Consider the following 60,948-nt stretch of genomic DNA (forward strand, 5'->3'; position numbering starts at 1 on the left):
GCTGTTAGAGGGCACGTTGGGTGTTGCTGAGCATGTTCTTGGGTGTTGGCGGGCACATGGGCTTTTAGGGGGTATCTGGTGATGGTTTGAGGGAACATTTTTGGGTGTTGAAGTGCATTTAGCATGGTATTGGAGCACACATTAGGTGTTGGAGGGCATGTACCCCTGTTAGGTATTGAAGGGAAGATTGTTGGGTGTTAGAGGGTATATTTTGCGTGTTTGAGGGGACGTTGTCGGGCGCTGCTGGGAATATTGTTCGGCGCTGGAGGGAACGTTTTTGGGTGTTGGAGGGAACGTTGTGAGTTTTGCAGTTAGATGGGTGATGGAGGATATGCTGGATGTTGTAGGGCACGTTGGGAGTTTGAGAGCATGTTTAGTGTTGGAGAGCACATTGCTAAGTGTATTAGAGCACATTGCTGGCTGTTGGAGGGTAGGTTGTTTGGTGTTTGAGGGAACATTGTTGATGGTTTGAGGGAACATTGTTGAGTGTTGGAGGGAACACTGTGGGTGTTGTACTGCAGTTAGATAGGTGATGGAGGGCATGTTCTTGGGTGTTGGGGGACATGTTTTGGATGTTGGAGGACAGACTGTTGATGATTGAAGGGAATGTTGGGTGTTGGAGGGCATGTTTCCTGGTCTTGGACACGTTTATGGGAGTTGAAGGTCACATTATTGGGTGTTGCAGGGAACATTAGGTGTTTGAAGGCATGTTGTTGGGAGTTGGAGGGCATGTTGTGGGGTGTTATAAGGCACATTGTTGTGTGTTTGAGGGTACATTGTTGGCTGTTGGAGGGAACGTTGTTTGGTGTTGGAGGTAATGATATTGGGTATTGGAACGCCTTTGGGTGTTGGAGTGCAGTTAGATGGGTTTTGGAGGGCATGTTGGATGTTGGAGGGCACATTAGGTGTTTAAGGGCATATTGTGTGTTGGAGGACACATTGCTGTGTACAGTAGGACACGTCGCTAGCTGCTGGAGGGTACATTGTTTAGTGTTTGAGGTAACATTGTTAGGTCCAGGAGGGAACATTGTTGGGTGTTAGAGGGCAGGTTATTTCCATGTTGGAGGGAACATTTTTGAGTGTTGGATGGAAAAATGTTAGGATTTGGTGGGAATGTTGTTGGGTTTTAGCAGGAAAATTGTTAGGTATTGGAGGAAATGTTGGGTGTTGGAGGGAATGTTGTGAGTGTTGTAGTGCTTTTAGATGGGTGGTGGAGAGCCTGTTCTTGGGTGCTGTGGGACATGTTGTTTGAGGTTGAAGAAAACATTGTTGGTTTTTGGAGGGCATATTGTTCGGTGTAGGAAACGTTGGGTGTTCAAGGGCACATTATAGGATGCTGAAGGGCATGCTATTGTCTGTTGCAGGGCAATTTGTTGGAGGTTGGCAGGCACATTGCAAGTTGGGGGACATGATGTTGGGTGTAGAATGGCACCTTGGGTGCTCGTGTGCAGTTAGGTGGGAGTTAGAGTTCTCAGTATTGGTGTTGGAGGGCTCATTGGTGGGTGTTGCAGGGAATGTTGCTGGGTGTTAGAAGAAAACTTTGGATGGAAGGCACGTTGATTGGTGTTGAGAGCATGTTGTGGGGTGGCTGAGGGCACATTGGATGTTGACGGGCACGTTGTTGTGTGATAGAGGGCACTTCGGCTGTTTGAGGGCATGTTGTTGGGTATTAGAGGGAATGTTGTTGGGTGTTTGAGAGAATGTTGTTGACTGTTGAAGGGAAAGTTGTTGGGTGTTAGAAAGCATGTTTTGCGTGTTTCAGGGAAAGTTGTTGAGTGTTGGAGTGAACGTTGTGTGTTGTGGGGAACGTTGTTGGATACTGGAGGGCTTGTCGTTGGGTGTTGCAGGGAATATTGTTGGATTTTGGAGTGCACATTGGTAGGTATTGCAGGGCATGTTGGACATTGTTGGGTGTTCAAGGGAACATTTTTTGGTGTTGCAGGACATGGTGGGTGTTGGAGAGAATATAGGGTGTTAGAGGACACGTTATTGTGTGTTGAAGGGCACATTGTTGTGTTTTGAGGATATATTGGTGGGTGTTAGGTGGCATGTTGGGTGGCATGTTGGGTGTTGGTGGGCATGTTGGGTGTTGCTAAGCATCTTGAGTGTTGGTGGGTATGCGATTTAATTCTGGAGGGCACTTTATCTGTTGCAGGGCTTGTTTGGTGTTGGAGGGTGCATTGTTTGGTGTTGGATGGCACGTTGTTGGGTAAGGGAATATTGTTGGGTGTTTGAGGGAATTTTGTTGGGTGTTGGTATGCAGTTAGCTGGGTGTTGGAGTGCACGTTGGGTGTTGGAGGGAACGTTGCTTGGTATTGAAGGTAATCATCTTGGATGTTGGAGTGCAGTTAGATGAGTGTTGCAGGCCATTTTGAATGTTCGAGGGCACATTGGGAGTTTGAGGACATGCTGAATGTTGAAGGTTACATTGTTGAGTGTATTAGGGCACGTTAGTGGCCACTAGGGGGTACGTTGTTTGATGTTTGGGAGAACGTTGTCAGGTGTTGGCGGGAACGTTGTCGGGTGTTGGCGGGAACATTGTCGGGTGTTAGAGGGCATGGCTTGCAAGTTTGAGGGAATGTCATTGAGGGTTGGAGGCCTCGCTAGGTGTTGCAGGGCATGTTGTTGTGTGTTGGAAGGAATGGTAGGTGTTTGAGGCCACTTTTTTGGGTGTTGGAGGGCACATTGTTGGGTATCAGAGTGTATGTTGCTGCGTGTTTGACGGAACGATGTTGAGTGTTGGAGGGCTTGTTGTCTGGTGTTGCAAGGTTTGTTGTTGGGTGTTACAGGGAATGTTGGGTGTTGGAGGGAGCATTGGGTGTTTGAGGGCACGTTGCTGGGTATTGAGTGCATATTGTTGGGTGTTGGAGGGCATGTTGGTGGTGGGCATGTTAATCAGTGCTGGAGGGCATGTTAATCAGTGCTGGACGGCATGTTAATCAGTGCTGGAGGGCATGTTGTGTGTTTGAAGCCACGTTGCTGAGTATTGGACAGCACGTATGTGGGTATTGTAGGGCACATTGGATGTTGGAGCACATGTTGTTGGGTGTTACAAGGAACATTGTTCAGTGTTGCAGGGCATGTTGTTGGATGTTGGAGGGAACCTTTTTGTGTGTTAGAGGGCATGTTTTCTTGTTTTGGGGAACATTGTTGATTTTGGAGGGAACGTGGTTGTGTATTGGGAGGAACATTGTTGGATGCTGGAGGGAATGTTGTTGGGTGTTGGAGGGAATGTTAGATGTTGGAGGTCACATTGCTCGGTGTTGCTGGGCAAGTTGTTAGGTGTTGGAGGGAGCTTTGTTTGGTGTAGGAGGTAATCTTCCTGGGTGTTGGTGGGCATGTTGGATGTTGAAGGTCACATTGCTGGCTGTTGGAGGGAATGTTGTTGGGCGTTGGAGGGAATGTTGTTGGGCGTTGGAGGGAATATTGTTGGGTGTTGGGGGGCATGTTGTTGAGTATTGGATGGCACGTTGGATGCTTGAGAGCAGCTGGATAGGTCTTAGAGTGCTTGTTGTTTGGTGTTTGTTACTGGACATGTTGGGTGTTTGAGGGCACGTTGCTGGCTGTTGGGGGGTATGTTGTTGGGTGTTTGAGGGCACGTTGGCTATTGGAAAGCACATTGTTGGGTGTTGCAAGGTACGTTGTTCGGAGTTGGAGGGCACTTTGTTGACTGTTGCAGGGCATGTTGTCAGGTTTTGGGTAGCACGTTTTTGTGTGTTGAGTGACACGGGTGTTGGAGTGCACGTTTTTGGGTGTTGAGTGCTGCAGGGTACATTGTTAGCTTTTGGAAGCTTGTTGGTGGGTGTCGCAGGGCTTGTTGGGTGTTGGAGAGTAGTGTTGTTTGGGGTTGGAAAGTACATTGTTTAGTGTTGTTGGCTGCTGCAGCACATGTTGTTGCGTGTTAGAGGACACGTTGCAGGGCGTTGGAGGAAACATTGTTAGGTGTTGGAGGGAACGTTATTGGGTGTACACTTAGATGGATATTGAAGGGAACATTGTTGGGTTTTGAAGGGCATGTTTTTGGGATTGCAGAGCACATTGCTAACTATTGGAGGGCACATTGTTGGGTGTTAGATGGCATGTTGTTGGGCATTGGAGGGAACATTGCTGGGTGTTGGAGTGCAGTTAGGTGACAGGGGGCATGTTAGATGTTGGGGACCATATCAGATGTTTGAGGGCATGGATGTTGTGTGTTGCAGAGTATATTCTTGTGTGTTGGAAGACACATTATAGGGTGTTGGAGGACACCTTGTTGGGTGTTGGAGTGCAGTTGGATGGGTGTTAGAGGGCATATTCTTAGGTCTTGGAGGGCACGTTGTTGAGTGTTGCAGAGCATGTTGTTTGGTGTTGGTGGATACATTGTCTGGTGTTGGAGGGCATGTTGATAGCTGTTGTAGCGCATGTTAGGTGTTTGAGGGTATGTTGTTGGGTTTTGGAGGGAACATTGTGTGGAAGACACATTGATTGGTGTTGGAGGGCATGTTCTTGGGTATTGCAAGGCATGTTGTTTGGTGTTTGAGAGAATGTGGTTGGGTGTTGTAGGTGTTGGAGGGCAGGTTATTGGGTGTTGGAGTGCACTTAGATGGGTTTTGGAGGGCACGATATTGAGTGTTGAAAGGCATGTTATTGTCTGTTGCAGGGTACATTGTGTGTTGGACCGCACATTGCTGGGTGTTGAAGACCATGTTGTTGGATATTGGAGGGCATGTCGGATGTTGAAGACCACGTTGTTGGGTGTTGGATGGCTCATTGGGTTCTTGGGTACAGTGAGATGGGTGTAGAGTGCTCATTGTTGGGTGTTGCAGGGTATGTTGTTGTGTTGCAGGGGATATTGTTAAATATTGGAGGGCAAGTTGGGTGGTGGACACATTGATCAGTCTTGGAGGACAAATTATTGGGTGTTTGAGGGTACGTTGTTAGGTGTTGGAGGCACATTATTGGGTGTTGAATGGCAAATTGTGTGTCAGAGGGCATATTGGTAGAAGGCACATTGATCAGTGTTGGAGAGCATATTAGGTGTTTGTCAGCACATTATTGAGTGTTGGAGTGCACACTGGTGGTATTGCAGGGAACGTTGGATGTTCAAGCGCACATTGTTAGGTGTTGCATGAAATGTTGTTGGGTGTTGGAGAGAGTTTTGGGTGTTTGAGTGCAATTAGATGGGTGTTTGAGGGCTGATTACTGGGTGTTGCATTGCATATTATTGGGTGTTGGATGGCACATTGGTTGTTCAAGTGCAGTGAGATGGGTATTTGAGGGCTCATTATTGGGTGCAGGAGGGCACATTGTTGGGTGTTGAGGGGCACATTATCTGGTGTTTGAGGGAATGTTGTTGAGTGTTGGAGAGCATGTTGGGGGATGGAGGGGAATTATATGGGTGTTGGACAGTATGTTGTTGGGTGTTGGAAAGCACGTTGTTGGGTGTTTAAGTGCAGTTAGATTACTGTTGGTGTACACGCTTTTGGGGTTGTGAGGCATGTTGTTCAGTATTGGAGGACATTGTTGAGTCTTCGAGGACACGTTCTTGGGTGTTAAAAGGCACGTTGGGCGTTTGAGGGCACCTTGTTGGCTGTTTGAGGGAATGTTGTTGGGTTTTGGATAGAACGTTGTTGGGTTTTGGAGGGAATGCTGCTGGGTGTTGGAATGCAGTTAGATGGGTGATAGAGAGCATGTTGGATGTTGAGTGGCACATCAGGTGTTTGAGGGCACGTTGGGTGGTGGAGTGCAGATAGATCAGTGTTAGAGGACATGTTGGCTGTTGCAGGGCAATTGTTGCATGTTGGAGGGCACGTTGTTGGGCGTCGGAGGACACGTTATTGGGGATTGAAGGTTACATTGTTGGGAGTTGGAGGACATGCTGTTGGGTGTTTTAGGGCATGTTGTTGTCTGTTGCAGGGCACATCGTTGGGTGTTGAATTGCACGCTGCTGGGTGTTGGAATGCACGTTGCTGCGTGTTGCAAGGCATGTTGTTGGATGTTGGAGTACATGTTGTTGTGCATTGGCAGCCATGTTGGGTGTTGGAGTCAGATAGTTAAGTGTTGGAATGCACGTTGCCGTGTGCTGGTGCACAGATCGTTTGGTGCTGGAGTGCAGTTTGATGGTCATTGGAGGGTGCGTTGTTGTGTGATGGAGCTCAAATCTTTGGTTGTTCAATCTTGCAACATTATGTTTTACAGCACAGGTTTTTGAGTGTCCGTGCACAGATCACTGGCTGTTAGACCACAGGTTGTTAGGTATTGGAGTACAAGATATTAGGTGATGCAGTGCAGATTGTTAGATTTTGGAGCACAGAACATTCTGCATGGAACATTTAATATCAGGACCTGGAGAGATGCACCTTGGGCATAAAAAATTTGGTGCTAGATTTCTTTGTGGTTTAATATCAGAGAACACAATGTTTGATATTGGATTATAGTGCACAGTGTGTAGCGGGAATGTTTGTGTTTGACGGCACATTGTTGCGTGTTGGAGTGCACGTTGTTGGGTGTTGCGGGGCACGTTGTTGGGTGTTGCGGGGCACGTTGTTGGGTGTTGGAGAGAACCTTGCATGTTGTACTCTCTGTGGCAGTGCAGACTGATCCCGGTAATCTGTACATCGATGTCGCAATGTTCTGCATGACAATATTAAATAGTGTGTTCTCTGCACCATAGATCATTGCATGGTGGAGCACAGGGAACACCCAATGAATGTTCTGCATGGCATTAACAGCTGTTTCACTCACATCACACGACACTGCCTTTGGAGAGTAGAACATTTTAACAGGGAGATGAATGGTTGATATTGGTATGCAGTGTGTTTAATTTTGCAATGCAAATATCAGAACTCTTGACCTCACAATCTACCTCATTATGGCCTGGCACCTTATTGCCTGACTGAACTGCACGTTCTCACTGTAACTGTAATACTTTATTCTGCATTCTGTATCAGAGAGCAGAGTATTTCATATCAGCACGGAGAGCCCTGATATCAGTGCACAGACAGAATAAGAGCACAGATGATCGGGAACAGAGCAGGCAACGTCGTGATCAGAGTAGGAAGTGTTTGGTACTGGAGTTCAGACTATTTCTCTCACTCCACAGATTATTGGTATCACTGTTCAGAGCATTTGATATCAGTATGCAGACAGTTGCTACTGGTGGATAGAGGACAGATATCATATATGTTAGTATTGTCATTGGCATTTGATTTGGAAGCACTGACCATTGCTGTTGGAGTGTATGTTACAGAGAAGGTAGGGAATGGATGAATAAGAGTTGACTAATTGCTGATGGGGCAAGGCCCAAAATGCTGTGGGGATAAGTAGTCATAGAAACATAGAATAACACAGCACAGAAACACATTGTCCTTCTTTCTCATATAAACTTGGTTCTCAATTCTAATTCACCGTGCTTTTCCATCTGTTCTTTGTCTCACTCTCAACTGGTCCCAGCAGTACGCTGGTCATTCCGTGCAGGTTATGTTTTGACTTGCATTCGATCTTAAGAGCAAGGAGACCCTGGCTTTACTCTCCATGTCTCAAGTAATGCTTTGATCAGTAATGGTAGTTCTCTTAACGATAAGGACCTCACCAAGAGAAAGTAATCAATTAACCATTCTTAACCACACACTTCCTGACTTAGATTTAACATCAGACCGCTATCTGTTGGTGAATTATGCTCAGGTAATTTAATCCAATTCAAAAGTAATTTCCATTTGGCAGTATAATTTCCCTGTGATTGAGGATCCACAATTGAAATTACCACTTCATCTTATTCAGGAGCTCGCAGAGAATGTTAGCATAATACGACTGGAATATTAAGTTACATTATGAGTACAGTCTTTGATTATGTAAATCCCAGATATGTTGTGAAATAGCCATATGCATCATGTCTTTGCCTCTTCCTGACTTCTAAATCAGAACTCTTGTTGGACTTGTAGGTTTTGACATAGTTCTCGATTGTTTGCCCAAGTAGAACTTTACCCCCTTGTTTTTATTTGCAATGTTTCCTAAGCAAATTTCCTTAACGTAAATTTCCCTAAAGTAACTTACCCCTTCAGTATTTCATTCCCGAATATAACAAGTAGTTAAAAGCTTTTAACAGCAAAGTGTTTCATAAAAATTGTTACTCCACCTGGCCATCAGTGACAACGCTGCAGTTAGCACTGTTCCTGGGCATCATTGTTTTACAGGATCTCATGTGGGAGAACCATATCTCCTTCATTAACAAAAAGGCTCAGCAGAGAATGTGTGTACTTTTTGAAGCAGTTGGTACAATTCCATTTTCTCTGAGTCATACTTGTGCAATTCTACACTGTCAATATGGAAAGCATCCTCACATCAGCCGTACTATCTGGTTTAATGCGGCTCCTCTCACAATATACAACAACAACGGTGAACTGTCAGGTCAGCAGAAAAGGTCATTGGCTGGAGTCGACCATCGTTGCAAGACTTGTTTGTGTCCAGAGTAAAGAAGCAGGCAGGAAAAGCCACTACAGACAGTACTCACCATGCAAACTGTCTTTTCCAATTGCTCCCTTCTGGAAAGCACTATAGGCCTATTAAAACAAAAATCACACCATCTTAGAAATGTCTTCCCCCAGGCAGTTAATCTGATCAAACATTCCAGTTAGAACCCCCCCCCCCCGTCTATTACCCCACTACTTCACTGCTCTGTAAGCACTTTAACCCACTTTTTATAATGCTCTTTACATTGCAAATACATTGGTATTTATGTATTTATGAACATACCATATTTTAAGCACTAACTTTAGTTTTTATATAATTCTTTATCATTTTTGAATGTTGTCTTTTGTTGCATGTTGTGCCCTGACCAACATGCCACAGCAAATTCCCAATACATATAACCATATGGTGAAAGATGTTGATCCTTGGTCCTTGACTATGTTGCATCTGACATTTGCAGGGATGTTCTCAAACTGCTGGACCTCTTGCTGCACTTCTTGTGGTTCAAAAGCTATCATCACCTGTTTAAAATGGAGAGTAGAATCCATCATGAGTCTTCTTAAGAGCTCAAGGAATTTAATTCACCACACTCAGAAAAGAAATCCATTAAACAACTTGAACAAAAAAGTTATCTCAGTGAAAAGGGTTAACTTCTCCACATGGTAATTCACATGGGCAGCATTTCCACCAATGGAAAGTAAATCTGATTACAAGATTATTCTTTTATTGTGCTTTTCAGCTCTTAAACTGCACACAAAGTCTATCTCAAGGATTCAAAATCATATGTAACAAAAGATTTTTTTTAAAGTCATAGTTAATCTAAGGCGAGAACGTATCTCCATTACAGACCAATTGCTGCCAAACCTACTGCAATTACACAGGACTTCCATGAGAATTCATTAAGAGTATTGAGTACATTTTTGGTCCCTTCATCAAAAAAAGATGTACAGACATTGATAAAGGGCAACTGAGAATGCTCAAAACACTAAGCAAATCAGGCAGCATCCAAAAAATGAGAAATAAAGCTAATACGTCAAATGGAGGACCCTTCATCAAAACTTGGGAAGAGAGAAGACAGAGATGATGGACAAGGAATAGATAGGGTAAAGGGACGGGTGTGAAGTCCTGTTGCTGTGGGATCAGATGAAGAGGTCATCAACAGGGATGCGAGTGGAAGAGGAGTTGTTCAAATAGCCAGTGTTTGCTGAACACACTGTAATGTAGTCAGTTAATTCACAAAATTATGTTCAGCTGACATTTCCTATTAGAGGAATCCACAGAAATAGCCAATTTTGAATTTATTTTATTCAGGCCCCCATAAACAAGGAGATCTATAGTCTACACAGTAGTTCAGAAAAGGTGCATTATTACAGAGCAACTTCTACCAGGGATGGAGGGAGGGACCATTTTGGATGATGGGTAGCTCGCTATTGAAGTGAGCTGTTTTGAGTGAAGTTTGTTGGAGGCAAGTGAAGATGATCCCATCTCCTGTAGATGGTGGCAAGGTTTTGGGGAGTCAGGAAGTGAGACATCACATTGGAATGCCCAATACCTGACCTGGCTTGTCATCACAGCATTTGTAGGTCTGGTCAAGTTCTGATCAATGATGACATTCAGATTATGAATTGTGAGCAATTTATGGAAAGCACACAGACCTGAAATAGTCTGTTGAAGTCTTACACCTCTTCTGCTATTCATCTGGATCAGGCTCATCTGTAACTGCACCGCACTGCCCTGCTTTTATCCATACAACTTAGTATGTCTGATTATTAGAAATCTGTCAATTTCAAATTTAAAATTAATATTTTGAAACAGAGTTCCATATTTTTATCCACAATGGGGCTAATGATCATAAGAGATTTGTTACACTCTTTCTTGCTGGAGGTGATCTTTGCTTGGATCACCCAGATATCCCCACCCACACAGGGCATGCTTCGTCTCACTGCTGCCATCGGGTAGAAGGTACAAGACCACCAGGTTCAGGAATAGTTACTACCCCTCAACCATCAGGCTCTTGAACTAAAGAGGGTATCTGCACTCACTTGTACTGTCATTGAGATGTTTCCCACAGCCAACGATCTCACCTTAAGGACACTTTATCTCATTATCTCATGTTCTCATTACTTATTCCTATTTATTTATATTTGCAATTGCAGAGTTTGTTGTCTTCTGCACTCTGGCTGTATTTCATTGATCCTGTGATAGGTACTATTCTATAGATTTGCTGAGTATGCCTACAAGAAAATGAATCTCAGGGTTGTATATGGGGACAGATGTATTTTGCTAATAAAATTTACTTTACTTATTCAAGGCAAAACAATAGTCTGTCATGGCTGTCTTTACTGACCAGATCTCCAGAGGTGAGTGTAGGGCCAGGGAGGCAGCAACCACCGAGAGTTGTTTCAATGGTAGGTAACGGGCAAAGTGGGTTGAGATCAGCTAGAAAGCTGGAGTTGCTGCACACATGATGAGCCCCTTGAAGAAGCACTTCATGATGGTGGATATTAAAGCCACTGGGCAGTAGTCATTAAAACATGTTACCTTAGTGTTCTTGGTCACTGGGGTGATAGTGATCTTCTTAAAGCAGGAGGGAACCACAGCCTGAAGCTGACAGAGGTTAAAAATGGCTGCATATACCCCTGCCAGATGATCAGCACAGGATCTAAGGACACATCCAGTGACACCATCTGGGCCTGATGCTTTCCATGGGCTCACCCAATGGAAGACTGATTGCGTCTATGATGGAGACCATAGTTTCAAGTGCACTGGAGACTGTAAGGTGGGTGCTGACATATCTGATCCCCTTTGTTCAAAACTAACATAGAATGTGTTCAGGTCATTGGGAAGGGACGTGCTGTTGTCCACAATGCTGCCCAGCTACATTACAGTATGTTAGCACTGCCACAGCTGGAAGCTGGACTGGGACTTGAATTGGGACTGATACTGTCTCTTACTATCTCTGATAGCTTTACAGAGAATACATCTTGATTTCTTATAAAGGTCAGAGCCACCAGATTTGAATGCTACAGACCTAGACTATGGGCAATACTGCACCTTTAGATACTCCAAGTTGGGAGAGAATGGAGCTTGACAGAACCATCACATCCAAGCACCATGAGAAGCTGATTAAAAAGCAGGTCCCTCCTCTAAATTTGCCTAAGAATGCCATATGGTCCATCTGGTGAATGGGGAAACCCTCAGATTGAATGGTGCATTCAGGTGAAGTGGAAGTAAGCCATGTTTAGTGAGAGAAAGTACACAGCAGGCCCTCAGTTCCCTTTGGTAGGTCAATCTTGGTCTTAGTTCCTCATCTTCATTCTCAATGGCCTGGACATGGGGGAGGGGTGAACCCACACTGTTTCTGCCTCACCTGCACCCCAGCCCTCTTATCACACTCCCATAGTAACTTCTGGTTCTAAGGGTTGAGTCTCATGTTGGGTCAGGCCTTGACCACCGCTGTCTCCGTCGGTTAAGTTGGGCCTTGGGCCTCAGGCCTCTGGTAGTCAGGCCCAGTATCTTGGTTCCCTGGGTCATCCTTGCATTGGGACAGACCTCAGCCACCACTGCCTCCATGAGTAGAGTTGGGTCTGGGACTTCAGCTGAAATTGGGTCTTGTGCCTTGGTTCCTGCTGCCTCCGTGAGTCGGGCCTCGGGCCTCAGGCCCAGCTGCCTCCAATGAGCAGGTGTCCTGGTAGAGTGGCCTCGAGGATCAGCGCTGGACTATCCAGGTGTTCGGGTCTTCACTCCAGTAGATCCAGAAGTCGTCTTTTCCAAGATTCAAGACTCAGTGGTGAGTATTTGCTGGGGTCTGCGCTGCTTATCATGATGACAGGCCTGTCCTGGGCCTCGCTGGTCAGTTCCATCGACATCCACATTGGGTCAGAAGTTTATCTCCTGGAGGATGGAAGATTGCCAGGCCTGTAAGAAGACTTGAATGAACATTTTTAGTAATTCCTAGAGACAGTTGGATTAGAAAGACTGGAACCATTGCAATGGAAGTAATGAGTACCTTTGCAGGGAACAGTTTGAAATGAGTCACTTCCCCCGGTGCTGTTTTCCCTTCCACAATGTCGGTCAAAGATCAAAGGAGCAGCACCTCATCTGACTAAACTCATCACAGTCTTCTGGATTCAATTACGGGTTCAGGTAAACAGCATTTCCACATTTGTATTGAATTTCCAGGATACATTTAAATACTGTTGCTAATTTAAAGTAATTCTACTGCATTTGCTCCTCCTCTGCATCTCTGTACCTATCACAGCCTTCTTTCACAGAGTTTGCACTTGTCTTGTCATTTGACTGCTCCTCCCTTCCACCCATCACAGACCTTCCTCCATGTGCTTCCCCCTCGTAACATTCTCTTACATGCTCCATCTCTAACGATCCCCAGAATGACGAGACGGTAATGTGAGTTCTTCCTCTCTCCACAGATGCTGTCCAGCCTGAGAATTTACAGCATTTTCTGATTGATCAGCATCATTTCCAAAAACATCTGCCCTTCATTTGCTTTCACTTCTGAATTCACTTCACTGGAAGATCTTCTGTTGCAGTCTGCCATTTAGCAATTATTACATATATTTCATATCAGTGTTTCTAATTGTTTTCCACTCAATGCATGAGTGTGTATGCATTGATATATTTTCAAAAGAGTTTTATTGATGTTGTGTGCTCACTGAGCCTGGCAATTAGCTTGCAAATGTTTCATCACCAGTCAAGATTGATGGGGTTGATGGGGTTTCTCTCTGGGAGTGCTCACGTTTGTATAGCACATCCACCCCCCCCCCCCCGCGATTCACTTGCCTCGGTCCTGACTGGCCACCCCTTCAGATGACCTTTGAATTCTACTGGCTCACGTTTCTTTGGCTCCGAAGGGTTCGTAGCTGGGGTCTATATTGATATGTTTGCCTACGTAGTATCAGAAGAGAGCCACACTTTTAAAAATTCCCGTGTGGAAGTATTTATGTTGATGAAGCTGAAATGTTTGTCACCGTATGAAGGTTCATATATTGAAGATGTTTACATAGTACTGTGTGATGGTGTTTAGTCTATTTAAGTAGCCACTATACATGTCCCAAGCCTCCATTCTTTTATGACTCCCATTTAAAACCACATTTTAATTCCCTTTAAGACAATAACTCAGTTCCCATTTACCCCAACTTGCTTCCTTCTCTCCCAGATTTTTCATTCTCTAGCTCAGGACTCATTTCCTCTGCCCTGTCTTCACTAAAAACTTTAGGTGCTTGGGATTTGGGGTTCCATACCTGAACTTTTCTGTCTGCCTATTTGCATTCACAGTGCCCCCAAGCACATCTCTTCAACCACCTCCCAACATCCTTCCTGACTTAGTATTTTGTTATTCCACACTTTGATCCAATTTCAGTTCATTGATGTAATGTTGAATGTTTTCTCACTGTGTCTGTATGGTGTTAGTTTGTGCAGGGATATAACAGGTGGACTCATTGAACAGACTCTAATGACACTCAAAACATATTGAACCCCCACATTCAGACTTCATCTGGTTCAGTTCTGAGCAGGGGAAAAGGTTACGCCAAAACCACCCTACTTTCTGCACAATGAACAAAGAACAGGGAAGATTCTGCCTAGCTTCCAGAGGCCAGTGGATGGACAAAGGATCTTCTGAGAAAACAAACACTATGGCACTTAAGTAAGTACAGACATTTCCACATTTACCCAAGCACACTGAGTCAACCCTTTGCACTCCTGTACAGTGTCTTATATTCACACATCCAGTCCCACAGAATTACTTTAAAGTATGCTCATGCTCCACATTTTACAGAACACTAATATATATTAACACAATCCATGTGTACACTTACTCACTGTCAAACCTGCACACACACAAACTGCACTCACACATGCTCACAGAATGTGAGTGGGTGAGTGTGCAGGTGTGAGAAAAATAAAGTGCATTCGTAATTACATGCACTCTATTTCTCTGACATGTACCGGGCCATCCTGAACTGGCACAATCTCCTGCCTCAGCCTGGTCTTGCACTCCTTCTCCCTGCAGTCTCAGTGGTGTTAATTCCTTATGTTGTGAAGTTAATCCGCGGGTGGATTGACTGTGCACGTCCTATGAATGCGTTAACCATTATCTGCGACTACCCCTGACCATCTGCTGTTGTAGGAAATTCAAAACCCTTGAGATCTACTTATATCCACATCGTAAACGAGAAAAGATGTTTTAATTAAGGGAAATCAGGTTAACTTAGCTCTAATTTACAAGCCGTCTGCTTAATGAATTGTCTGCTGCTCCTCTCTTTGTAGATAGTAAATCTTAGCATCTCATCTGCCACAGTACAGCCAATAATTAGCTAAGCAGGACTTTCAATACCAACCCCAATTTCCTCTAATAGTTTTTGCTAAAGCTATACTGGTCACTTGCTTATACAAATTGCCAATTAAATTTGATTGATTTAATGAAAAGGAAATTTATTTTCACTTAACGTTCCAATTTCTTCATCTGCTTCCCACCTCCACCTGAGTTGCTTAATCTCCCTTCCAACCCTTCCCCACGCACCCTGTGTAAACTGCTACAGCTGACCCCCTTTGTTTGCATGTATTGGCTGGGCTTATTAAAATTAAAATTGAAATCTGTTCCCCCATAGCAGTGCAGACCACTCGATTGGGTCAAACAGCACCTGATTATATCATTGCTTTCAAATTTAAAATCTGTTTGCCAAAAGCTCGACAAGCCATTTTCTCCCAAGTCATTTAATATTGCTCATTATCCAACTGTCTATAACATCCAGCTGATTTCATTTTGTGAAATAAAAATGGATTCTTCGCTCTCTTCGAAGGAAGAAGTTTCCCAGTGGTTACGGGTAGTTAGAGGAATCATTCACCATTAATCGAGCAGATGCTTTTAATTGCCCAAACTGAAGACACTGGAACACAGGAAATGGAGAAGGTTATTTAATCCTGTGAGCTGACTTTCTATTAAATGAGACTGTGACTGATCTGTGACCAAAGTCTACAAACCAGTGGGTGCCAGGGGTGGTGGTAGAGGCAGATACATTAGGGATAGTTAAGAAACCCTTAGATTGGTACATTGTCGAAAGAAGAATAGAAGGCTATGTAGGAGGGAAGGGTTAAATTGATCTTCGAGTAGACTGAAAGACTTGGCACAGCATCGAGGACCGAAGGGTCTGTACTGTGCTGTAACGTTCCACGTTTGAATTTTGAAAAAAACAGCCTTTTTCTGATATCTCTCAGTATTATCAGTTAACAAAATCTATGTCAGATTTTAAATTAATCAATTGAGCGCAAGTGGTGAAGGTGATTTTGATTTCAACAATTAAGAGAAGTTTGGATAGCTATCTGAGTGGTACGAATGTGGAGGACTATGGTCTGGGTGCAGGCCAGTGGGAGTAGGAAATTTAAATGGTCCGGCAAAGACTAGATGGGCTGAAGGCCCCGTTTCTGTGCTGTACTTTTCTATGACTCTAATCATCCCCTAACTCAAATAAAGCGAAGTGACAATTTCTCCCTCATTTTTGCCTGATGCCTAATGCCACTCTCTATTTTGTGGGACACATCCCTGGACTGTAAAACCTGCAGAAATATTTTCTCTCCATTATTTTAGTATCTTGCTACTTGGTTTATGGAATCACTCAGAGTGTTGGTAATTCCAGACTCTTCGCTGACTGCCTCCCTCCTGCAAACTGAAAATGGTGGTAAGATCTGATTCCTTTTGCAACCCAAGAGCTTGCAGCCTGGCAGGTAAAACTGCCCCTTTTGTATAGGTGAGTGGCAGAATCTAGAAAAAGTAGAAGAGAGTGTGGGAGAATACACCATAAGAATTAGTGTTAATGGACTGATTGATGGCCAGTGCAGACCCAGTGGGCCAGAGGGCCTGGTTCTATGGACTGATTGATGGCCAGTGCAGACTCAGTGGGCCAGAGGACCTGGTTCTATGAGCTGATTGATGGCCAGTGCATACCCAATGGGCCAGAGGACCTGGTTCTATGAGCTGATTGATAGCCAGTGCAGACCCAGTGGGCCAGAGGGCCTGGTTCAATGAACTGATTAGTGGCCAGTGCAGACTCAGTGGGCCAGAGGACCTGGTTCTATGAGCTGATTGATGGCCAGTGCAGACCCAATGGGCCAGAGGACCTGGTTCTATGAGCTGATTGATGGCCAGTGCAGACCCAATGGGCCAGAGGGCCTGGTTCTATGGACTGATTGATGGCGTGCAGACCCAGTGGGCCAGTGGGCCTGGTTCTATGGACTGATTGATAGCCAGTGCAGACCCAGTGGGCCAGAGGGCCTGGTTCTATGGACTGATTGATGGCCAGTGCAGACCCAGTGGGCCAGAGGGCCTGGTTCTATGGACTGATTGATAGCCAGTGCAGACCCAGTGGGCCAGAGGACCAGGTTCTTTGAGCTGATTGATGGCCAGTGCAGACCCAATGGGCCAGAGGGCCTGGTTCTATTGACTGATTGATAGCCAGTGCAGACTCAGTGGGCCAGAGGACCTGGTTCTATAATGTGTCTCTTTTTGACTCTAGGTTTAGTGACTAGACTTCACTTTGCAGAAAGCAGCAGTGCCAATTTGAGAAATGAAGGGTTTTTTGTTGAAGAGAGAGATCCACATAAATAGGAAATCAGTAGCAAACTTGTTAGTAGAAAATGTACTTTAGTTATGGGCAGAGAGCGGCCTGCAGTCAGATGAGAAGTCTGAGCTGTGCCTTGAAGCTCTGAGTAAAGCTGGTGGTTGCATGCCAAGGCACAGCTCATTTATTTGCATAATGAAGGCTCAAATCCATGAGCTCGCAGTGACCAAGACCCAAGAGAAAAACTGGAACTCTTCCTGTTGCTGTCATCAGGCAGGAAGTACAGGAGCCTGAAGGTTCATCCTTCCTGGTTCAACAGCCATATCTTCCTCACTGCCAATAGGTTCTTGAAGCTACCTGAGAAACCGTCATTCTAAACCCTATATTTCTTTCTCAACTTGAACTAATTTTATTATGTATGTGTAAGTTACGTATAATTTAAGTTTTCATTAACTTGTGTGGGTCATGGCTGTAATGGAGTGTGCTGCTACAACAGCTAAATTTCCTAGCGTTTATAACCTATGCACCCATGACACTCACCTTGATCTTGAAACTGTGTTCTTTGCATTTTCCAAATTGCATTTGCAATTTTGTTTTGCTTTTCCTGACAGATGAGATCAATGTAATTGCATAAGTAAGGGTCTGTTCCTGATCTGATCAGCCACAGGAAGACAGGGGGCCTGTACTATACTGTGTTTGCTCTATGATGGAGAAATATGGACATTGTGTAAGGAGGAGGGATTAGTTTGCGGGGGGGGGGAGCTTTTGATTTACTTTTTAGCTGGTTTGGCACAAAATTGTGGGCTGAAGGTGTGTTCCTGTGCTGTCCAGTTCTATGTTCTGTGGATAATGGGCCGATTGTAGCGTAAGAGTGCAGGTGGCTTGAGGGAGTAAGTTCGCTCATGAGACATCACAAAACCATAAAATAATTGGCAGCCCTAAGCTGGCAGGCAGGGAATCTGTGTTTAGAAAATATAACTAGCTTAACACAGCTACTGCTAACAGAAAGCTGAAGGGTTGAGTGGCCTCCTCGTATGCCTTGGGTTTCTCTGATTCTCTGTTTCGTGCGAAACCCACTCTGATGGAACTCAAAACTCTAAAGGGTGGAATTCAAAATTCTGAAGGATGGGACCCATTATCTATAAAACAACAGGCACTGAGGCCACTTTCTCTAAAGTTGTTCCTCAGGAATCTTCAAAGACGCCCAGAAGAAATAACGGGACATGTCGGCAGTGTAAGGAGCGGAGCTGCGATCAGTTTGATGGCACTCCCGGACTGTGCCACAGCGACGCCATGTGGTGTGTGGGAGAACTTCAAGCAGCCCCAAGAAACGTTACTCCTGCTTCTTCTGTCGCTGTTGAATCACTGGGAAGGGGCAGGTGGCAAACAGAACGAGAGCTCATCAGTATCAAACAAACTTTCATCCCTCTTTCCAAGAGGGTACATTGAAAATCTTGCAAAGGTTCTTCTCCAGACTGATGTCCACAGTAATGAACTCTGGTTGGTTGTGTCCTTTCTTGTCTGACCAGGTTTCGGCTGGGAGCAGTTTACTTCTCCCGACCCACCACACTTTGCTCAAGGAGAGGAACTGATAGAACATAGAACGGTACAGCACAGGAAGAGGCCGTTCGGCCCACGATGTCCATTCTGAGTATGATGCCAAATTAAACCAATCCCAATCTGCCTGCACATAATCCACATTCCTCCTGTATTCATGTGCCTATTCAAGAACATATTGAACACCCCTCACATTATCTGTTCCTACCACCACCCCTGGAAGTGTATCCCAGATACCCACCACCCTCTGTGTAAAAAAAAATCCATGGCCCTTTTAATTTTTACCACCTCACTTTATGTCCAATACAAGACATTTCAAACTTGGGAGAATATTCTGGCTGGGTCAGCTATCTAGCGCTCTAATCATCAGGGAATGCCTCATCACAAGGCCTCAACCACAGGCAACAAGGCCTAGTCTGGCTGGCGGTGAGAAGAGCCCTCCCAGTCAGATCCTTCCTGCACGCCCGGAGCACCTCTCCCACAGTGGCTGCCCGTGGAAGAACTGGAGTGCAGAAGAGACAGTAGCTCACCTCTTTGCAGACTGTGGGCATGCGAGGAGCATGTTGAGAACAATGAAAGGGCATGTGTTGTGGTTCCTTTGGAGCACCCTTACAACAGGATTCTCTGATTCACGGGGAAACACACAGAGACAAACATCAGTGCTGATGGCAGATCATCAACTTGGTGAAAGACCCTCTTCGGTCTGCCCAAAACTTGCTGGTCTGCCAACATATCGGGGTGGCAGTGGAAGAATTCTGCCAACCTCAAATTCCAGGCTGCAGGGGCACACTGAAGAGAGGTGCAGCAACGCAAGGGCTCGTTGGGGAAGGAGCACAGGGTAGGGTTGTTCTCCAACTGGAGAGGGAGGGGCCAGGTGGTGGAGGAAGCCCTTCCATTACAATTGTAGCAGTGTACCTCCCCAGAGGGCCACATGAGAGGTAGCTGTGCTAGTGGTGTGCATGAATGCAACAGAATGATATAGAAAGCATTGTAAAGAATGAAAAGGCATTGAACAGTGTAGTGTAAATATTTTTTATTTTATTTAAAAAAAACTTCTATCAGGTTTATCTTCAGCCTCTAGAGCTCCAGATAAAACTACCTAAACTTGTTCAACCTCTCCTTCTACCCTATAATCCAGGCAGCACCTTGGTATTCCTCTTCTGAACCCTCTCCAAAGCCCCCGACATCCTTCCTGTAATGGGGCAACCAGATCTGCACACAACACTCCAAGTGCAGCCGAGCCAAAATTTTATGCAAAGGAAGGTCTGCCTTTATGATAAAGCTGTTAGACCAAGACTCAAGAGTGTATAAAATTCTAGGGTGTTCCTTCAAAGTCATCCTGCTCCCTCTTGGCTCTACAATGAAAAGCAGGTGTTTAATCTCTCATTACTCACTGGCTGCACTTAATATGTACAATTTAGCACCATGAGCATCAGGACATCAGAATTTCCTGCGTTGTTATTGCTCCAGTGCTTTGCAAGAGCAAGACTTTCCTCATTTTGTTTTGATAAGTAGACAAATTGGGAACTCGGTTATGTTTGTTATCTGTCTGTCAGCAGCTTGCTCGTCCCAATGAGTCCTTCCCATAATTCTCTTCCTCATCCACAGGCCTGCCCAAGCTTCTTGTATGAGGCCGTTGCCCCAAAATCCTTGTTGAACAGTTTTTACCCCTGCAAAACAAAAATCAGGAAACTGACCAAAATCTACTTGAAACAGGTTAGGGTGGACTACACCCAGAAACAACCAGTGAAGTTCAGGAAGGTATCTTACTGGATCCAGCACAGCCCCTGACACTGCATCATCACTAACAGCATGGCATATTTCACAACATATGCTGGTGATATGAAATTTGATTCTGATTCTGAATAGCAGAAGGGCAGCCACCTTTAAAGATGTGTTCCGTATAACACCCAGACAGTATAACACGTACTATGGTTGCCTTGGAGATGACAGAGGTCTTACAGGAGAGGGTAATACCTTCCACATTTACTCTCAGGGACAAGCAAGGCACTATCAGTGAGATGCATGCCAGGAAGGAAGTCATGTATCCCAGGGAGGCCCGGAGATCCACACCTCAGCCACCTTGGGGGGAGCCTGGCAGGAGTGCAGCAATTTCTTCCATTGGAGCATGGAGAAATGTGTCCTCAGTGGGTGTGTCTGCATGATCACAGCCGCGGCTGGAGATCCTCACAAGTAGGTCTTGTGTGGAGGACCCGACCCTCCAAACAAGGTGCATGGATCTGCAAGTACAGAGATGTTGTAGGAAAGTTTTAAGTAGGTTATTATTGTCACATGTACTGAGCTAGTACAGAAGGAAAAACAATGGCAGAATGCAGAATAAAGTGTTAGTTACAGAGAAAATGCAGTCCAAGTAGACAGGTAAGGTGGAAAGGCCATGATAAGGTAGAATGAAACATCTTACCATTCAAGTCCTATAAAGCTGGATAGAAGCTGTTCTTGAGCCTGGTGGAATGTATTTTCAAGCCATTGTATCTTCTGCCCCATGGGAGGGGGCATAACAGAGAATATCCCAAGTGGGAGGGGTCTTTAATGATGTTGGCTACCTTGGTAGCAGAAAGTGTAGACAGAGTCAATAGCGAGGGGCTGGTGTTTCTTGATCGACTGGGTGTGTTCACGACTCACGGGTTTTTTGCAGTCTTGTGCAGAGCACTTCCCAACCAAACCAAGATGATTTCGCTGGTGCATCTGTAAAAACTGGTGAGGGTCATCAGGGACATGCCAAATGTCCTTAGCCTTCTGAGGGAGTAGAAGCATTGGTGTGCTATCTTGCCAAAATATCTAGCAGCAGAGATTCATTTAGTCACCTGTTGTCATCTGTGCAGATTCAAAATGATTTTTCTGCATCATCCAGGATTCCCACCTGATTATGTTGCACTGAACAGTGGGGTTGGTTATTCGAACTGCACTTGGGCAATAGTTTTGCAAGTTCCTACAATAAGTCTCTCTCCAATAGAGGCATCCTGATGGCTAACATTGTTGCCCCTCCTCAGCTCAGCCACGAGGTGGCGCCGCACATAGACGGGGAGTGAAGATGGCTTTTGGTGCACTGGCCTCCATCAGTCAGTGCACTGAATATAGAAGTCTGGAAGCTATTTGCATATGTACAAGATGCTGGTGAGACCACATTTGGATTACTGTGTTCAATTGTCATCACCTGCTATAGGAAAGATAGCATTAAACTGGAAAAAGTGCAAAGATTTACAAAAATGTTGCTGGGACTTGAGGGACTGAGTCAGGGAGAGAGGTTCAGCAGGCTGGGATGTTTTTTCATTGAGTTTCATGAGTGCTGATACTTAGAGGTTTTATAAAAAATTATGAGAGGTATAGATAAGTTGAATGCAGACAGTATTTTTCCAGGTGCTGGGAAATGTTTAAGGTGAGAGGGGAGAGATTTAGTAGGAATCAGTGGGGCAACTTGTTCACTCAGAGAGTGGAATGAGCTGCCAGTGGAAGTGGTTGAGACAAGTACATGAACAACATTTTAAAAGGTACTTGCTCAGGTACATGGAGAGGAAAGGTAAAGAGGGATTATAGGCCAAATGGGATTTATTTAGATGGGAATCTTGGCCAGCGCGGACCAGTTGGGCCAAAAGGTCTATTTCGATGTTGTACGACTCTTTGGATCTGAGTGGAGTGTCACCCCCCCCTCCCCAAACTGGTGAACACTACCTGTCCCCTGCTCAGTAGATGCTGCATCATCCCCTCAGGCTTCAGGTCTCCCTGGTGCCTTTCTCTGGCACTGGCTACCATTTGCCATTGGTAGTGTAGCACACAGCAAGCATTGTCTGCTATCTGCTGGGTGTGTATTCCCAGCTACTCCCACACAGATGCAGGCTCCAGAATATTAACCTCAGAAGCCAACGCATATTCCAATACTATCCCGTTCTGTACTTACTGTTACTGGCATATAGGCTGCTGATGGCCAGAGTGCTCAGTCCTGGGCCAGTCCTTCACATTGTCTCCAGGTATAGCCCATCTTTCTTGCTATATCCCTCCACTCCCAGGGATGAGGTCTTTGGAGCTTCAGTTAGTGTTTCTGTAGCACTGTTTTTACAGGGTGTGGTTGCTCGGTTTACTCCCAACCCATCTCCTTTGCCAGCCATGCTTGGTAGAGTGACTCAAGTGTATTGGTGCTCAGCTGTTGTTGGTTGGGAAGTGCACTGGTGAGAAGAACCAGGGAGATGGAGAACTGCTCCTTTCCCCAGGATTCATCCCTCCAAGGCAACACCCGACACTGGAAATGACCAACAGAGCAGCAACCAGACCAGTGTGTGCTGCCTGGAGATGCATCATGAAGAAATATTTATTATGCTTCACATGGAGGGAACAGAAACCTGTTGAGGAAAGTGTTGTGTTGTGAGGAGGAGTGGGCGTGCAGTCGGTGGCTACCCACGCTCGTGAGAATACAGCAAGGTCACAAACTTCAGCGTTGAAGGTGGCAACCAACGTGGGCGAAATACTTTCTCTGTGAACACCGTGCAAGGGTGACCAGCAAACCGGGAGACAGAGAGCTGGAACATCACCATGGTGATAAAGCTGACAGGGTGATCCTGAACTTCACAGTGTGCTGTCTGGACAGCGGTATCCTGGTTGATCTCTACCTTAATGTGTAATATTTTGTGGCAAAATCAATGGAGTATATCAACTTGATCTCCTTTTCATCAAAATTGGAAAGGTAACTGACTAACAACAGAGGAGGAAGGAAGAACAAAGTGAGGCTGGAGAGTGGGAAATAAAGTTACAGGAGGAAAAAGGTGATAGAGAAAGTGAGGTGCAGTGGAAGAAGGGGCAATGATTTTTTAAAAAAGAGCTGGACCGATAGGATCCTCTGTTATAGAGCATCAAAAACAACATTGTCATCTGGTCAACCTGAGCCCCCCTTTGCCACAGACTGTTAAACTTTCAACTGAACCAGAGTCAATAACAATAACTCTCCCCATAGACCCTGCCGAGCACTTTTCAGGTGTATAGTAAAACCAGAAGGTGTGAAAATGCCAAATACTTCTTCAATAATGCTGACCTCCACGTCCAATCTCAGCAAGTAAAGACCAAAGTTCAAAAGTAAAATTGATGATCGAAGTACAGTATACATTATCATACACAATACTATCTTGAGATTTATTTTCTTGTTGGCATTTGCAGGAAAAAATACTATAATGTTACCAAAAAAATTGCACATAAAGATTGATAAACAACCAATGTGCGAAGACAAACTGCAAATAGAAATAATACTGAGAATGAGTTGTAAAGTGTCCTTGAAAGTGAGTCTGTAGATCATAGAACCAATTAAGAATAGTGGTGAATGAAATTATCCACACCAGTTCAGGAGCCTAATGGTTGTAGTTTCCTGAATGTGTGGTATGAGGTCTAATGAACATCCTGCCTGATGGAAGAAGTGAGACGATGCCATGGCTTGAATGCTCGGGGTCTTTGATGACAGATGCTCCTTTCTTGTGGCAGCACTCCGTGTAAATATACCCAATGGTGGGGTGGGGGGGGGGAGGCATTTGCCTGTGATTGACTGGGCTTCACTTACTGTAACATATTTCATTTCTTCATTCCTTATGTATCATACACACATCTGTATATTACCCACACCTTCACTTATGAAGTTCTTCAGTCATTATACATCCTTCAACCAGTATCCTCCCCTCCAAACTTGATTTAGACACATCCATTGCATTAACTGTTGACAGAGCCCAGAATTATAACTCTTGAATTTTATTATCAGATCCTGAACAATGAGGAGAGGGTATTTCCTCTTGTGTAAGAGTCTACAACTAGGGGGCTATTGTTTAAAAATAATAATATGGTGGTAAGCTATCAAGCAAAGTTGGTAATAGTTTGGGTCAATTTTAGCTGTGTTAACCATCTTTCAGAATCTTGCCATCTCGCAGGGCAGTGCTGCCCCCTGAAGGTTTACAGTATTACTGCGCAGTAAAAGATGCTTTTCACTGTTGTGATTGTTTGCTCTCCACATGTCAAATCCAAGTGTTGCAGACCTGACAATTTAGGAATTTGTCCACAATGCTCTAGTTATCTCCTAACTTTGAATACTAAAGGTTTGTTAGATCAACAGCTGAAGATCAAAAGCAACTTTTCATTTATTATTTTTTCCAGCAGACATCATTCAGGCCATCAGGTCCATGTCAGCAGTAGAATAATCCCACTCTGCATCTTCCCCCAGTGGTCCTGAAACTTGCTCTCTCCAACATGTCCAGCAATTCCCTCTTGGTTCTCTTGCCACCTGGGGCAATTTGCAGCACCCAGTTATCCATCGTCTTTGGAATATAGGAAATCCACACAAGCACAAGGAGAACGTGCAGGCTCCATGCAAACAGGATCAAATCCAGGTCACCAGGCTGCAAAGCAGCAACGCTACCCACTACACCACTGTGCGATCCACACACTTCACTTCCCTGGGATATTCCAACACAATTCACAACCAGTGCACTGATGCTGAAGCGGCGATTAAATGTAATAACTAAAGGATCAACTTGTTGCTTTGTGTTTTTGATACTGCTCTTAATTGAATAATAATTGGTATGATTCTTAAATCACCACCTGAGAGAGATGGTGCTTTCATAGTCCCTTCTCTTCACCAGAGTATTGCAGCAGTTCAAGGTGGACAGCTAACCACCAGCTTTGACAGTAACACCAGGATTCCAAAATACAAATTGTAAAAAAAAACTCTCAGGTCAACATTATATTAGATGATTGCACTCAAATCCTTAACACAAATTAAACCTCGTTTATCTGACTTGAAGTGATAATACCATTACAGGAAACACACATCAAAGTTGCTGGCGAACACAGCAGGCCAGGCAGCATCTCTAGGAAGAGGTACAGTCGACGTTTCAGGCCAAGACCCTTCGTCAGGACTAACTGAAGGAAGAGTGAGTAGGAGATTTGAAAGTGGGAGGGGGAGGGGGAGATCCAAAATGATATAAGAAGACAGGAGGGGGAGGGATGGAGCCAAGAGCTGGACAGGTGATTGGCAAAAGGGATATGAGAGGATCATGGGACAGGAGGTCCCGGAAGAAAGACAAGGGGGGGGGGACCCAGAGGATGGGCAAGAGGTATATTCAGAGGGACAGAGGGAGAAAAAGGAGAGTGAGAGAAAGAATGTGTGTATAAAAATAAGTAACAGATGGGGTACGAGGGGGAGGTGGGGCATTAGCGGAAGTTAGAGAAGTCGATGTTCATGCCATCAGATTGGAGGCTACCCAGACGGAATACAAGGTGTTGTTCCTCCAACCTGAGTGTGGCTTCATCTTTACGGTAGAGGAGACCGTGGATAGACATGTCAGAATGAGAATGGGAATGGGATGTGGAATTAAAATGTGTGGCCACTGGGAGATCCTGCTTTCTCTGGCAGACAGAGCATAGGTGTTCAGCAAAGCGGTCTCCCAGTCTGCGTCGGGTCTCACCAATATATAGAAGGCCACATCGGGAGCACCGGACGCAGTATATCACCCCAGCCGACTCACAGGTGAAGTGTTGCCTCACCTGGAAGGACTGTTTGGGGCCCTGAATGGTGGTATGGGGGGAAGTGTAAGGGCATGTGTAGCACTTGTTCCGCTTACACGGATAAGTGCCAGGAGGAAGATCAGTGGGGAGGGATGGGGGGGACAAATGGACAAGGGATTATATATTGGCGAGACCCGATGCAGACTGGGAGACCGCTTTGCTGAACACCTACGCTCTGTCCACCAGAGAAAGCAGGATCTCCCAGTGGCCACACATTTTAATTCCACATCCCATTCCCATTCTGACATGTCTATCCACGGCCTCCTCTACCGTAAAGATGAAGCCACACTCAGGCTGGAGGAACACCACCTTATATTCAGTCTGGGTAGCCTCCAACCTGATGGCATGAACATCGACTTCTCTAACTTCCGCTAATGCCCCACCTCCCCCTTGTACCCCATCTGTTACTTATTTTTATACACATTCTTTCTCTCACTCTCCTTTTTCTCCCTCTGTCCCTCTGAATATACCCCTTGCCCATCCTCTGGGTCCCCCCCCCCACCGTCTTTCTTCCCGGACCTCCTGTCCCATGATCCTCTCATATCCCTTTTGCCCATCACCTATCCAGCTCTTGGCTCCATCCCTCCCCCTCCTGTCTTCTCCTATCATTTTGGATCTCCCCCTCCAACTTTCAAATCCCTTACTCGCTCTTCCTTCGGTTAGTCCTGACGAAGGGTCTCAGCCTGAAACGTCAACTGCACCTCTTCCTACAGATGCTGCCTGGCCTGCTGTGTTCCCCAGCAACTTTGATGTGTGTTGCTTGAATTTCCAGCATCTGCAGAATTCCTGTTGATACCATTACAGGCCTCAGCCAACATACAAATGAATGCCAACAGAGTTACAAATGCAAGGTTTCATCATATACTTTTCTCAAAGACAAGCAGCATACAATCCCTTGCTTTGCAGGTCTGTGTGTTACTGTGTCAGCTTGGCAATAGTCCCTACTGGTCCACACGCAAGTGCCGATGGAGGCACATCTCCTGTTAATACACAATTTGCTACCTGATCACTGGGTTCCAGTTTTGAGTTCATTTATGCACTTGCCTGCCAAAGCAACAAGTTGATATACTTTAAAATAGTAATTGGTGATATTTAATTAGCTCCATGATAGTTTATTCTTTCATTAAAACCTGCAAAAGCAACAGATAATCTGATGGAAGATTATAGATATGTTAAAACTTTAAAGCTGCCTCCTCAGCTACCATCTCAACAGATACATGTTTTTCAAAGTTGTGTTTTTATTTTATTCTATAGAACATTAGAATAAATTCAACCAGAATTAATGCAACCAATAACACAAATGTGTTGGGTGGGGAGTTTAATAACATTTCTTCTGTGAAGCTCAGAGTTAATTATGCTGGGTTGTACACATTACCATCTTTGCTGATCATTTTTCACCTTGTTTTCGGTGCATGTTTGTTCTATAATTAATTTGATTGTTAATTACAGTTGCCATGGATACTACTATCAACTGCCTCCGGGTTTGTTACAACTCTGTCTAAAGAGTACTGAAGATGGCTGAGGCCACCTACAGGCACCAGGTATCACATTAGCCTTTGGATATCTGTTGAGATCTAAAATTAAATCCAGATACCAGACTGAGATTTGTGAATGTTAGTTTTGAATATCAAAGGGCATTTATTTATCGCTAACAGCTAGTAACAGCCTAAAAAAGTTGTAGAGCAAGATCACAACATAGATTCTTCGAAGTTCAAGATTGTCCTTGAATAGGAAGGTGAAAGGACAAATGTAGCTGACAAAGGTGAAAGTATCAGTAGCAAGCAATTGAAGCAGATATCAGTTGGTAGCTCTCTAACTCTTAAGGTTCTGAGTTCATATCCCAAAGCAAATTCAGACATACATAATACTGGCAGATATTAAATGAAACAAACTCTGTTCGCTCAAGAAAGCGTTACATGAGGGTTCAAAGAACAATCGAGTTTGTTCTTGAGTCTGGGCCAGTATCAGCCTGCCCCACCATTAACATAGATTATCTGATTCTTTTGACACTGCTGTTTACAAAGGTGCTACTGAGTGCAAATGTCCTAAGACTGGAGGCTATTAAAGTTTAAAAATCAGAGTTAACACCCCTGGTGGAGAACATGAGCCATTAGATTCCTATGCTGTCCTGCTGAAGGGTCTCAGCCCGAAATGTCCACTGTACATCCCCCCGCCCCAAAAAAAAATCAATGCTGCCTGGCCTCCCAAGTTCCTCCAACATTTTGTGTGTGTTGTTTAGATTCCTATGCTGTTCATTTTGGTTCGTGTCTAGAGTACGTCATGGGAGCTGACCACGTGATATACTGCATCCATGCTGGACAAAAAAAAATAGGATATTCCCACTTCCCAGTTCTGTCAGTAGCCCCATTCTCAGACAAGTCCCTATCACCGTTACTCTTTGGGTGAAAAATATTTTCTACAATTTCCCTCTCATCCTGACACCAATTAACTGAAATGCCCCGTCTTCTGACTCCTTTGCAAAGGGAAATTCTATTTTGTTCTGTATAGGTCCCTATTAAAAGCATTCCTATTGTTCCAAAGAAAACAATCATGCCTAACCAACTTCAGAACCCATGCATTCAGCGCTCAGGTAAAAGAACCCCAAAAGGTTTATACCTCCAAGAGGACCACAACGTCCATGGTTTGGAGGCTTGCATGCCTCAACAACCCGGAGAGCTATGTTGTCTGGAGTCAGTGCTTTATGTTTTTGCTCTTGGTAGGGTCACTCATGCCAAATAGGTCAAAGGGTATAGGCTAGACCAAAAGTAGTCCACCAGTCCTCCAGGTTCAGTGGTCAGTCAGGACTAAACAACCCTGACTGGCAAGACAAAACTGCTATGGAAACAGCAATGAAGAACTCTTCTATATTTGAATGGCCAAGGACAGACAGATGGAGAGCCTTCTTTGCTGCCCTATATGCAAGCAGTGTAATGGGGCCCAAGTAAAAGGTTTATAAACCTGAGGAAAGAAATTCCTCACCTTTATTCTAAATGGCATGTTTCAGGTTCTGGGAGACCATGCTCTTAGCTATTAGATCATACAGCAAGAAAGTCAGTCCAATAACCACACAAGTGAGATGTCTCAGTAACATTAGATGAGTACAGTACTACTGTAGACACAGACTAAAGATGCTGGAAATCTCAAGCAGCACACTCAGTAGTTTACTATCAGTCAGCATCTACGGAGAGAAATGGACAGCTGACGTCTTCATCTGGACTGCAAAAGGGGGAGAAAAACAATACAAGAAGTGGGAGAAACAAGAGCTGGTGAGTGATAGGTTGATAAGTAGGTGAGGAAGGGGGAAAAATGGAATGATGTAAGGTGGGTCGTGATATGTAGTGCTGAAGATGGAACCTGATGGGAGAGGATAATGGACCATGGAATGAAGGGAATGCGAGGAGGGAAACCAGTGGGAGAAACATGCAGGTGGGGGAGTGGAAAGAAATGTGTTGATGGGACTGCTGGGAGAAGGAGAAAAGGGCCAGGTTACCACTAGTTAGAGAAATCAATGTTCATGCCTTGTGTTACTCAAAAATCTACTATTTAGTAACAAACTGTCTGCTGGAGGAACTCAGGTCAAGCAACATCTATGGGAAGTGGTGAGACAGAGGTCACCTATCAGTCACTTGCCTGTTTTCCAACTCCACCCAGCCCCTACCCAGCTCAATCTGCCCATCTTCCAACTCTTCACCCCTCCCCCACCACCATTCCCTCTTTCCGTTTTCAGTCCTGATTCAGAGATCCCCCACAGATGCTGCTCGATCCACCAATGGTTTGTTACCCCAGATTCCAGTGACTGTAATCTCTTGTGTCTCAACTACAACAGCGTCTCATCTGTTGCACAACAGTACTGGTCTAATGTTACTGACACACTTCACTCTTACTTAGATGTGATTTGCATTTTCAACCAGTCAACCAATTTAGTCAATTGGTCATAAAGTTTGTGTTCTGTTCTGGTTAGTTACACAACACACTGAAAAACGTACCTGGCAAGCAGAAAGAAACTAAACTCACCAGTGTTTGGAACTCGTAAATAGTCCAGAATGGGAAGATTACTGCAGCCCGAGTTTAAATATCTGGAGTATGAGGAGACACTTTCCTGACACACACGACTACTTAAATAAATAGTCAAAAAAATCATTGCTTTTGATAATCGAGCTAAACAAATTCAATTTAACATTCATAAAAATCCAAACAATTTCACTTCTGTCAAGAGTGAGGAGATGGCAAGTGTCGATATGCCGATAGCCCAATTTGAATAGATTTCATTTGCAATTTTACTGATAATGTTAATTGGTTAAATCAATCTAGGGACTTTTAAAAAAATCCATTTCTTTCATGCACAGTGAATTACTTTTAATCTGAAATGTTCAATAATTCTGTCAAGAAAAACTGCAAATGCAAATCATCCTGAATAGTGCATACGTCAAGTTAAAGGTACAGAGTGTGTGAAATCAGTCTTGGGCAGACGTGCAATGTTCTACTAAACGGCTGAATGACATAATGAAAAATTTTAAAATACTTTATTCTTTAGAAATTATCAATACATATATGATTAAATATTATAGTTGTTACTTTTGCGCTCCTGTTATACATAATGTTCTCATTTAGTTACATATAAATTTTATATAGGAATTCAATGGAAAAACTCATAGGAAATAGATTTACCAATAGAATCAAACATTCATGATTATTAGAGCATTCACCAAGGACATTTATTTCGCTAAGCCAAAAGCCCCATTTTGTTTAAGGGCCCCAGGCACCAATGACAGATTAAAGTATTGACAGTAAGTTAAGGCTGCACAGTCAGAATGTCAAGGTCATGAAAGTTTACAGGGCAAGGTCTTGGAACCTCGTTGCTGAGTCTGAAACAAGAAAAGAAACCATCAGCGTTGGTGAGTACAGGAACATGCTTCACAACATCTGATGTCCATTTTCTGGTAACAAGATGTCTAGCTGAAAATGCTGTTTCAAACTAATCTTTCCTCAAGGCATTGGAGGCATCGGCAATCTTCGGGCTTTAAGGTGTAAAATATGCTTAGGATGTCGAGGCTCATAAATCGAAGCTGTATTAGTCCAGGCTGTAACACCTCACTATAACAGTACATAAGTAGTAACCCTCTTCATTGGGGAGAGCAATATTAAGTACTTTTGTTTTGTCTTTTAACTAATCAAGTGCCCTGTAGCAAAATGATTGTATTGGAAAAAGAACATGGGGAACTGTTCACAACTGAACAGCCTGCATTCATTTACCAGTTATGAGCAAGGTGCACATTACCCTCGTGTAGGGTGCAGAGATGATGCTTGGATTAGAGAGCATGTCTTATGAGGAAGAGTAGAGCGAACTACAGCTTTTCTCTTTGAAGCGAAGATGAGAGGTGAGTTGATGCAGGTGTGTCCAAGAGGCATTGATAGAGTGAATAGCCAGCATCTTTTTCTCAGAGTGAAGTTGTCTAATACAAAAGGGCATAATTTTAAGGTGACTGGAGGAAAGTATGGGGGGGGGGGATATGACAGGTACCATTTTTTTTGTTCCACCCTCTCCCCCCACAAAACAGTGGATGTGTGGAACACACTGCCAGGGGTGCTGGCAGAGGCAGATACATTAGGGACAGTTAAGACACTCTTAGATAGGTGTATGGATTAAAAAAAATAGTGGAGGGCTATGCAGAAATGAAGCATTAGACTGATATTGGAGTAGGTTAAAAGATCGGCGCAATATCGTAGGCTTGAGAGTGTGTACTGTCCTGTACTGTTTTATGTTCTAAGTTCCAAATTAGTTCGCTGCTTAAGTTATGAACATGACTTCAGGTCAAACATGCTTTGATGGCTATGGAACCATTTCTGATATCCTGTGGTTGAGAAAAAAATAAAAATATTCTCATGTAACACATCTGATATAAAGTTCTACAAAAGCAATGTTTCTATGACAGTATTATTTTCAACTAATATCTTAAGTATTGAAGTGTAGGCATCTCACACAGTACTGCGCTCCATTTTTTTGGCATGCGGGCTTCAGCCAAGGTGACATAATCAGGTCTTTGGTGGAGAACTCAAGGCTTATGCACTTGAGAATGGAGGCCCACTAAGCCAGGTCCTAGCTAAGAACTAGATTTAAGACTAGTATTACCTGTTAACTGCAAGGAAGCATCAAGATAAGGTCAGCATGATAAGCAAAATGCTTTAGTTTTTTTTAAATTCCAAATGAAAGCTAGTCTGCCCCCTGTCATCAATCAAATCCCTACTAACCTTTCACCTCAGTACCACTTTCCTGCACAAACTCTCCTATCCTTAGAGTTCCTTCATGTAGAGTGGTGAGGTTTTTGGATATTAGATTTGTGTGGACGGAATTGTTATACTGATACTCTGTTGAATGCATACATTTAAGATTCAAATGATAGCAGCTCACAGCATTTCAATGCTTGGTCTCGTACAGATAGTGCAAGAGGTAAAGTACAAAACAAAGTCAAATCATTACAATGTACTGCCAAAACTTCCCTCTCTAAGCTTTTGATTGCCCCTAATACACAGAGAATGAGAGAAGAATTTAAGTTAAAATTTGCCTGCTCCTGAAGTCATCTGAAATTCAAACTAGACGCCTTGATTTTATTAATTTAACGCTTCAGTGAATTTCACTGATGTCGGAGAATTATCAGACGTAGTTGACAGGCAGCTGGGGCAGCTTAGCAGGGAATCATTCATGATTTACAGACATAAAAAGAAAAAGCCTTCATCTTCTGACCCCCCCCTCTTCCTCCCTTCTGCATTTTTAAATGTGGCCCGATTTTCAATCAGAAGCCTTTTAAAAAGTAATTAACTTCAAGATTTGCTTTGCTTTGGATTATTTTTGTTTAAACCATGGTTACCAATTACATAATAGGCGAATAGGGTAGGAATTAAAAGTCCAATTGTGGCAGAGGCCTGATCTAGTCATTAAGATGACCAATGGAGTGTTTTAGTAGCACTGCACACATAGCCAAACAAATTTAACAGCCATAAATGCTTGGTGACTCTAAATTAGTCCCTACAATTGCACAGCGCCCGTGATTTTAATTAAAAAATATAGAAGTGTAAAATTATTTTCAGATATTAGACTAGTCCTAAAGGAAGAAAGCTTTTCATCCCAAATGCAATAGAGGGAACATCCTGAGTGGCTCACGGGCCATTAGCAAAGTTACTATGCAGTCCTTCACACCATAATTACCTGCTGTTGTTGTCGACGAAATTCTTCCTCACTGGCAGCAATAGCCTGAGCCAAGGCCAAATCTTCCTGCTCTTGATGGCTAAGTACAGGATATAAAGATCAGGAGAAGGAGACACAAAATGAAACTTTATTATGAAAAAGGAAGCATCACAATCATTCAGATTCAGGCCAAAAGTTAGTGCCGCATACCAAATTAGGTAATGCTATTTAAAATAGATAAATATAAACAGGTGAGTTTATGGCAGTGATGTGGGCCACTTGGAGCTGTTCATAGTCTATATACTATGATACATGCAAGTTACATTATTACATATTAATCTTTGTCTGATTACACACATGAAGAGCATTTAAATTAGACAGACAATGAAGTCACATAATTATAACATGCAGCCCCAAGCAAAATGCTGCTGAGACTCCACAGGCAGCTTTAATACACCAGCTTTCAAGCTTCAAAATATCTCACACAGACTAGGAGAGAAATCTAAAACTGGAGCAAAAATAAATTGTGGGTGCTGGTAAAGATGAGAGCTGCCTCCCCAGCTAACCTGGGTCACAATCCTCCATGCAAACCTGCTGCAGCTAAGAGGACACGGCAGCGCAGGTGACTGACTCTATTAAAAAGTAGCCAGCAGGAGGTGCACAGCCTGGGTCTGAGGCAGATGGACTAGATATCCTCAAGGCATCTCATCCTAGTGGTCAATCAAAAATACAAAACAAAGAAACAGGCTCTTTCCCCTTTCCAATTAAACACAATTAGGATATAGTTGAGACAGGAAAGACTACCTTAAGGATAGAATATAGTTAAGACACATTTACTACCTCTTCCCTGATTCATGTATTTCTCACTTCCACATGTCAGTGTGAGTTAGAAGATAGAACATTTAATGCTTTTCCTTCCACTTCTCACCAAAAGTTCCATGTGCAAAGTCCAGGAATCCCAAGAGAAGCTACACTATGGCCTTCATGTTCTTTGTGCACTAATGCCCCACTGAATCATCATACTGAAAAACTGGTTTCGGAATTGCATTTAATCTTCTTAATAATGCTACTGCCAACCTAAAATATCCTACACTGTTGAAGCATTTCAAAGTCTTTGCTCAAATGGGGACTCTCTCCCACACAAGATAAAGTCAATTTTGATTTACAATCGCATCTTGCTTCAAGTCAAGATCCATAATCCTAAATGACATTCTGTTCATGGTACATTTGAAGTCCACTGGGGCAATGTGGAATGAAGCCCCAAGGACTATAATCTGCACAAAGAGATCTTGATTTCAAACGCACAAGACAGCTGAAAAAACTAAGAGACATAATAGCCTTCTTGCATCCATAGATCCATTACACTTCAGTGGAAACTGGCAGAGCACATCATCAATAGCTTTCTAATCCTTCCCCACTTGGTAATGAGGAAGGGGAAATGGTCAAAAGTGATTCAGTTCACAGAGGCCCAGAAGAACATTGGATACTTATCTACAAGTAGTACTGGATTAGCCTCAAGCTACACAATGCACATTTTGCACCATCAATTTGAACTTATTATCACAGTTGTGCTGCTGATCTTTACTCCATTTACAGCCACTTACTATGTCATTGGTGTCAACTACAAATTTTGATACAATATCCTGTATATTATATTTAGCTTTCAGAAAAAGACTTCAGTACTGCTCACTCCCAAACTGTTTCATACTGCTGACAAAATGCAGAAGTCTCACTTAGCTATGAATTTGAAACAGGGCACCCTTGATTACTTTGGCAAGTGGCATGCTTCACTTGAAACCCAGCTACTGTATCAGTAAGAACTAGTTTTAGCCAGGCAAGCAACACAAAGCGTTGGAAGAGCTCAGCAGTTCAGGCAGCATCTATGAAGGGAAATGGATAGTTAACATTTTGGTCCAAGACCCTTTCATGTGGCTAGATTTGCCAAGTTCTGCTAGCTCTTTCCATTCCAGCATCTGCAGTATCCTTTGTCAGGCAGGTACGTCAAAAATACCATCAATGCTTCTAGCTTAAGGGATGGAGGGAAATAGGAACAAAAAGAAATTTTGGTGCCACAGATGCCCTGACATTACTGGGAGAGAATGCCCATAACTATAAAGATGTCACAATACTAAAAGCTGGCAGGAATCAGTGCAATATCAGAGAATCTGACAAGCTGCTGACAGAATGTTGTTTTTTTTACCTGGGAGCTGTATTTTGGGAAGATTCAGCCAGTGACCTCTCCAAAGCTCTCTGCAGTGCTTGTTCTTCAGTCTTTAAACACATAATGCAAACATACACCAGAAATCAATGATAGGAAATAAAACCAACACCTCAACCTGATTAATCGCACATTAGTTTGCTTCCTTGCTATGATACAGTTTCTGCAGCTACAGTTTAATGCAGCTGAATCGGAACAGTAAATAGAGAACACCAAGCTTCCTTTCAAAAAGTGTTCTGAATTTAGAGCTCCAGATTACAATTTTCAATCCTATACAGTATTTCTCTATTTATCCTAAACTCTGGAGCATCTCCGCATTATGAACAGACAGTTGGTATAAATTTGCAATCACAATTAGTATCTAACGAATATTTAGACATCAATAATGAAAGTGCAACACTGCCATAACACCACAGACAGGGGTCCACAGACTGATTGCTTAATGGTATTGGAAAAAAAAAGGTTGGGAACTCCTGTCGTAAGAGGTATAAACAAAATTAAGCTATTCAACCCATCTCGTCTGAGCTGGCACTTCACCATGGCTGAACCATTTTCCCTCAACACCATTCTCCAGCCTTCTCCTCATAACCGTTCACAAATTGACTAATCAAGAAGCTATCAACCTCCACCTTAAACACACCCAATGACTTGCTCTCTTCAGCCAGAGCAACAAAACTGCACAGATTCACCTCTGTCTAAAGAAATTCCTCCTCATCTCTGTTCTGAATGGACATTCCTTTATTCCGAGGGCTGTGCCCTCAGGTCTTAGACTCCTCCACTACAGGAAACATCCTCTCCACATCCACACTATCTGTGCCTTTCAACATTCAATACAGTTCAGTGAGATCCATCACCCCACCCCCCACAATTCTTCTAAATTCAAGTGACTACAGGCCCAGAGCCATCAAACACTCCTCATATGATAAACCTCTAATTCCCAAAATCATTCTCATGAACCTCACCAGAGCCCTCTATATTATCAGCACATCTTTTCTTAGAGAAGAGGCCCAAGACTACTCTCAATACTCCAAGTGGGGCCTCACCAGTGCTTACGCTACAGCATTACATCCTTGCTTTTATATTCTCACCTTCTCAAAACGAATGCTAACATTGCATTTGCCTTCCTCACACCAGCTCAACCTGCAAGTTAACCTTTAGGGAATCCTACACACGGTCTCCCAAGTCCTCTTGCACGTCAGATTTTTGAATTTTCTGCCTGTTTAGAAAATAATCTATGCTTGTGTTCCTTTTACCAAAGTGCATGACCAAATACTTCCTGACACCACATTCCATCCGCCACTTCTCTGCACATTCTCCCAAACTGTCTTAGTCCTTCTGTAGCCTCCATGCTTCCTCAACAGAACCGACCCCTCCACCTATCCACAAACTTGGCCACAAAGCCATCAGTCCTGTCATCCAAATCATTAACATGTACTGAAAAAAGCAGTCCCAATACCAACCCCTGTGGAACAGCACTAATCACTGGCAGCCAACCTGAAGTCTCTCTTTATTCCCACTCTTTGCTTCCTGCCAAATCTCTAACCCTGCTAATATCTTTCCTGTAATACCATGGGCTCTCATCCTGTTAAGCTGCCTCAAATGCAGCATCTTGTTATAAGGCTGATGAAAATCCAAGCACACATCATCCACCAATTTTCCTTTATCTATCTTGCCTGTTAGAATTATTTGAAGAAAAAACTGATTTGTCAGGCAAGATTTTCCCTTAAGGAAACAATGCTAACTTTGGCCTATTTTATCCTGTGCCTCAAGTATCCCAAGACATCATCCTTAATAATCAACTCCAGAAACTTCCCAATCACTGAGGTCAGACTAATTGGCCTCTTTTCTTCTGCCTCACTCCCTCTCTTTTTGAAGAATAGAGAGGCATTTGCAATTTTCAAGTCCACTGGAACCATGCCAGAATCTAGTGATTCTTTACAGATCATTACTAACCTCCACAATTTCCCTAGCCATCTCCTTCAGAACCCTGGTGTGTAGTGCATCTGGTCCAGGTGATTTATCTACCTTCAAACTCCTCAGTTTTTCAAGCACCTTCTTCCTAACAATAACAATTGAATTACCTACTGCCTCCTGACACTCTTGAACTTCTGATCTATCACTAGTGTCTTTGACAGTTAAGGTGGATGCAAAATACTTAGTTTGCCCGCCATTTCTTTGTCCCACGTTACTACCTCTCCAGCATTGTTTTCCAACAACCAAAGTCTTGCTTCTCTTTTACTCCTTATACTATATCTGAAAAATTGTTATCCTCTGATATTATTGTCTAGCTTACCTTCATATTTCATCTTTTTCCTCCTTATGGCTTTCTTAGCCATCTTCTGTTGGTTTTTATAAGCTTTCCAATCCTCTAACTGCCCACTAATTTTTGCTCTATTGGATGGCCTCTCTTTTGCTTTTATATTGTCTTTGGCTTCCCCTTGTCAGCCACAGTTGTGTCTTCCTGCTTTTACAATACTTCTTTGGGATGTATCAATTCAGAATTGTTCCTAGAAACTCTAGACATTGCTGTTCGAGCATCATCCCTGCTAGTGTCCCCTTCCAATCAACTTTGGCCAGCTCATCTCATGCCTCTACAACTCCTTTTACTCCACTGTCTGACTTTCACTTCTCCCTCTCAAATTGCAGGGTGAAGTCCATCATATTATGATCACTGCCTCCTAAGGGTTTCTTTACATTAAGCTCCCTAATCAAATCCAGTTCATTGCACAACAACCAATCCAGAATAGCATTTCCCCTAGTAAGCTCAACCACAAGCTATTCTAAAAAGCCATCTAATGTACATTCCACAAGTTCTCTCTTGGGATCCAGCAATCCACCTGCATATTGAAATTTCCCATGACTATCCTAACATTATCCTCATGACATGTGTTTTCTATCTTGCGTTATAATTTGATGCCTGTACAAATGAGCTAATCAGCACACCAGTCAGACCAAAGGCAGCAAATACTGAGACAGTGCCAAAACTTGTAACTGATATACTGATGTTGTCTTGCTAACAGAATGGAATTGTATTGGACTTATTAATTTTGAGTATCTATTGTGTGATTACAGGCACAGGCTTTATTCATACAAGCATACAACATTATTGATGTTTTAAGGATTCAGTTATTCCCTCCTCTTCTCAAATTTATTTCTTTTCTAGATTACTGTTCGTTGTTATCTTACACAATTATTTCATCAATCAATTCCATTTCCCCTTTTAATGAAAGGTCATCAATTTGAAATGTTAATTCCATTTGTCTCTCCACAGATACCGTTTGATCCAGCAAGCATCTTCAGCAGCTTCTGTTTTTATTTTATGCTTCCTTCCTAACTAGATGTCAATGCCACATATATTACAATTGCCCATGCCTTTAAAGAGAATGAATTTTAACTAGCAACTTTCAAGCCCTGACCCAGGGGACCATGTACTCATAAAATAGGTATACACTTCAACAGCCACAATTACTGTGGAATTCAAGGTTATAGCAGCTCACTTTGGCTGGCTCTTCCCAATATGCTTGTTTCTAAAGTCCCATCAACTGGCTGAAATACAAATCATGCCACTAAATTACAAGGCAGAGAACAGAAGTAGGTCATTTCCTGTCCAGATGGAAACAGCTTACACCATTTCTACAGGCCTATTTACAAGCATTTTAAAGAGAAAATCCATTACATCCTAGAAATTGAAAATTCAACCAACAATCAGATTCATTACCATTGTGATTTAAATTGCTGGCTTCACAGACTGAACAGATCAAACACACACATCAGCATCTTAGGGAGGAACAGAAATTAATGATTTGTGGGTACAGCCATTCAGCAGTCCCGGAGAAGGTTAAATTCCCACCCAGCCACTGATCTATTTACAACACTTATTGCATCGATTTAATCAATAGTTTCAATTTAATCTAATCCAGTACCTGAAAGTTTGAGAAGTGGAATTCTGACCATCAAGCCATGTTAACAACCCCTTTGTTGCAAAGAGCCTTTTTACCCTTTTTAATTTCTTTTTAAATAAAGGATTATAGTTTCAAGCATTGCTTCTGGTTAGGCATCTGTTTAAAGCAGCAAAGGGCCCTAAAACCATTCTACTGGGCGCCACAGTAGTGCAGCAGTATTGCAGCTTGGGGCGTCAAGAGTTCAGAGTTTAACTACGACATCATCTGTAAAGAGTCTGTACATTCCTCTGGAATGTGTAGATTTTCTCCAGGTGCTCCTGTTTCCTCCCATAGTTCAAAGACATAGCGGTGAGTAGGTTAATTGTTCATTGTAAACTGTCCCGTGATTAGACAAGGGTTAAATCAGGTTGCTGGGTGGAGGGGCTTGAAGGGCCAGAAGGGCGGACTCCTTGCTGTATCTCAATAATAAATACTAGTGGTGGGGAAGAGTTAAAAATGAGATAAAAGGCTGAAGAAATATTGAACTTCATATCTGATTGATCATAGAAACATAGAACACCTACAGCATAATACAGGCCCTTCGGCCCACAAAGCTGTGCCAAACATGTCCTTACATTAGCACTACCTAGGCTTGCCCATAGCTCTCTATTTTTCTAAGTTCCATGTATCCATCTAGGAGTCTCTTAAAAGACCTTATCATCATTTCCACCTCCACCACCGCCTGCCAGCAGCCTATTTCACGCACTCACCACCCATTGCATTAAAAAAAACCTTACCGCTGACATCTCCTCTGTACCTACTTCCAAGCACCTTAAAACTGGGCCCTCTCGTGCAAGCCATTTCAGCCCTGGGAAAAAGCCTTTGACTATCCACAGAATCATCTTCCACAATTTTTTTTAACATGATGCTACCACTTCTAGCCCTTCTCCCCTTCTAGCTCACTAGCATTCTTCTTGTAATGTCAGATAATTGTTCATTTATTCCTCCAAAATATCATCTTTCCTCACGCTACCTTCTTTCACATTGCACTATTACCATTTTTGTCATTTAATCCAACATGCCTTCCATCCTACCAAAAGGTCATACTCCCTCCCCTTTCTCTGCACTTCATTTTCCTGATCCAGATGACCAACCAATCTGAAATATTAACTCAGTAACTCTTTCCATGCACATTGTCTGACCAGCTGAGATCTTTCATCATTTCCTGTTTTTTTTTTCCCTTTAAATCGCCCTGTAGCTGCAATATATTGCTTTGTTCAGGTTCTATATTATAGATCAATAAACACTGGTAACACATGCTAATTGCACCAAGAGGTACTGTGCTTGTTCACCATATTGTAACTGTGTATTGATACAGTTCAGCAGGCCATTCATCATGCCTACAGAAATACTTTAGAGGCCATTCATCATACTCAAATTCAATTATCATTCAATCATACATGAACATGGCATTCCGCCAGGGCTAAGGTGCAAAGCACATTACCAAGAGCACATATAGTTACATATTCAGAAAAAACATAGTCACAAATAAATATATAGCCCTGGTCCCTGAGTGGCATGACTGTAGTTGTCCCAGTCTAGCTGGTTCTTCCAGTAAGTGAACACTGGAGGGCAGCACCATTGAGAGGGGCCAGCCCCAACCCAGGACAGGTACCAGCACACCCCACAGAGGCTCTCCTTCACCACCTTGGCATCTCTTCTCCTGGTCAGTTGCAACAAGTGACCCCATGGCGTGGGCCTAGTCCACACCACAACTGAGGCAACGCAGCTGAATGGGAATCCCACCGTTCAGTGCCCTGAAGTTTGAGACCTTGTTGTCAATCCCTCTGCTGCAGACAGTCATTTCAATTTTGTTTTACATAAAAGATTACAGTTTTAGGCACTGCCTCTGGTTGGGCATCTGTTTAAAGCAGCAGCAAAGAGCCTAAAACCATTCTACTAATGGTGGTGGGGAGGCTCAAAATGAGAAAAAAATGTTTCAGGGAAAAACCGAACTTCATATCTTCCGAAACTAACTTTACTACGCCAAAATTTCACACCGACACACCCACCATTATCCACACCAATGAAAACTGACATGGAGTGTTACCGGATTTGCTTGTACAATAATTCATCTATAACAAATGAACTGATAAGGTGTTCTGCATATTGGTGTACAAAAGCATGCTGCATGCAAGATTGAATGCATCTGAAATAACCATATTTGCCAAGTTCTATGGCAATGTAACAAGTCACCACAAAGAGTTGTGTTTCTTCTCTTTTACCCCCAATACGCCCTACACAAAATAGTTATTCAACAACATGTACACTTTCAGTTTAGTCACAAAACTGTGAAACAACAGTCTCTATTGTACATCATCAGGTATTGAACTCACCAATCCTGCTTGCAGAGATGCTGACATAGGGATGTTTCTTGCTGAGTCACTGTCAATGAGAGAACAGTGTTATCTCCTGATCTCTGAAATATTTGGACTTCCAAGTGTGACAGCTGCCAAATCAGGCAAGGCACAGTGTGTACAGTCAATTGCAATATAAAGCGTACTGATGTAATGAAATAATCTGTATGGGTGGCATGCAAAGCAGTTTTTCTCTGCACCTCAGTAAATGTGACAATAATAAATCAATTTACCATGAAAGACAAGCTGGGAAGGTTTCAAAACTTGATTTAGGACCTTAGTTGATCTTGGGCAGGAATGCATGACTGACATTGAAATTGTCTCAACATCCTTAATACTAGTGAAGGATGAGGAAGGCAAGAGAAAACAATGCACATCAAGTAATAAGTACTGGGCTGGCTTGATAAAGGCAACCACACATGGCCTTTGAACAAATCTTTCTGAAACCCATCAGGTTAACCCTATACAGGACATGCACAATGACAGTTTTCAGTAGTGAAACCCCTCTCTATGCACAAAACATGTACTGACAGAGACATTTCATATGGACAGGTAGGAATAAACAAGATATCAACGCTAGGGAAATTAACATACTATTCACCAGTAAAGAAAAAGACTGAAGCCTACGATATGCTTTGCTTTTGTTGTACAACACCTAATTCTGTTGCACAATGCTGTCAGAGAGGTCTAAGCATAAGATGCCTTGTCTATAGATGGCACATGCTGCAGGTGAAGAAAATTACTATTTAGTATAGTGCAGAGGATACTAAATGTTTTTTTTAAGGATAGTGTGAAGCTTCAAGAATAATGTTGAGCATCTGAGTATAGTTGGAAATTCACTCATTTAGGTAGGTGCAGAATATTTCACTGCATTGCTAATCAATGCCCTGTAGATGGCAGGAAGGTTTTGGAGTATCAGGTAATGAATTATTTAATACAAGGTCCACAGCTTATAGCCTGTTATTGCAGCCAAAGCATTAAGACGTGTATTCGTGGTCAAAAGCAAATCTTTCAAGGGCATCAGAGATGTAGTGTACAGATGCAAGTCTAAAGTAGCTGGAAACTTGGTCACAGGAATGCACAAGAGGTTAGAAGAGAAGGACAAATCTCAACTCAGTTACCCACCCTCCATCCACTTCAGATCCTTTCGCATCTGTTACTAACCATACTGAAATTCATCAAAACCAGTCCAATTCTCACCTGTTATGACGTGGGGGTGCTGATGTATTCAGTCCATTTGGTCGACTGCTAGATGTGCCTTTGCTTGTAGATGGCACCACACCAGGTTTCGGTGTTCCCTGAACTCTCTTCATGGCAGCATTACTTTCAGAGAGAAAAATGGTTAATTACAATTTAGTTATTTTACATATCAAAATGTTACTTGTCACAAGTTTTGCTTTAGAAACACAAAACCTACAGCACAATACAAGCCCTTTAGCCCACAAAGCTGTGCTGAACATGTCCTTACCTTGGAAATTACCTAGGGTTACCCACAACCTATTTTTCTAAGCTCCATGTACCTACACAGGAATCTCTTAAAAGACCCTATTGTATCTGCCTCCACCACCGGCAGCCCATTCCACGCACTCACCACTCTCTGCATAAAAAAAAACTTACCCCTGACATCTCCCCTGTACCTACTTCTAAGCACCTTAAAATTCTGCCCTCTCACGCTAGCCATTTCAACCCTGGGAAAAAGCGTGACTATCCACACAATCAATGGATGGCATCCGTTAGTCTCACGAGACCATGGATCTACGCCTGGAAAGTCTTGCTTCAGTCTCTCCATGGCGCAGGCCTGGGCAAGGTTGTATGGAAGACCGGCAGTTGCCCAAGCAGCAAGTCTCCCCTCTCCACACCACCAATGTTGTCCCAAGGGAAGGGCAAGGGTCGATACAGCTTGGCACCAGTGATGTCACAGGAGTTGCCAGAATGAGGTTGAAAGCAACATCGGACTGCCTTAGGGACTCCAGCTCCGGATTTATCCTCAGGGTTTACTCACGAAGCCTTTCCCATGAATGGGCATGGCCACAAGGCAGCAGAGATGGTACGGCCTCTCATCATTTTATACACCTCTGTTAGGTCACCTCTCATCCTCCATTGCTCCAAGGAGAAAAGGCCAAGTTCACTCAACCTATTCTCATAAGGCATGCACCTCAATCCAGGCAACATCCTTGTAAATCTCCTCTGCACCCTTTCTATGATTTCCACATCTTCCTGAAGTGAGGATGTTTAGCTATATCCCAAACCCTTAGGTATCACCAAAGAAGGAGCTGACCCCTCCTGCACGAGTAACATTAGGGTCCCGAAACCACTGTAACCATTTAGTCACTGTAAATTCAGAAACTACTTACAAAGGTTCAGACTGAAAGCTGCAAGTCTACAGATGTCAAAGTTGAGTGTATTCTCATACTGAATTACAGAACCTGGGCCTCTGTACCTCCCTCTGCAATTGGATCCTCGACTTCCTAACCAGTAGAGCACAATCTGTGAGGATCGCTGACAATCAACACTGGTGCACCTCAGGGGTGTGTGCTTAGCCCACTGCTTTACTCTCTCTATTCCCATGACTGTGGCTAGGCATAACTCAAATACCATCTATAAATTTGCTGATGGTACACCCATTGTTGGTCAGATCCCAGACAGAGAGGAGAGGGCGTACAGGAGTGAGATACGCCAACTAGTGGAGTGGTGTCACACCAGCAACCTAGCACTCAACATCAGTAAGACAAAAGAGCTGATGTGGACTTAACGGTAAGACAAAAGAACACATGCCAATCCTCAGAGGAGTCAGAAGTGGAGAGAGTGAGCAGTTTCAAGTTCCTGGGTGTGAAGATCTGTGAGGACCTAACCTGGTCCCAACATATCAATGTAGTTATAAAGAAGGCAAGACAGCGGCTATACTTCATTAGCAGTTTGAAGAGATTTGGCATGTCAACAAATACACTCAAAAACTTCTATAGTTGTACCATGAAGAGCATTCTGACAGGCTGCATCACTGTCTGGTATGGGTGGGGGGGGGGGGCCTACTGCACAGGACCAAAAGCAGCAGCAGAGGGTCATAAATTTAGTCTGCTCCATCTTGGGTACCAGCCTACAAAGTACCCAGGACACCTTCAAAGAGCAGTGTCTCAGAAAGATAGCAACTCCCAGCACCCAGGGCATGCCCTTTTCTCACTGATACCATCTGATAGGAGGTACAATAGCCTGAAGGCACACTCAGCAATTGAGGAACAGTTTCTTCCCCTCTGCCATCTGATTCCTAAATGGACACTGAACCCGTGAACACTACCTCACTTTTTTAATATACAGTGGCATGCAAAAGTTTGGGCACCCCTGGTCACAATTTCTGTTACTGTGAATGGCTAAGCGAGTAAAAGATGACCTGATTTCCAAAAGGCATAAAGTTAAAGGTGACATATTTCTTTAATATTTTAAGATTATTTTTTATTTCCATCTTTTACAGTTTCAAAATAACAAAAAAGGAAAAGGGCCTGAAGCAAAAGTTTAGGCACCCTGCATGGTCAGTACTTAGTAACACCCCCTTTGGTAAGTATCACAGCTTGTAAACGCTTTCTGTAGCTAGCTAAGAGTCTTTCAATTCTTGTTTGGGGGATTTTCGCCCGTTCTTCCTTGCAAAAGATTTCTAGTTCTGTGAGATTATTGGGCTGTCTTGCATGCACTGCTCTTTTGAGGTCTATCTACAGACTTTCAATGATGTTTAGGTCGGGGGACTGTGGGGGCCATGGCAAAACCTTCAGCTTGCGCCTCTTGAGGTAGTCCATCGTGGATTTTGAGGTGTTTAGGATCATTATCCTGTTGTAGAAGCCATCCTCTTTTCATCTTCAGCTTTTTTTTTAGACGGTGTGATGTTTGCTTCCAGAATTTGCTGGTATTTAATTGAATTCATTCTTTCCTCTACCAGTGAAATGTTCTCTGTGCCATTGGCTGCAACACAAGCCCAAAGCATGATCGATCCACCCCCGTGCTTAACAGTTGAAGAGGTGTTCTTTTCATGAAATTCTTCACCCTTTTTTCTCCAAACATACCTTTGCTCATTGCGGCCAAAAAGTTCTATTTTAACTTCATCAGTCCACAGGACTTGTTTCCAAAATGCATCAGGTTTGTTTAGATGTTCCTTTGCAAACTTCTGACGTTGAATTTTGTGGTGAGGCTGCAGGGAAGATTTTCTTCTAATGACTCTTCCATGAAGGTCATATTTGTGCAGGTGTTGCTGCACGGTAGAACAGTGCACCACCATTCCAGAGCCTGCTAAATCTTCGTAAAGGTCTTTTGCAGACAAATGGGGGTTTTGATTTGCCTTTCTAGCAATCCCACGAGCAGTTCTCTCGGAAAGTTTTCTTGGGTCTTCCAGACTTCAACTTGACCTCCACCATTCTTGTTAACTGCCATTTCTTAATTACATTACGAACTGAAGAAACGGCTATCTGAAAACGCTTTGCCATCTTCTTATAGCCTTCTCCTGCTTTGTGGGCATCATTTATTTTAATTTTCAGAATGCTAGGCAGCTGCTTAGAGGAGCCCACAGCTGCTGATTGTTGGGACAAGGTTTGAGGAGTCAGGGTATTTATAAAGCTTTGAAATTTGCATCACCTGGCCTTTCCTAACAATGACTATGAACAAGCCACAGCCCTTACAAGCTAATTAAGGTCTGAGACCTTGGTACAAGTTATGACAGCTCAAATCTCTTGGGGTGCTCAAACTTTTGCATGATGCTTCTTTCCTTTTTTGCACTCTAAAATTGTACAAAACAAATACACTAATCTTGCTTAAAATGTTGAAAAGAAAGTTTCATCTTTAACTTTATGACTTTTGGAGATCAGTTCATCTTCTACTCACTTAACTGTTCACAGTAACAGACATTTTGATCAGGGGTGCCCAAATTTTTGCATGCCACTGTATATTATTTCCTGTTTTTGCACGATTTTTAATCTATTCAGTATACGTATACTTCCATCCCCCATCAGGAAGGCCAGTCCCTATATACTTCCATCCCCCATCAGGAAGGTCTCAAAGCTCTACGCTTCTTTTTGGATTCCAGACCTAATCAGTTCCCCTCTACCACTACTCTGCTCTGTCTAGCGGAATTAGTCCTTACTCATAATAATTTCTCCTTTGGCTCCTCCCACTTCCTCCAAACTAAAGGTGTAGCTATGGGCACCCGCATGGGTCCAAGCTATGTCTGCCTTTTTGTTGGCTTTGTGGAACAATCGTATGTTCCAAACCTATCCTGGTATCTATCCCCACTTTTCCTTTGCTACATCGACGACTGCATTGGCGCTGCTTCCTGCACGCATGCTGAGCTCACTGACTTCATTAACTTTGCCTCCAACTTTCACCCTACCCTCAAGTTTACCTGGTCCATTTCCGACACATCCCTCCCCTTTCTAGATCTTTCTGTCTCTATCTCTGGAGACAGCTTATCCACTGATGTCTACTATAAGCCTACTGACTCTCACAGCTATCTGGACTATTCCTCTTCTCACCCTGTCTCTTGCAAAAAATGCCATCTGCTTCTCGCAATTCCTCCGTCTCCGCCGCATCTGCTCTCAGGATGAGGCTTTTCATTCCAGGACGAGGGAGATGTCCTCCTTTTTTAAAGAAAGGGGCTTCCCTTCCTCCACCATCAACTCCGCTCTCAAACACATCTCCCCCATTTCACGCACATCTGCTCTCACTCCATCCTCCCGCCACCCCACTAGAAATAGGGCTCCCCTGGTCCTCACCTACCACCCCACCAGCCTCCGGGTCCAACATATTATTCTCCGTAACTTCCGCCACCTCCAACGGGATCCCACCACTAAGCACATCTTTCCCTCCCCCCCTCTCTCTGCCTTCTGCAGGGATCGCTCCCTACGCAACTCCCTTGTCCATTTGTCCCCCCCATCCCTCCCCACTGATCTCCCTCCTGGCACTTATCCTTGTAAGCGGAACAAGTGCTACACATGCCCTTACACTTCCTCCCTTACCACCATTCAGGGCCCCAAACAGTCCTTTCAGGTGAGGCGACACTTCACCTGTGAGTCGGCTGGGATGATGTACTGCATCCGGTGCTCCCGATGTGGCCTTCTATATATTGGCGAGACCTGATGCAGACCGGGAGATCATTTTGCTGAACACCTACGCTCAGTTCGCCAGAGAAAGCAGGATCTCCCAGTGGCCACACATTTTACTTCCACATCCCATTCTGATATGTCTATCCACGGCCTCCTCTACTGTAAAGATGAAGCCACACTCAGGTTGGAGGAACAAGACCTTATATTCCGTCTGGGTAGCCTCCAACCTGATGGCATGAACATTGACTTCTCAAACTTCCGCTAATGCCCCACCTCCCCCTCGTACCTCATCCGTTATTTATTTATATACACATTTTCTCTCTCTCCTTTTTCTCCCTCTGTCCCTCTGACTATACCCCTTGCCCATCCTCTGAGTTTTTTCCCCCCTCTCCCTTTTCTTTCTTCCTGGGCCTCCTGTCCCATGATCCTCTCATATCCCTTTTGCCAATCAACCGTCCAGTTCTTGGCTCCATCCCTCTCCCTCCTGTCTTCTCCTATCATTTTGGATCTCCCCCTTCCACTTTCAAATCCCTTACTGCTTCTTCCTTCAGTTAGTCCTGGCGAAGGGTCTCGGCCCAAAACGTCGACTGTATCTCTTCCTAGAGATGCTGCCTGGCCTGCTGCATTCACCAGCAACTTTGATGTGTGTTACGTAAACTGTAATTGATTTTCTTTTTTCATTCTTCTTCTATATTACGTATTGCATTGAACTACTGCTGCTAAGTTAACAAATTCCACGACACATGCTGGTGATAATTAACCTGATTCTGATATGCACAAGTAATGTCACTCCACTCTGTCAGAAAAGAGGAAGGCAAAAGGTAGCAAATTATAGGCCAGTTTGCCTGACCTCAGCGGCTGGGAAGATGTTGAAGTCTATTATTGAGGATGAGGTTTCAAATTACTTGGAAGAACATGATAAAATAAGCCAAAGTCAACATGGTTTCCTTAAGGAGAAAATTTTGCCTAACAGATCTGTTGGAATTATTTGAGGAAATAACAGGCAAGATAAACAAAGGAGAGTCAGTGGATGTTGTTTACTTGGATTTACTGAAGGCCTTTGACAAGGTGCTGCACATGAGGCTTACAAACAAGATAAGAATCCATAGTTTTACAGGAAAGATATTATCATGCATGGAAGATCGCTGACTGGTAGGAGGCAAAGAATGGGAGTAAAGTGGGTCTTTTCTGGTTGGATACCGCTGACTACTGTTGTTTCACAGGGGTCAGTGTTGGAACCGCACCTTTCCTTGTTTTATTTCAATGCTGGTGTTGATGGCTTTGCGGTCACCTTTGCAGATGATACAAAGATGGGTGGAGGGATAGATAGAGTTGAGGAAGCAGGGAATCTGTAGAGAGACTTTGATAGATTAGGAGAACAGGCAAAGCGGTGGCAGATGGAATACAGTGTAGGAAAACATCTGATTATGCACTTTGGTAGAAGGAGTAAAGGCACAGACTATTTTCTAAAGGGGAAGAAAATTCAGAAATCAGAGGTACAAAGGGACTTGGGAGCGTCTTCATGCAGGATTCCTTAAAGATTACCTTGCAGGTTGAGTAAGGAAGGCAACTGTAATGTTAGCATTCAGTTCAAGAGGACTAAATGCGAGGATGTAATGCTGAGGCTTTATAAGGTATTGGTCAGATCACACTTGGACGACCATGAGCAAATTTGGGGTTCTTATCTAAGGATGGATGTGCTGAGGTTGGAGAAAGTCCAGAGGAGGTTCACATGAATGATTCTGGGAATGAAAGTGTTAACATACAAGGAGCATTTGATGCTTCTGAGCCCATACTTGAAGTTTAGAAGAATGAGGGGGGGATCTAATTGAAAGTACCAAATATTGAAAGGCCTAGATAGGGTGAATGTGGAGGTGTTTCCTATAGTAGGGTATCTAGGACCTGAGGGACAGCCTCAAAATAGAAGAACATCCATTTAAAATGGACATGAGGAGGAAGTTACTTAGCCAGAGGGGGCTGAGTCTGTGGAATTCTTTGCCACAGGTGGCTGTGGAGACCAAGTCATTGGGTATATTTAAAGTGGAGATAGGTAGGTTCTTGATTAGTAAGCACATCAAAGGTTAAGGGGAAAAAGCAGGAGAATAGGTTGAAGGGGATAATAAATGTGCTATGGCAGAATCAATGAGCTGAATAGCCCAACTCTGTTCCCGTGTCTAATGGAATACAAGTTCAATGAAACACTTGCAGCAGCACCAGAGACACACGGCATCATACAAGCAACATGCAAGAAAAAACTTCAAATTTCCCTCATAGATGCACGCCACATATCAAAGGGAAAGCTGCCAAGCATATTTTAGTTCTGATTTTTTTGTTCACCAGCTCTCTTGGGACCGATCTTATACCATACCATTATACTCAAAAACTCTAATGAATGTGGTACCAATCGCATGAGAAGAACACATTATAAAAGTAACCTAAAGGCAAACAAGGTAATGAATGTTTCTGCCCCACTTCAGCTAACTAATCAGTAAACAGGTATACTCAAGAGAAGAGTTTGTTTTAAATAACAAAATTTATAGGCATCCATTAGTCTCGTGAGACTACAGATTTACACCTTGGAAGGTTTCCAGGGTGCAGGCTTGGGAACGGTTGTATGGAAGACCGGCAGTTGCTCATGCTGCAAGTCTCCCCTCTCCACGCCACCGATGTCGTCCAAGGGAAGGGCATTAGGACCCATACAGCTTGGCAGCGGTGTCGTCGCAAAGCAATGTGTGGTTAAGTGCCTTGCTCAAGGACACGACACACTGCCTCAGCCAAGGCTTGAACTAGCGACCGTCAGATCACTAGACGAACACCTTAACCACTTGGTCACGCGCCAACACAATAACAAAATAGACTCAATCCAAAGCTACTAAAGTGGATTGAAGAGACTTGCCTACCCCTCCCCCCTCCCCCTTACTGGCCGTGTCCAGTAGATCAACTGATCAATGACTCCTAATATTCCACTTTCTAGATGAAGCATCTTTAGTGAAGTCAACAAAACTACATCAACCCAGAAACTCAAAGCCCAGGGGTAAAGCAGTATTTCAGAATGATCTTTCAAACACAAAAGCCAAAAAAAAAACAAGAATCTCCACTTGAAGACCAAGAGCTTTCTGCAGAAAAAAAACTTTGCTCGCCTTCTCTCCTTTGAGTTCTGCCTGATAATCTGTTCAATAGTTATTCTTGTGCCATCATACCAGAACTGACAACCTTTCAGGTCAGAAGATAATGAACTGCTTCTGTACAACTTTACAGGTTTTACTGTAAACAATTCAAAATTAGTTAGCTAAAGAAGCCCCACTTCACTCCATTACCCTCTCACCCATTAAGGCCTAATAATAGCAAAAGTTTGTTCATCTGTGGCTTCTTACCCTGCTTTAGAGAGAGGTTTTCCATCAGCCTCACAGGCATGATCCAAGGGGTGCCTGTGCTTTAAGCAGAAATTTAAGTGACACTGGTCACATGTCACTTTGATCATCTCTTTCTGTTTGCACCCCGACTTCGAGCATTTGTTCGTAAAGATCTGAAATATACGTTCGTTTAGTCAAATTCCAAATAGTTAACTTTGATTCTACTTAATGTTGTTGCACACACACAGAAAAATTCAGGATAACTTAATTAAGTCAACATGGATTTCTTTCATAAAACACATTTGACCAACTTCAAAAGTACTGTGAAATTACATATGCTATGATTAAAGAAGCAGTCAACATACTACACTAGGATTTCCAGATCACATTTGATAAAGAAGAACGTTATTGCAGAAAATAAAAAATTCAGTGTAGGAGGTCATTTTGGTATGGGTAGATTAATGAGCTAACAGAAACAACAGGCGTAAACTGGCTTTTATCTAGAAAAATGCAATAAGTTGCGTGCTATAAGGATCAGTGCTGGGGCTTCAATATCATATAATTTATATAATACTTGGAGAAAGGTACCAAAGGTACGTTCATAAACCTGATGATGCTCAAAATAGACAGGAAAGTTCTGAAGAGGATGTAAGAAAGCTTCAAAAAGAGAGACAGAGAGACAGAGAGACAGAGAGACAGAGAGACAGAGAGACAGAGAGACAGAGAGACAGAGAGACAGAGAGACAGAGAGACAGAGAGACAGAGAGACAGAGAGACAGAGAGACAGAGAGACAGAGAGACAGAGAGACAGAGAGACAGAGAGACAGAGAGACAGAGAGACAGAGAGACAGAGAGACAGAGAGACAGAGAGACAGAGCTTATGGGTGAAATTCTCACATTTGCAGACAATTTGGGACAATAATCCATGATATCAGGAAAAATATAAAAAACATCATTCATCTGATTGTAGACTGATATGCAAAGAGATCTGGGTGTTCCATAGCATGATTCATCAAAGGCTAGGATGCAGATACAATAATTAGGAAACTAGCAATATTGTAGTTTATTGCTGAAGGAATTGAATACAAACATAGGAAGGTTATGCTTCAGTTATATAGGACATTGGTGAGACCTCATCTGGAGTGCTTTGTGCAGTAACAGGCACCTTATGTAATGACACTAACAGGTTGTAAGGAGTTCAAAGGTTTACTAGAGTAATACTTCAAACAAGCTAGACTAAGTACCAATGTAAGTTAGAAGAGCAAGTAGCAAACTAAAATATACAAGATGCCGAGGGGTCCTCGCAGGGTGGAAAGAATGAGAATTGGGTGTGAGCTGGAGGGTCAGTTTAAAAATAATGGAGTCTCCACTTTGTGCAGATCGATTCCCTTCACAATGGGTCGTGAAGAGTAATGAGAGAAAGTGTTAGAGCTGAGTGCATAGAAACAGTTTAAAGGGATACAGGTAAAACACAGGCAAATGGAATTAGCTTAGTCAGTACGGATGAGATGTACTGTAGGCCTGTTTCTGAGCCGTATAACTCTATGCATCTATAATCTAAACCTTAGGACAAGAGACACACAAAATAAATTATACTTGCAGGTTGCCCCCAGCACACCCTCTGATAAGTTAGTTGTTAACAGAAAGGATGCATTTCGCTGTATGTTTTGGTGTTCATGTGATAAGTAAGCTTGAATCTTGAACAATGCACCATCATTCACTGAATGGAATTTAAACTAAGGCTATAAGGCAATGACTGAATTAACACCTTGCACCTTCAGACACAGCACTTGAGCTCACCTACAAAGAACAGAAATTCAACAGGATTCTGGATGACAATTTATTACAGAGTGGTGGAAAAGTAATTGTAAAATTTACAACCTAATGAATATAAATTGAGATAAATGGCCTCACCTTACGTTTTTTCTGGGCAGGATCAGATTTGCACTCTCTGTCAATGTGTTCACCAACACGGATATCTGGCATTTCTCCCCTTCTTATGGGAACTGGAGTGTTACAAAGAGGACACACGGGTACCTGCATGTCCTGAAATGATTCGAGTACGCATTAAATTTAGTCCAATTAATGGTCCCTTTTAAATCTCATATACCATTATTTGTTTGACTGAGAATTTTAAAAAATCACCAGCTTCCCCAACAAAGGCTATTAAGCAAATAAGAAACTGAAACAGAAAAAAAACCTTTGGTAAATCCCTTCCTTGTTTCATCTGCAGAATGGAGACAAAATGCATGCCTCAATGAGAACCACTATAGTTACTCATGAATTAACTAAGGACCATCTCAAATGCAAAAGTCTTTTAGGCATACAAATCCTTTTCTTGATTGTTATCCAATGATTACAGCTGCAAAGTGCACATGGTTGGATTTAAATCTGTTTACGACATTTTTATCAATCTAGCTGACAACTCACAGGAAGAAATGCCACTTGGACAGGTAACAAAAGACTGTTGAGACCTGTGGAAACTAACTGCAGAGATTTAAAACTAAGAGGTAAAAATAAATAAAAAGGAAGAAATATGAAAAATCATTTTAAAAAGTGCAGGCAGTGCTTTCCTGGAGGAATTTCAGTAGAACAAAAGAACACGTCAAAACAGCAGTAATCCATAAGAAAATTGCTGATTTTTAACCTCACTTTTCTGCTCTTATCCCATCTTGATTCCCTTAATATCCAAAAATCTATTAACGTTAGGAAGGAAATGAGTAAGAGGAAGATCTCAGAAAATACAATAACTTAATTGAAATTAAACACAAAGGTCCTCTTTACAAATGTGAACATGTATGCAAACCTTTTTGTAAGAGGAAGTGCACTTATGCTGTGCATAGGTAATATGGTCCTTGCAGAAGATCTGTGCACATGCATCACACTTCAGAGGAAGAAAATCTGCAAGAGACAAAAGTAATCTTAACAAGATAAGCAAAAAGTGGCTTTAGTACCCAAAGGCATTACACAAACCCATTATTTTCTATACTGTTAACAATGACACCAAGCCAAAGTGACATGATGTAACTAAAAGCTAAATCAGAGTCAAGTTTTAAGCAGCAGCTTAAATGATTATAGGAGGTAGAAGGGTTTAAAATGATGGAAGGATATAGGACTCAAAACAGCTGAATGATCGCCTAAGGTACATGGGAACTTCAGAAATTGAAGGGAAAGAGGTCATGGAGGGTTTACGCAATCAAAACATTAAAAGCAAAGATTAATACAGTGGGTGGGACACTTCAAAATTAGGCAGATTCAAACAGAGGGACGCAAAAATGGTCCAGAATTAAAATATGGAGGCATCTTCACCAGTTCAAAAGGTTGCTTGCCAACATTTTTGCAAAGACTACTGAGGCCATAGAATAAATTCCAGCCTTGCCATATATATTCACATACCAAAAATAAATAAATGTGAAAAAAAATTCTCCCCAGTTTTCCATTTGCTCATTATGTGCTGTGTCGTATGCTGTGGGCAATTTTCCACCGTTGCAAAAAAAATGTCAGTTGGGTCCAGCATAATGTAGGGGAGGGGAGAGGCAAGGCAAGCCATGCAGAATGGCACGTAATTTTTGACAGGAGGACAGAGCTCAAGAAAAAAGAGTCAAAAAGCAGTGGAAAGGAGCAAAGCAGGTTTGGAAATACAATTGAGGCTAGGAAAAAGTCCAGGGTATGACTAGCTTGTGGGAAGGGAGAGAGAGGCAAAGAATGGTAAAGAAATGGAAGGGAAGGAAAGGTTAAAAATTGTAGAGACATGCATTTGGAAAGCAGGGGAAATAAACCTGGGTAAGAAAGATTTTTCTTGGCAAGGCTTAATTGTTTATTCCTCGATGCAAGACACAAATGTGCATGTGCGAGCATGACGATACACAGTGAGACTTAAATATGGGAAAATGTGGCATATGACCATTGCCAATTACAGAGAGTTTACTGGAGAGAAAACCAGTAGAAAAGGTGTGTATAAATATTGGTTAAGAAAATAATTAAATCTGTAAATTGGGATGATGTGTTAAAGATAAAGCAATTCTGGATGAATTAATGAACAACTTAGGGCTAGTCATGTGATTAAGAGTCAACGATAGACGAAAATGTGAAAATAACAAAGCAGGTAACATTGGACATGTCAGTTAACCAACTTCAACTAGGGCAGTTTTCTTTGTAATGATCTAGAAGAGGCAGAGACAAAATGCGTAAATAATATTCCAATTCTGGACATCCACCTCCACAAACCAGATTATTTAAAGGTATCTGCCTACCTCACAACCCCTTACCTTACAGGCATCTTCCCAACAGCTAACCACTCCTCCCCACCCACCATACTGACCGTTTCACCACACTGGTACTACAAGGCACAAGTGTGATGAATAAAACACAAATTATATACAATTTTTACCCTTACCCAGCTGTTTGCAGGAATTTTCAGAGCAGTGTTTGCCCAGATCTGGAAACTCCATTCTCCAACACGTATGTACTCAGTACAACTGCTCCGGCCCTAGTACATCCAGATGTCGACTTGACGTGGCTGTTACCTGTTATAGTGAACAAGACTTGAGTTACTACCTACACATGTTGATGTTTAGGATACCAAACATAGAGATGCAATGGATCAACTTTTTCTAGAAAAGATTCCTGAAGGTACAGGAGATAAGGCATGGAGATGTAGTTATATGTCATACTTTATTGATCCCGGGGGAAATTGGTTTTCGCTACAGTTGCACCATAAATAATTAAATAGTAATAAAACCATAAATAGTTAAATAGTAATATGTAGATTATGCCAGGAAATAAGTCCAGGACCAGCCTATCGGCTCAAGGTGTCTGACTCTCCAAGGGAGGAGTTGTAAAGTTTGACGGCTGCAGGCAGGAATGACTTCCTATGACGCTCTGTGTTGCATCTCGGTTTAATGACAGAAAGCTTTTTTGAAGAGAAGTGAAAAAGATGAAACTTGGACCAAATCCTATACATTATATTGACGGGGAATACCAACTGAATACTAATTGGAATAGTACAGTTAGCCTGCTGTTACAGAAACTCAGAACAGTGAAGCTGATCCCAAAATGTAAAGTGTAATAATATTGCTAATAAATGAACACAACTAACGATGACAGCACAACAGAAGCGTAAAACCATGTGCCCTATTGAAGGCTATCAAGTGAGAGCACAAGGGAAGGAATGGGCAAAGGCATGAGCTAATTTGCACTCAATTACATTGGATGGGTGGAGGCAAAACAGAAGGGTGCAGAGAGAAAAATGTCTGAAATCTAGGCATCTTCATAAACAGCCAACTAATCATCTTATTAAAAAACATGAAGTCCATCGGTGGGAGTTTTAACGTAACAATAGAATTGTAGAGGCATTCAATCAATAAATGGAAAGCCTAGGCAAATGATGTAAAGTTTGCCAATTTCGGTCTGCATTACCAACATTAGACACAAACATGGTATTACAGCAATTGCAAACTGAAAGTAGGGGAAGAGTTTCACTTAGTCCAAACAGCTAAGCTCTGATGGTGAAAGAGAGGTCATGGTGGGAATAATAAGTTTGCCCTAGCTAACAATTATTTGTCTCCAGACCACCCATTGTTTCCTAGTGCTCTATTCCATTTTATAGCTTCAAAGACAGGACTCTCACAGTCAAATGACTCAGCATCCACAGACAGAACTTCTTGCAAAACCAAATACAATAACTAATCTGCATTATCAAAAAGAGACTGTTTCACAGTTAAAAATGTAAAGATTAAAGATTAGCTTTATTTGTCACAAGTACATTGAAAGTTACAGAAAATGCGTGTTTGCATCAACGACCAGCACAGTCTGAGATGTGCTGATCAAGACTTCATATCCAAGTCTCAGTTTCATTATCAAACCAGCAAGAGCTTGCTTTTCTTTTGCAGGTATGTGGTGAACCAAGCATCCCAGCAAGGGCACTATTTCTAACTTACGATAAGCCATTCATAAATTAGGAACAAGCTACCACGTTAAACTGGAATGCCAAATTGTAAAACTTTACAATGCGCATCAAGCAGTTAGAGCAAACATGAAATTACTTTTACAAATAGCAGCTGCAATTGCAGAAGTCTAAAATAAAAACAGAAAATGATGGAAATACTCAGCAGGGCCGGTAACATCTGTGGAGAGCATTAATGAAAAAGTCATTAACATGAAACCGATATCACTTTGCTCTCAACAAATGCATTTCCAGCATTTTCCATTTATGAACATCAGATTTACCTTTCATCACTGAAATTAGATGCCATTGCATTCAGATAGTAACAGTGGGCTACCGTCTGCAGCAGTTGGCAATTAACAACTTTTCTCAGTACAGGCAGTCTGAATGGTCACCCTCTCCATTCAAGTTTGCTTTGTTAATAACGATCTTGGGAAGACACAGGATGTGAACACATCCTTCAAATCTGACATAAAAACAGAAAACGCTAGAAGCACTCAGCAGGTCAGGCAGCATCTGTGCAAGGAAAACATACATCCAATACGTTGACTTTTCTTTTTCTGCAGCTATTGTCCGACTTGCTGAGTTCAGCAGCATTGTCTGTTTTAGTGATGCCAGGACAAATATTCAAGGACACCAAGTCGCTGCACAATTATGAAATATCAAAGCAGCAACTCTGACAGTTACTTAAGTAAAGGAGGAAATGTAAGTAGGGAACCAGACACAGTGAGTAGGGACTCAGCTCCTGATTTATTTGCTACATAAAATCATTTGGTACAATGAACACATTTCCATGCACACACAGAGTCCTGTCTGATAGATTTTGTGGAAACTCGTTCACTGGCTCGTAATTATAAACAGACCCATCAAACAATATTCCTTCCTCCATTCTCAACTACTCCAGCATTCAACCCTTTCAACAACCCCTCAAGACCAGACCAACCACCAACAAAAACAATCTGGTGCACCATCTCAGTGGATGGAAGAATATCCATATGGGGAAAGGAACGGTCAATGATCTGGATCAAAACCCAGTCCTTATGTGGGGTTTTGACTTCAGATGTTGATGTCCTATCCCCACACCAACAGATCATGCTCAACACACTGAGTTATTCCAGCAAATTGTTTCTTTGTCCAGATTCCAGCAATCACAGTCTCTTGTGTATCCACTTCCAGGATCTTTGTACATGCCTTCTGTTCCTCCTTCCAGAGCATTCTCCTCTCCATCACAGGAATACCATCTCTCTAATCCGCCTCCCCTCTCCCAGAGCACCATTGCCTGATCTTCCTAACACAAGAGATTCTGCAGATGCTGGAAATCCAAAGCAAACACACACAAAATGCTGAAGGAACTCAGTAGGTCAGGCAACATCTGTGAAAATTAATTAAGCAGTTGATATTTTAGGCTGAGACACTTCTTCAGGACTGGAGAGGAAGGAAGAAGATGTAGGATAAAAGGGTGCAAGGAGGGGAAGGAAGACAAGCTAGAAGGTGATAGGTGAAGCCAGTTGGATGAGAAAGGGAAAGGGCTGGAGGAGTAACCTGATAGGGGAGTGGACCATGCAAGAACGGAAGGGAGGAGTGGCACCAGAAGATGATAGGCAAGTGAGAAGAGGCAGGAGGCCAGAGTGTTGGATAAAAGGGAGAAGGGGGAGGAAAAGAAAATTACTGGAAGGAGAACTCAATGTTCATGCCATCAGTTTGGAAAGTACCTCTACAGAATAGCTGGTGTTGCTCTTCCACCCCGAGAATGGCCTCATCGTGGCAGCAAAAAAGGAGACCATGAACCAACATGTCAGAATGGAAATGAAGTTAGGAATTAAAGTGGTTGGCCACTGGGAAATTCCACTTTTGGCATATGGAATGGAGGTGCTCAACTAAGCTGCCCCCTCCCCACACACACACGATTTATGTCAGGTCTCACCAATGTAGAGGAGGCCACATCAGGAGCGCTGGATGCATTCCCAGTCCGTGTACACTTCTCACCTCATGAAGGATGCCTTGAAGCTCTCCTCTTTCTACTGAACAAAAGAACCAACCCGTCCCCTCCACCACCACCCTGAGGCAGGACTGGTCCTCACCCTCAACAAATTCTACTTTGGCTCCTCCCATTTTTCTCCAAACTCAAGGGGTAGCCAGGGCATCCACATGGATCCCAGCTACATTTACTTTTCCTTTCCAGAACATCAGAGACGCCCTCCTTCAAAGAAAAGGGCTTCCCTTCCTCCACCACTGATGATGCCCTCACCTACATCACCTCCCTTTCCCAAACATCCATGCTCACCCCATCTTCCCACTGCCTTTTCAGGGATAGAGTTCCCCTTATCCTCACCTACCACCCCATGAGCCTCCACATCCAACATATCATTCTCCACAATTTCTGCCATTTTCAATGGAATCCTACCCCAAAACACATCTTTACCACCCCCCACTCTCCACTTTCTGTAGGGACTGCTCCCTTTGTGATTCCCTTGTCCATTCATCCCTCCCCACTAACCTCCCTCCTGGCACCTCCCTGCAAACAACAGAAATGCTACACCTGCCCATTCACCTCCTCCCTCACCTCCACGCAGGGCCCCAAACAGTCCTTCCAGGTAGGGCAACACGTCACCTGCGAATCTGTTGGGGTTGCTTATTGTATCCAGTGCTCCCGATGCGGCCTCCTCTACATTGGCGAGACCCGGCAGAAACTGGGGTACTGCTTTATCAAGCATTAATTGTAATTCCTGTCCCCTTTCTCGTCCGACAGGTTAGCTTCCACTTTTGCCAGGATAAGGCCACACTCGGAGCAAGGGAGCAACAGCTCATATTCCACCTAGGTAACATCAAACCTGATGGTAGGAACATCAATTTCTCCTTCCGGCAATTTCTTTTACCCCTCCATTCCCTATTTTTCTATCCCCCACTCTGCCCTTTACCTCTTCTCACCTGCCTATCCCCTCCTCCTTCCCCTTCTCTTGTAGTACACTCTCAATTTTCTCCTGGCATTTACCTCTCCCACCCACCTGAATTCGCCTTCTCCTCCCCCTTCCCTTCCTTTTTCAGTTCCGATAACGGGTCTCGGCCCGAAACGCCGACTATGTATTCAGTTCAGTAGATGCCGCCTGACTTGCTGAGTTCCTCCTGCATTTGGTGTGCTCGGCCTGATCATCCTCCTCTCTTCCCCGCCACCGACCCCCCCATCGCTTCATTCCCCACCAATTCTAGTCCTGGTCCAACAAACTTCCCTTCTCCCACACCCCAATTCCTTCCTCTCCCATCTCCCCCTCCGACGCCGACCCGCCTCTGCCCCCAACCCTCTCTCCTCAGCCCCAGACTCCCGCCCCTCACTCATGTCTGAACCCCGGCCCCCCTCGCCCTCCCAGAGCCCCAGCCCCAGCCCCAGCCCCAGCCCCGGCACTCCCCACCTACCGATGCTTCGAGCTCTACTCCGCCCACACTCCGACGCGCTCTTATGACGCCGCAGCCCGGGGCCCTCCCTCTCTCCCCTTTCTCACCGCCACCGTCCAGCGTCCAATTGCTTCAGCACTCATCGTTGCGGAGGAAGGAAGAGCTGCAAATCGGGCGCGCCCTGATGACGAAAGACAATAGTAGACGTCAGTCTCCGGTGACGTCGGTGCCCAGCTGTCACTGGAGTGCAGTGTTCATTAGCCGTACTCCCGTGTGCAGTGATCGGGCACCATCACTCACTTCAATGTAAAGTGCATCATCATTCAACTCTGAAACAAATGCAGAGTCATTGTTAT

At 43.3% G+C, this 60,948-nt stretch overlaps 1 protein-coding gene across 7 annotated transcripts; it reads right to left on the bottom strand.

Annotated features, from left to right (window-relative positions):
- Window positions 1–30,574: 30,574 nt before the first annotated feature.
- Window positions 30,575–60,744, bottom strand: zfand2a (zinc finger, AN1-type domain 2A). Of its 7 annotated transcripts, none has more exons than XM_063058673.1 (10): window positions 60,208–60,371; window positions 55,655–55,784; window positions 54,065–54,159; window positions 53,173–53,304; window positions 51,280–51,431; window positions 43,029–43,151; window positions 41,808–41,856; window positions 35,513–35,583; window positions 33,334–33,412; window positions 30,575–30,994 (listed from the first exon to the last, which is right to left on the bottom strand). In XM_063058673.1, exons 2-10 carry the CDS (start codon window positions 55,707–55,709, stop codon window positions 30,950–30,952), a joined length of 801 nt encoding a protein of 266 aa, XP_062914743.1. In that variant the 5' UTR covers window positions 55,710–55,784; window positions 60,208–60,371; the 3' UTR covers window positions 30,575–30,949. The 7 variants fall into 7 exon arrangements, with proteins under 7 accessions (XP_062914743.1, XP_062914741.1, XP_062914742.1 ...); XM_063058671.1 differs by lacking the exon at window positions 60,208–60,371 and adding an exon at window positions 59,814–60,182; XM_063058672.1 differs by lacking the exon at window positions 60,208–60,371 and adding an exon at window positions 59,766–60,182.
- Window positions 60,745–60,948: the final 204 nt, after the last annotated feature.

This window comes from Mobula hypostoma, chromosome 9 (assembly GCF_963921235.1).
Source record: "Mobula hypostoma chromosome 9, sMobHyp1.1, whole genome shotgun sequence".
Lineage (NCBI taxonomy): Eukaryota > Metazoa > Chordata > Chondrichthyes > Myliobatiformes > Myliobatidae > Mobula > Mobula hypostoma.

Excerpts from the sequence above, each read along its gene's own strand:
- zfand2a (XM_063058673.1), bottom strand. The coding sequence starts at position 55,709 with ATGGAGTTTCCAGATCTGGGCAAACACTGCTCTGAAAATTCCTGCAAA. Across the intron at positions 54,160-55,654 it reads AAATTCCTGCAAACAGCTGG|ATTTTCTTCCTCTGAAGTGT; the intron begins GTAAGGGTAAAA and ends TGTCTCTTGCAG. Across the intron at positions 43,152-51,279 it reads AAACCTCTCTCTAAAGCAGG|TAATGCTGCCATGAAGAGAG; the intron begins GTAAGAAGCCAC and ends TCTCTCTGAAAG.